General features: G+C 35.2%; 7 protein-coding genes across 9 annotated transcripts; 2 read left to right on the top strand and 5 right to left on the bottom strand.

The window, feature by feature from the left end:
- Positions 1–4,236: 4,236 nt before the first annotated feature.
- Positions 4,237–5,661, bottom strand: LOC113731781 (long-chain-alcohol O-fatty-acyltransferase-like). The gene has a single exon (XM_027257210.2). It carries the CDS (start codon positions 5,526–5,528, stop codon positions 4,467–4,469), a length of 1,062 nt encoding a protein of 353 aa, XP_027113011.1. The 5' UTR covers positions 5,529–5,661; the 3' UTR covers positions 4,237–4,466.
- Positions 5,662–19,551: 13,890 nt separating this feature from the next.
- Positions 19,552–20,088, top strand: LOC113731783 (uncharacterized). The gene has a single exon (XM_027257211.2). The coding sequence runs from the start codon at positions 19,552–19,554 to the stop codon at positions 20,086–20,088; it is 537 nt and encodes a 178-aa protein (XP_027113012.1).
- A 6,035-nt stretch (positions 20,089–26,123) lies between these two features.
- LOC113728742 (uncharacterized) lies at positions 26,124–28,104 on the bottom strand. The gene is made up of 3 exons (XM_027253106.1): positions 27,252–28,104; positions 26,337–26,656; positions 26,124–26,294 (listed from the first exon to the last, which is right to left on the bottom strand). The coding sequence occupies exons 1-3, from the start codon at positions 28,102–28,104 to the stop codon at positions 26,124–26,126; spliced, it is 1,344 nt and encodes a 447-aa protein (XP_027108907.1).
- Positions 28,105–32,512: 4,408 nt separating this feature from the next.
- Positions 32,513–35,159, top strand: LOC113731784 (plasmodesmata-located protein 8). 3 transcript variants are annotated; one of them, XR_011840452.1, is made up of 4 exons: positions 32,513–33,392; positions 34,412–34,576; positions 34,891–34,978; positions 35,062–35,159. XR_011840452.1 is itself a non-coding variant. In XM_027257213.2 (3 exons), the coding sequence occupies exons 1-3, from the start codon at positions 32,645–32,647 to the stop codon at positions 34,893–34,895; spliced, it is 867 nt and encodes a 288-aa protein (XP_027113014.1). In that variant the 5' UTR covers positions 32,521–32,644; the 3' UTR covers positions 34,896–35,159. The 3 variants fall into 3 exon arrangements, 1 of the variants encoding a protein (XP_027113014.1); XR_003458593.2 differs by lacking the exon at positions 34,412–34,576 and having other exon boundaries at positions 32,519–33,392; XM_027257213.2 differs by having other exon boundaries at positions 32,521–33,392; positions 34,463–34,576; positions 34,891–35,159.
- A 2,457-nt stretch (positions 35,160–37,616) lies between these two features.
- Positions 37,617–40,366, bottom strand: LOC113731785 (pectinesterase 2). Its single transcript, XM_027257214.2, has 2 exons — positions 39,396–40,366; positions 37,617–38,563 (listed from the first exon to the last, which is right to left on the bottom strand). Exons 1-2 carry the CDS (start codon positions 40,282–40,284, stop codon positions 37,875–37,877), a joined length of 1,578 nt encoding a protein of 525 aa, XP_027113015.1. The 5' UTR covers positions 40,285–40,366; the 3' UTR covers positions 37,617–37,874.
- Positions 40,367–49,040: 8,674 nt separating this feature from the next.
- On the bottom strand, positions 49,041–51,099 carry LOC113728743 (probable pectinesterase/pectinesterase inhibitor 17). The gene is made up of 2 exons (XM_027253107.1): positions 50,223–51,099; positions 49,041–49,723 (listed from the first exon to the last, which is right to left on the bottom strand). Exons 1-2 carry the CDS (start codon positions 51,097–51,099, stop codon positions 49,041–49,043), a joined length of 1,560 nt encoding a protein of 519 aa, XP_027108908.1.
- A 5,048-nt stretch (positions 51,100–56,147) lies between these two features.
- Positions 56,148–58,107, bottom strand: LOC113728744 (pectinesterase 2-like). Its single transcript, XM_027253108.2, has 2 exons — positions 57,249–58,107; positions 56,148–56,833 (listed from the first exon to the last, which is right to left on the bottom strand). The coding sequence occupies exons 1-2, from the start codon at positions 58,105–58,107 to the stop codon at positions 56,148–56,150; spliced, it is 1,545 nt and encodes a 514-aa protein (XP_027108909.1).
- Between the last annotated feature and the right edge of the window lie 5,130 nt (positions 58,108–63,237).

Here is a 63,237-nt window from a genome sequence, read left to right as displayed (position 1 = left end):
CAGCTTATCTCAAACTTTAGGTTGGATAATTTAGTCACTAGCGAATGCGAAATCGAAATGAATATTTCTAAGGCCAATCCTAGGCAAACTTCACTCCACCTTACTAATAAATTTGCAAATGAAATTTTGTGTCTATTTACAGATTTTGTTACCCAAACAGTAAATATAATTAATAAGTGTAATTTTTGATATTAGAGAAGAGTTAAGTGAAATTGTATGTTTCTAAAATTATACCTTATTTTTAAGAGCCAAAATAGGAATGGCTTCACCGTTGGAGCAATTTCCCTTGTTTGCGTGGCCATGTGAACACCCCACAAGCTCAGTCCACCTTAGTAATAAATTGATAGAGGAGGGGATGTGTGTTTGCGTGTGTGTGTATATATATATATATATATATATATATATATAAAACCAATCCAAATTAGGTTTTGTCTGCGTCTAAAGTGTCAAGGTAATTGAGTGGTTGTGAGGTTGCATAATACTTGCATCATCATTCATCCAGGTTAGATAATTGCAAGCTTATAAGATATTTTATCAGAATGGATTGTTTGTATCTTTCAAATGAAATTGTAGCAGCACTTTTTTAATGTAATATATGTAAGATAAAAAATAATTAAAAAATATGTTAATTATATAAACAAATAAATTTTAACAATAATTCACTGTCCAAACAAACCAATGAAATATAAAAATATCAAATTCACACTAACAAGTTTTCTATTAGAATCGATCTGCATTCGCATCCTCGCTAAAAAGAAACCTAGTCACTTTTGCTTCAAAATCTCTGTCATTAAACACCTAAAATTTTTCTTTGTCAACCAAAAGCGTCATAAAAAAATGTCACAAAGTTCTTCAAATAACATTGAAAGATCGTCCCAAAAAATGTGTGAATGTGGTACAATGGCACCATTGTGCACCTTTTGAACACTTGAAAATCTGAAAAGAAGATTTTATAGCTGTTCAAATTACAATGTAAGAATTTTTCATTAATAATCTATTATTATTGTCATTAATTTTCCTCTGTACATGAATAAGTCAGAAAGATTTATAGATAGTCATATTTTCTTTTTATTCAAAATCGGCATGTATGTGGGCACCTTTCACTGGTAGAGTCCTGCCATCAACATCTGACAGTGTTATATACCAAACTAGGGACTTTTATTCTTGCATATATAATTGGACTATTTTCCTCGTCAACATTGTTAGGAAGCTGTCACCAGAGTCGCTAATTTTGGAGTAACAATAAAATGTCTTGAAGTTTGCTTTGCTCCTCCCAGTTCCAAGCACAAAGCCAAAAACTTCCGGTCCGGAAGGTTGAAGCGAGGAAAGTGAAACCAATGGGAAGGTAGCTGAATCGATGCGTATTTCCTCTCCCGTATCGTGGGTCACGATCCATTAACGGAAAGAACGAGAGAGACAGCAATTTTGTGAAAATTTTCATGTTTAAAATGTGTCACAGACAAGCTACTCGTATTGTATTTAATCTAACGGGAAGAAATGATCGCAAAGTCGGCAAAGCAAACGAGGAAATCACGGATGCCATGCGTACAAGCCGTACAATCAACTACCAAAAACTCGCTAAAACGAATCTCAATTGAATCTAGCACTGGAATTGTCAACAAATTAGATACTCCTATATAATTAGAGATGTATTTGCAGGAAGAACAACCTAACCACTTCGATTGACAGTAAGAAGAAAAATAACTTGACCTTTAAATATGGGGGAATTCAGGGAATTCTTTCGCATTCTACTTGTAGCATATGGATTATGTAATTGGTTCAAAACATTCCTTTTTCTTCAATTGGTTCAAAACATTACTGTTGGAATTAACACCGAATTTGGACAGAATGGCCACTAATATACACATTTGTGAGTTAAGTGGACATTTTGAATAAAAAAAATAATTGAGTGGTTAAAAGTGTACAAATAAAATAGTTTAGTGGCCGTTGAAATTTTTTACCTTCGAGTTTAGATCTTGAATTTTGACAAGTGAGTTGCAAAATGTTTGATTTATTTTGTAAATTGAGAGCAAAATCTGACAAAATGACTGGGGGTCTAGTCTACTGATTAGTTAATTGAATTAGGACCAAAATTAGTTTGATGGTCAAGAAATAGTCAATGGTTGGTAGGATTTTTTGCCCTGTGTAATTTGTGGTTTACACTACTATAACTTTGACAAACCAATAAAGAGTAAATTTAATTTCTATTAATAGATCAGAAAGATGCCCTGAAGACCTTAAACCACTACCGATTTCCTTTCCCCACCATTGGAGCGGGCAATTCCGAATGATTATTGGCGAGGACAAAGCCAAGGATTAAAGCACTAATGCCGGATTAATATATTCCACCTTTCTGTCGCCAAACTACAGCAAAGTGAAGTGGCTTTCACTTCACCTTGAGCTTTGTGGTAAAGTTTGTCTTAGGAACCACTGGCTTCTTTAAATGTGGAAAGGTTTATACATGGAATAATTGAGCTAAGAGCTTTTTCCCTGCAATCAACGATCTTGAATCTGAAGCCATGTGTTCCTTCAGAAAAAAAAAATCTGAAGTCATGTGCTTCATTATTGTGTGTAAAGGAGGGGAAGAGGGTTTACGTCCCATTCCCACCTAATCATTATGACTTGTTTTCTTTTGCACCATTGCTGCTTGGCTGACAGCCTTCAATTTTTTAAAAGAAAAAAAAAATCCCCCAACAGGCTGTCAGCCAGCAGCCCAATTTTTTTTAAAAAAAGAAAATTTGTCCAACCTGTCGTGCTTAATAAGCGGCATAGTTGTAGAATATTCTCTTGCTCCTTCAATTCCATCTATTGTTAATGTCATGTTTCACCTTTCTCATTGTCCCAAAATTAAAGTCATATTAGTACTAGTTTTCTTCCAACGTTCCCTCCTTGCCCTCACAGTGCATGTGCTAGAAAGTCCAAAAAAATTTGGTAGGACCTGCTATTTATTATCCATTTAGAGAAGCTCGAGGAGTACGTGCGACTAACTCTCACTTTATAAGGTCAATAATGGTGCGTGTCTTTAACATACAAAGGGATGCATTTGATTAAGATAAGATCCACAAAAACATTACTGCATGAAAAACATAAAGTGCAACTAACTATTGTACTTGTACGGGGTAAATTTGGAAGCAAAGGCTTGACTGTTAATAATGATATCACTGTACCAAAAAAAGTTGCACTCCCAATAAACGTCCTTAAAATTGGGACATAGGAAATATCATATCAATATTTGCGTGATTTTTTTTAATCAATAAACAAAGGGATTAGCCTTAAGAACGTGACACTTTTGAATCGCTATTTTCTATAGCTTTTTAGTAAAAAGATGTATTATAATAATTTGATGTATATAAGATAAAAAAAATGATTAAAAAATTCATCAATGGATTACCTCCAGTTTTATTTAGAGCAATGCAACTTAATTTAATTACCGATTGAGATTAGACGTCTCATCTTTTAATTAGCATTAATGAAAATTATGATGTGTCAAATTTTTGGACGTCAAAAGACAACTATGGATGAAATTATGTCGTCTCGTTCTTCAAAAAGCTGTTCAAATTATGTGGTTTAAGGTCACACGGTGATTATTATTGACTCGTTTTTCGCCCAAGCTTTAGGTCATTTCTTGATGCACGAAACAAGAGGTGTGTTTGGATTAAGATGATTCGAGACAAAATAATTTATATCACAAATTTCAATCACTTTTTTATTTTATATATATCACATCATAAAAAGTGTTATAATAATTATCTCAAATAAATCATTCAAATAAACCCATCGCAAAAGAGCCACTTTGCAATTGGACTGTGAATTAGCAATCCAATTTCGTCACCTTAATTGCGTGGGTAGATGCGGCATTTTGACCGGGTTTCGCAGGGCGTTTTGGTCATTTGAACGCCTGCTGTCTGGTAATAAATTAATAATGTGGAATGATGGTGCATCGGTGGGGAGCGACAGCTGTTAGAGTGTTAGTCAGAACTCAGAAGTTTGGTGGCTTTTTGTGTGAAACGACACCAATGGTCTCCCAGCCCTTTTTTTGCATCAAATTGTTGATGGGCGGGCCTGAGGTTTCCTTTTTATTTTTTTTCCTTTCAAGGACACGGGTTTCATTCATTATTGTCTTTTTGGTTTTTTTTTTTTTTTAAAAAAAAAAGAAGAAGAAGAGGGGGCAGTTATTTTGGTCCCTCTTCGCCACCTTTTGTGCTGCTGTGATTCATGGGCCGTTAGATCAAATGGTTGAGCAATACAAAACCCCTGAATCTGATCATGTTAAATAAACAACAGTTCATTAAAACAAAATAACAAGAGAAAAAAAAAAACTACATTGCCTACATCCAATCCATAGTAAACATTAATCTGGACATGCACATTAATCAGGTCCCATTCCATAAAGTTTGGATTATTATGACAGAAATGTTGGAGATCTTTCTTGAGGACCTGACCATTTTCAAAGACTTCCCCGTCTCTTAACTCAATTTGGGGCTCAGAATATTGGGAGACAAGGTCCCTAGCCTACCCTTCCAAGACTCACAAAAAGATCTGAACTCTTCAAGAATCATTTCATCAGCCCCGGACTTCATCAGGGGAGGAAAGAACAACCAAAAACTGGTTAAAATCACAAACCCGATCGTCAATGGGCCCGAAATAAACCATGGCATCTCCCGTTTTCCTTTCAAACCCCTCTTAATTACGAGTTCAATCATGACGCAGATTCCATGCAGGATGAAAAACGACGTCACTTCCCACGAGGGCTTCGCACGTGACACATAATAGTATATGAGTTCGTGCATCAGACCGGAGACTAAAAAAGTGGCGAAAAAGGCTGGCAGTGCGGCCCAGCGATTCCCCACTACACCTGCCGACACTGACCTGACGGGCTTGTACACCGAGAGCCGTAGCGTATTTGTCACGGTGAGGTTCCACCGCTTTCCCCAGAATTCTTGCAGAGAAGTCGACGAGTAGGGCGCATTGGACGGCGGCTCCAGCTCCAGACCCACCAGGGCTCGGACCACGGAACTCGAGAACGCCACCAGAACATCCACCAGAAGAAATATCACGCAACAGTAGTCTGCTTGTAGAACCAGCGGGTGTGCAGTTTCTCTGTACTTAGCTGCCAGGGCTAATAAAACGGACAAGGCTAAGATCTCCGTTCCTAAATTTAAAAACGGCACCTTTTTCTTGGAGGAGGATGGGTTGCTGTCATCTGCCCGCTTGGCTCTGATGGGGAGAGCGGCGGAGGCGATGAAGATGTGGAGGGACTGGGATTGGGCCCAGGCGAGTGGACCCTGTCCAAAGGCAAAGAGGAGGAGCTTGGAGTTGGCGAGCCAGGTGATGAAGAGTGATGAGACTCCTCTGAAGAAGACGGAGGGTATGTACATAGGGAGAACTGTGAAGTGACAGAAGACGGGTAGGAGAGAAACCAGCCTCAAGAAGCCTTTTGGGATTCTTGCAGGAATGAAATAGCAGTAACAGAGAGATGCTACCACCGATGACCAAGCATAGATTGATTTAAAGTTCCCGTGCTCCATTTTGGAAATGGTTGGCTATAAGCTTCTATTCTTATGGCGTTTGTGCTTTTGGGATGAGGAAAGCTTTGCTTTTATTGAACGGACCGAGCAAAGGACAAGATGCATACCTCAGCCCCCCCCCCCACCCCCCCACCCCCCCCAAAACTGCTCACGCACCAAGGAAACACATAAGCGGATGGTTGTTTATTTAATTATTAGTTACTGTACGATCAATATCGGTGGTGAAAGAAATAAATGGATTTTGTTCGGACTTCGGAGTCGTGCAGTATTTTTTATTGTAGGGACCCTTCGCGATGCCTACCACATGATGGCCGGCAAGACCGTCGTTCATGCTTAGATACTTGTGTATATAATACTAAACTACAAACGCATTTTGTCGTCATTGGCCGGCTTGTGACAACACAACAATCCGGTCAAATCAGACTTCAGACGAAAGATATGTGTGAGCTAAAACGTGGTGCCGTATTCTAATCAAAGCCGATGCGGCTTCCCTTAGGGTTCATCTTTGGCTTGGGAAGAGAATTTTGCTCTAGAAGGCGGAAAAACAACGGGAGGAAGACAACAGACGACGTTGACATCGAGGATATCACATGAGGGGGAACGGAGAGAGCCGGTGGTATGCAGCCTTCTCCATTGAGAGAGGTTATAATTGAAATATAACAGTCACATCAAGAAAAGTATAGAATCTAGAAGGGAGAGGGTATATTTGAAATATAATAATCACGTCACGAAAGCATACTCTAGAAGGAAGAGGGTATATTTGAAATATAATATTCACATCACGAGAAGCAGCTCTAGAAGGAGCAGGATGTACCATTCTAGTAGTAGTACTGGGAGTGTTTGGATACAAAATTTATTTTAAATAATATTTCGCTTGCATCATAAACATATTTTTCAATTCATCTTTTTATATTTTCAATCACTTTTTTATCTCATATACATCACATCACAAAAAGTGCTACAGTAATTATTCCAAATAATATTTCAAATAATACCCTATCCAAAGTATTTTTGGCCCATGCCCAATCAAAGGTGTATACAAATTTCTCAACCGATCCAATTAGATTATTAAGAGACTATAATGCAATGAAATTGAAATGCTTAAATATTGATATTAGAAATGATATATATAGCAAAATCTCTATAAATTAATATTTAATAAATTAATAATATCTGTTAGATGGTTTGAGTGCTTCCTGACTTTATCATCATTAGCTTCATCATTAACAAAATTGTTAGCAACAATTTCTTTTAAACTTGAGACCTCTAAACTTATATCATTTTCACCCTGATAATCCAATAGGTAATTTGCATTCATTTTATTATGGTAACCTAAATCATTGATTATCGTCTTCTTCATCTAAAGGATCATTTAATTTTTATAAGGGCATTTCTTTCACAAAAAGAATTTTGGAAAAGGATATCAGTTACATACGTGCATATTCCCTAGAATTTAACTTCCTTTTATTAATAGAATAATTTATATTTCTATAAAATAAAATAAAATGTTTGTTAATTAAATGAATGTTTCTTTAAATTGTAGATACAATCGATAAATTAATAAATTAAATTGCAGATACAATCAATAAATTATTAAATTATCAATTAATTAATATTTCTTTAAATTAATAGAATTTGTCTGGTTCTAAAGTTATTAATTTGTAGAGGTTTGTTCTTTTTGTTCTTGACATTCATTAAACATATGGTATGGAATTTATTTAATAATCATCATACTAGATTTTCCAAAGGCCACGAGATTAGGTTGATCAATAAAAGAAAATAAAGAATAACTTTCCTTGACATTATGTATACAAGAAGAGACCTTCAACTGTCAAATATTACGATACAAATTATGGTCGAGTTTTAAATATTGTGAACATTTGTTTCTTATAGTTATGAGTTTGTCAAGGAAAATAAAAGATATGAAAAGAAAAAGATAAACAAAATGTAGAAAGATACAGAAGAAAATTGGGAAGAGATCCAAAGGGGAGATAGAAGCAAAGCATGCTTCTTCTTTTTTTCTTACGTGGTTGATAGGAAGTCCATGTGGAAAATAAGAAATTAGAAACTGAATCAATTTAGGTGTATTTTTCTTCAAAAAAGAGTATTATTTTGGAAATAAGCTCCAAATACTTGTATATTTATACTCTCACTTAAATGGCAAATTTAGTGTGCATTGATGGATATAGAGAGAAAGCAATTTTCCAAAGGGCTAATTACAATAACTCCCCATATAATATTGCCATTGTTGCAATTTTATTAATTACAATATAGCTTGTTTTGTATTTTGTCCCCAACGTGTACAAAATATCGAAGTTGACTAATGATTTTGGAAACAAACAAACAAATAGAGAGAAAATAATATTAGGCGGTAAAGTGCAAAGTGCACTTTACCTTAATGGAATTTACTATAATTAACCCTCAGGGATATCAATGTCTTTTTTATATTTTCCCCAAACGAAGTAAAACTCAACTAACAGTTTAGGGGTAAAGTGAGATAAAATTAATACTAAGGTATAAAATGCAAAAGTGGTATGATCCTATCTTCAGTCATCTTGGAAGTTGTAGGATCAAATTGTAGGTAGAATCATAGAATTGTGGATCTTACTAGAGAACCAAAAAATTGAAATATTATGTTATATATAAGCTTATTAACACCAATAACATGTCTATATTATATATAAAGGAAGAGCATTGATTTTGTGTAAACTTTTTTGTCATCTTTTAAATTTTCAACTTTACCCTCACGATCATTTTATCATAGCTTTATCATCTGATTGCGTGTTGCTTATGTAGCCAACCAGTGCAATCGCAACTGATTTTCACCCATAACCACCTACAAACATTGTAACCATTGAATTAATTAAAATTATATTAAAAAACTTTTAAAAGATCATTTTTTTTGTTTATGAAAAATTTATACTAAAATTTTTCATACAAAAGGTGATTCCTAAATTGCACACACATCACATGTGCCTTATCACTACTATAAATAGATATAGGCTCTGTATGGATTTAGACTTTTATCAAAACTATTTTTGTATTTGGCGTCTACAATAACACTCAAAAATACATATAATTTCAAAGACAACTTACAAAAATACCAAAAGAAGTAAAAAAAAATAAAAATTAAATCCTACCACATTTTCTTCTTCTACCCACCACCATCCTCACTCCTCTCTCTTTCCCCTCTATCCTTCTCCCCTCCCCTCCTATCCCTTCTCTTACCCTAATACTCATAATGAAATGGAGATAAGTTTTTGGGATAGATCCTCCACTTTATATGCATTGCTGGACTGATGAGGTGGATTCTTTGTGCCCTACTGAACCTCAGATGAGTAAATAACATAGGAAAATCTCAAATATGTCCAGGAGGCCTTATCTGATCTCTTCTAATTCAATTGAATAGACTATAATCAAGAGAAAGTATTCATATTTCATACGGAATGATCTCCATATAGTTGATGAAATTGTTCGTTGGATCATTTAGATGTACAATATAAGTTGTTCGTTGGATTTGTTAGATGTATAGCATAAGTTGTTTGCTAGTTGAATCATTTAGATGTGTAGTATATCGTTTTGGCTGGCGTAAACCTTGAAACACAATGTAGGTTTTGTTCAGTTGGAAGTATCAAATCATTGTTTTTCATGATTTCCCTTCTTTTTCACACTCATGTTATTAATCTGCTATAATTATATTTTCGAAATCACAGTATGACATTTCAGGAATTGTTTTTTCTAGTTTTTCCATCAAAACAATTTTCCCATCTTATTCAGATGGGGAAAGCATGGGAAGAGAGGAGGTGTGAGAAGGGAGGAGAGAAGGAAGGGGGAGAAAGAGGAAGAGGGAGGAGGCAGAAAGAGAAGAGGAAAAGAGCAGGAGGAAGAAGAGGGAATGAATGGACATAGTGGTAGTGGTAGTTTTAAATTTTTTAAAAATACCTCAAAAAATTTTAAAAAATACCTTACAAATAACACTTGTCTATGTGCAGTAAAATTTTTATTTACACCGCTATAGTAAAATTTTTTGAAAAACACTTAATCCATACAAAGTCATAGAAAATACAATTGTAACTAGAAAAAGATAAAGTTGTTTAACTAAAGTATATGATTTCTTGTGTTACATGCTATTTAATAAGATTGTGAATCACATTCAACAATTTATTCTATTTGTTGTCTAAAAATTTAAAAACTAAATATGATGCAAAAAAAAAAACGTTGCACAATATAGATTTAATGATTAAAATGCTTTAAGTGCAATAATGAAAAACTATTTTCATAATTAGCCATTTTATCCAAAACTTTGGTTGGGGAACCGGGAATTTGCTGTTTAATTTAGTAAGCATCACCGGGGCCGACGTTAAATACGTGTCCCGTGGTCGCAGTGCAAGAGAAATTGGCTGCGTTGCCCTTGTGTCCACCCCATTTCTTTTTATTCATTTCATCGGCCCTTTTTACCTACCATCCTACCATCATCCGCCTAACCTCAACATTCACCTACCCCTCACCATCACCAACCTAATAAACGTACAGAAGCTTTAACCTTGTTGCCCGGTTTCCGGTCGACATAATATCCTCTGCAGTCCAATCATTTGCGTCACTATTTTCTTCCCATCAATACGTGTTAGGTCCAAACTTTTTCTCCCCATGAAGGACCAAATTCCTTTTCCGCACCATAGTGGCATTCCCTGCAGTATGGTCTCCATTATCCCAAAAGCACATGAAAGCCTAAAGCAACAACAGTATTCCACTGCACCATTGGACCTTTAGGCGGTTGCCCCCGTCAAAGATTCTAAGTTTTGACGGGACAAGAGGTTAAGAATTCAAATCTTATCTCTCATCAGTATGTTATTATATGTAATTTTTTTTAAATTCATACGGATACGTAGTACACTCATACGTAACAAATGTTGGTTCCGTTTCATTAAAAAAAAAAATGCAAATGCCAAAGAAAAATTGAGTGAAATTCATGTTTGGACAAGTATTTTTATCAAAAATTCTCTATTAAGTGAAATGTTTCCAAACAATTGTATGCTTATTGAGAAGGGAGTGCTTTATGAAGTGGATGTATTGCGGGAGTAGGATAGTAGATTTCGGATATGGAATATGGAGTTGCTGCTGACTTGAGGAGTGAAATTGCTCCTAAGATGGCGGATGACAATTTCTAGCATTTGGGAGATGTGGGATGGCACTTTTCGTAGACTGATTGGGAATTTAGACGGCTGCAAATGTTTATTATTATTATTTTCAACAATTGGCAACGCATGAGGGAAAAATTGGACTCAACTGGACTACACAAATAGTTAAAGGACAAGACCTATCCAGCCCAAACTAAATATTTTTAAGTGCAAATTGCCAACTTCACTCCCAACCTACCGCCGAGGAGGAATTTTAAGTCTCAACTAATGACGAACTTGCCTTGGACAAGCTGGTAAACGGCAAATATGATTATTAAAGTAATTAAGATTCTTTTGTTTTGTCACCAAATTTTTTATTTAGCAAAAATGGTAACTCGACTAATTAAATGTATGATTTGGAACTGAAAAACATACATTTTCTTTAGATGAGTGACAAAAAGTGTACTTTCCTAGTAGTTAGAGTTAAAAAAGATGTACTCTCTTGTTAATTAAGTTAATTAGGCGAACCTTGAAATGGTTTGGTGATAAAATGTGTGCCATATGCTTATTAGGTAAACTAGGCAATGAATATTGACAAAGGAGGACAAAGCTGTTTATTAAGTCAAAATTTGTTGTCCCACCTATTGTTTCCTAGCAATATGATTAGCCTTAGTAAATGAATGGACATTGAGAAGTTTCCTTTTAAGAAGCATAATAAGTGAAATTAATTACTGTATATAAAGAAAAAATATCTTTGTAAATTTAGCACGTGGTATGATGGCTATAACATCCAGCTAGAATGATATAATATTTTGTGAGACTCAAAATTAGAACTTTTAATACTTGAGCCATCTAACTTTTGACCAATGGTCATGTCTATAGTATTTTGAAAATATAAAATTAAGCATGAAAAGCTTATAAACATAAGGTCGGGTAATAATTATCAACGTGCCGATTCATAAGATAGGTTATATGTAATTTAGACGTTTTAATAAGTGCTCACTAACCTTATGTCAATTTAATACTGGCATTAAATGCCTACCAGTCACAGTTAGAAAAACCTTTTAAAAAACATATTTACGCAAAATCGCATTTATGTCACTTTAATACTTGCACTTTTGGTAAAACTAAAGTCTATGATGTTAAAATATACGTATGGTCTTTGGATTGGTTTCATATTATCCGTCAATACATTCACAAGGAAAAAATTCTTAAAGGAAGAATCAAATTCACTTGTACTTGAGGGGACTGAGTGAGTGGATAATATAAGTGAGAGTCATGAATTTGATCTCTTCCACTTATAGTATTTAAAAAAAAAAAATCACTTATACCAATAACGTCAAAAATTATGAGTGTGAGTGTGACATTTGTACAGACAAGAGTCCCTCCATTTATGATTACGTGGTTGTACAACTTCAAGTTGCCTACTTCTAGAAGAAGTCGATGTCGCCTACTTCTAGACCTCCCGTTTATACACACGCACACAGAAAAAATAAAATAAAAAAGAGAGAGAGAGAGAGAGAAAAAGAGTCAAAGTCGCGTACTTCTAGTTCCATTAAAGCGGGGAAGAAAAGGCCCACAGCGTCTAATGCCATTGGCTATGGCGGTGTAGGTCGATGAGGCCCATTAAAACGAGAAAGTGCGATTTCCCGCTGATTTAGCACTGACCATTTCAACTGAAGAAACGTATTTAATCAGCTCAATTTGTGAATTCGCTTCCAATACCAAGAGTTATAATCTCGGTTTTAACGGGCAGTCTATTATTCTTTCACTGTGCGTGTTTAGGTTAGTTTTCTTTAATTACCGGAGTTAACCTAATAGTCAGAAGAAGTTTCTTAAAATCAGTTTGAATTAACTATTTTTCGGGATGTTTTTAAAATTTTTTACTGTAGCAGAGTTGTTATAATATAATTTAGAAAATATTTTGGGATAGTTAAGAGTAGAAGAGTTTTTAGAATATATTTTTTAAACATTAAAAAAATTTAGACTACTTTTTAGAGTATATTTAAAAAATTTTAATAGTATTTGAAAAATTAATTTTTGAAAAACTCTTGAATCCGAACAGAGAGATTTTTTTCAATAGGCCTCTAAACTATTCATTTTGCAAGGTTTTGCCCACATCAATTATAAATTATTGCAAATAAGTCCTTGAAAAAAAAAACTTAGTTTAAGAATTTGTGTCAATTTTGGGCGTTAAATGTAATGGAGTTAGGAATAAAACCGACCAAATACAAAAATCAATTTACGATTTGATTAAAAACCAACTACAATAAGTTAACTAATAACATAAAATTTAAAGTTTCTTCTTCTTCATTCATCTTCCACCTTCTCTAATTGTAAATTGATGAAATAATCAATTAGCAAGGCCTTTTCAGGCTATTTTCGTGGGTTGATTTTTTTGTTTGATTGGTTTTGGCCCTAATTATGTCATCGCTAGCAAGAAACATATTTTGTAGATTAGACAGAGCAGAAGAATCTTTATGCAAACTTACGTATTTTACTTTATGCACCAAGTATTGGACTATCGATACACGCAGATGATTGCTAAAGAAATCAGATTATCGGTAACTGTCACGCTTATTAATGTGATAATTGATTTTTTCGAAATTAGTTCGATAACCCGTTAATGAAATTTGCTTTTGTCTTCCAAAAAAAAAAAAATTTCCAAATTGGTACTAAATTCAGAGTTGCATACTGTAGATGGCTTATCGCAGCCAAGATTTGACAAGTCTGTTCGTGTCAATTATAGCCTTGAGTTATTTTTTCCAAATGTCCATCTTTTCACGTACTTTCGTTTTCGTCAGTGTTGAAAATGCTCCCGGGAAGAAATGTCTTGACTCCGACAGTATTGAAAATTCCATTTTGATCTTGATCTTAAATGATTGATTTCTGTTTATTTATTTATTTATTTTTTTTTGTAGAATTGACTGATTTCAGAAGATAACTCCTTTCTTTTGCTTTACATGGTGCGCATATTCAATAATGCAACTATTCTTTGAATTATAATAACCAACAATGGAGCCTCTACAAGTCAGACATTATCTTGATAAAAGTAAAAAGAGCAAAAGATTTGACGGGCAGAACCCCATATAAATTCGATACTTTCCAAGAAAAGCATGTGCTTTTCCTTCATCTGTGGCTCCGTTTGTATTAGCTGTTTTTGGGGTTATTTTTCAAAAACACCACTGTAGCATTTCGAATCTGAAAAACAAGTCCGTTTGGATTAGTTGTTTTTGGGGTTGTTTTTCAAAAACTATATGAAAAACTTTTACTGTAGATTTTTTTGGATTATTTTTAGAGGTATTTTTGAAACATATTTTTGAGTATTTTTAGAATATTATAATTTTTATATTTTTATATAAATATACATTTATGCATTTATAATACATTTATATTTACAAATGTATAAATGTATATTATTATAAATTATAAATTATAAATGTATAAATGTATAAATTATAATTTTTATATAAATATACATTTATACATTTATAATACATTTATAAATAAATATATTTATATATTCATATAAAAATATATAAATGTATTATATTCTATATAATACATATTATAAATATATTTATAAATGTATAAGTGTATATTATTATAAATGTATAAATTATAAATGAATATTATAAATATATTATAAATTATAAGTTTATATTATTATAAATGTATAAATTAATATATTATAAATATATATTAATATTATGTAGAAATGTATTTATATAATTAATATAAATGTATATATACATTAATATTATGTATAAATGTAAAGTTAATATTATGTATATTAATATAAATGTATAAATGTATTATATTATATATAATACATAATATAAATGTATATTTAAATGTATAAGTGTATGTTATTAAAAATGTATAAATTATAAATGAATATTATATAAATGTATAAATTAATATATTACAAATATGTTTTAATATTATGTTGAAATGTATTAATATAATTAATATAAATGTATACATGTATTAATATTATGTATAAATGTAAAATTAATATTATGTATATTAATATAAATGTATAAATGTACATTTATACAAATGTATAATATATTATATATTATATTATAAAACAAAATTGCATAAATATATTTATAAATTTATATAAATATATAATATTTATTTCAATTGACATAATATATATAATATTATACATAATTGAAATAAATATATTTATATTAATATAATATATATATATAATATACATAATTGAATATACATATTAAAATACATAATTGAAATATACATATTAAAATATATAATTAAAATATATTAAAATATAATTGAAATATACATATAAAATACATAATTATAATATACAAATTGAAATATACTTATTAAAATATACAAATTAAATATGCATAATTGAAATATATTTGGAGTTGTTTTTGATATATTGTTTGGATTGGTGTTTTTGAAGTTGTTTTCGAAATACACATTTACTGTAGCATTTGGAATGTGAAAAACAGTTTTTCAAAAACAGGCTCAAAAACACCAATCCAAACGTACCCTGTGTTTTATCTTTTGGTGTAACATGTGGATGTGTTTGGATACCCCTTTTTCAATTATTATTTTATTTAAATTATAAGTAATAATTTTCAATCATCTTTTTATATTTTTAATCAACTCTTTATTTTACGTACATCACATCACAAAAATTATTTTACAAAAGATTGTTACACTACTGTTTGTTCTAAATAATCTTCTATCCAAACACACTCGGAGTGTTTCCTTTGAATTTGGATTGCTGAGTTTTTCAAAAACTAATTTTTCAAATATTATTAATTTTTTTTTTAAAAAAAATCTAAAATGTACCCTAAAAAGTAGTTTAATTTTTTTAATGTTTAAAAAATATCTCAAAATATATTCTAAAAACTCTTCTAATCTTAAATATCCCAAAATATTTTCTAAAAATATCTCAAAATATATTATAAAAATTCTGTTACAGTAAAATTTTTTAAAAATACCACAAAAAACAGCTAATCCAAAATGACCCAAAATAATAATAACAATAATTGCAGAGGAAGTGATAATGGCTAAATTAAAAAGAGCAATCCATTCGAGATTGCGGGGGCCCTATTGTCCAATAGAAGACCTAGCGGGTAGCCCACCACTTTGAAAATTAGTTCATTCTTTGTTGGCAATTTTATATCAGGTTGGCCCAAGCTGGGCCCGCCAAGTTTGATTCGTCTAGAAATGTTGGCATGATGTGGGCCCCCCAACCGTGATTGGGCTAGAATTGTCCGCTGCTCGGCAGCCCCCGGATGATCGCACGTACATAACAACAATGTACGGAGATTGAACGATCTTGTACACTTTATACTCCTCCAAGTCCAAGGTGCGATTCCAATCTCCCAAATTTCGCTTCATTTTTTCTTCTTTTTCCCGATATTAAAAGCAGTCGACCAAATCCAGCCAAACAAACTACTCATATAAAAATGATCCTGTACCTCAATTATTGAATCCATTTTTTGTTTGTTTAACATTGGATAAAATGCCAAAAAAACTTCTCATAATTTACTAAATGTTCAATTTAACTCATTCGATTTGAAAATTTACACTATAACTCTCTGTACTTTTAACTAAATTGAAATTTAGATGCAAAGCATTCAATCTAACGTTTATACGTGAAATATCAATATTATCCTTATATAAATGAACTTTCTATGATTTGTCGAATGTTCAATTTAACTTTTTCTGATTTAAAAAATTATACTATAACTCTATACGAATTCGATTAAATTGAAAATTACGTATAAAATACATGATCAAATCCCAATTAAGCAAGATTCAAAAGAACCTTAGAATGTGAGAAAACTCACAACGATTAAAATATCTAACTAATGATTTGATAAACAGCTGATAAAAATGAATACAAAAAGTTCAAGATACACCTATTTATATATTATAAGAGTCCAAGTTAACAAGAAAATAAACATAACACAAAAAACCCTAAACGAACTAAACTTTGTGTTTAGCTGCCAATAATCATCTGGCGGGGGATCCATTGGTGACTGGTGAGGAGAACTGAATCTACGGGTGGATTTCAGTGTTAGGATCCGCATTCAGGTCTCTTGCCTGCGAGAGCTGGATTTAGTCGTCGATTGACGGAGAGAGTTGGATTCCTTTATGGATTAGATTTGCAGTAGCATTTGCTTCGTGCCTGGTTGGATTCTTTCTTTCTTTCTTTTTTTTTTTTTTTTTTTTGTCAATTATCATCATGTACATCTACGCTTATTCCTATCAGTGCATTATACACTCGTATGGATCTAAAAGAAACTATATTAAGTGACAACTTTGATGGGAGTCAATGTTTGAACCCTTAACCTCCCAACTCAGAAGACGTGTGGTTGGATTTGCTCGCAGATTTTTACTAGCTAAAACTAGTCTCGATTTCTTCTTTCTTTCATGTCTTGCCAACATAATTACAATGAATAATAAGAATAATAATTCTAACAAAAATTAAATAAAAATATATTAGACTGACCAAATTAAGAACCCTAATCGATTTTTTGACAGTCTTGTGGAATCCACACTTCCCTCGTTCTACATCAATATCAAACACATCGAAATATAGGCATAAAACAACTGAAATAAAACTAGTTAGAAGCTTAAGCTTATATTTCCTTTTTTTTTTTTTTCTTCTCAAAACTTTCCTCCATTTTGATAAAAACCCAGATTACAGGCAGCTAAAACAGGACAATCTAAAAATGGTCCTGAGGATATGGTTGATGTATTATTGTTTGCGCATGATTCTTGCTGTTTTTGACGTCGATCAAACAAAATACTAGCCAGAGAAATATTCCTCAGCCACTAGACTAGATATTGAATGAGTGATGGTTAACTGATGTAACTTTACCATGGAGGGATCTGGTGGCAAGTGGCGACGTGATGAAATTTAGTAACTAGTACTATAAGAATAACCCGGTTGAAGACCTGGTCTTGGTCTTTGTCGCATATTCCAAAATTCTTGCAGTATCAATCCCAGCGTATACGTGGGTATTGCTCATTGGTTTCCTGGGAACCGCCCTCCCATTCTTTTGTTGCGTTTTCTCCTCCAACTTTGAATAATCAATCAATTGCCCCAGTCAGTCTCACCCGCCGTCGTTTTTAGCAGCCTAAGAAAATGCAAAAAGATTTGTTTAATGGGTACTCATTAAATGATCCTCAAAATACAAAAAAAAAAAAAAAAAAAATACACGGTACGTTTTAAGTTTTTTTTTTTAATTTAAAAAAAGTCAATTAAGGAAAGTGTATAAATAAAAGAGAGGGTAATAGCGATTAATACGTGTACTCAGATGATAATAGATTGAGTGTTATTTAAATGTACTAATCGGGGCACCTTAAAACAGAAAACTTATTTAAAAATAAAAATAATAATGTGACGAAGGTGGAAGGAAATGCAATGAACACGTTGATACATCTTGCCAAGTTCATGAAAACCATTCAAAACTGGTCCACACTAGACATAAATATTCGCCTATTTATTCTTCATTGGTGCAATCTCAAACATTTTAAAAATTCCATTTTGGTGTAATCACGAGATGACCCCTCAATTCTAGCAATCAATTAGTATTTAGTTTTTTTTTTTTTTCAAATCTCTTGTCTCAATATATCAAAGATTTAAATCTAGTTAGGGAGTTAATTTGGATACAGTTATGTAATTCATTTAGACTTTCGTATTATCTCTGTTGCAAGAGTATTAATCGAAATACTTTTTGCATTAAAAAAAAAGAAATAAGGTGAGTTGTGAAAAGTAATTGATGTTGAAACTTACCCCCAAAAGAAAATTTAAGATTGAAAAGTTATTTGACATTAATTTGACATTTCCATTATCATCTTTATCATATAATTTTCATTTATTAGATTATATAATAGAATAAATCGTGAGAGTGTAGTTAACAAAAAAAAAAAAATAAAGAATAACATTTCCCTTTTCCACTCAAATGTATTAGAGGCACACCCGACAAAGATTTGCATTTCAATAACTCGATTCTAAAGCCAATTATTTTGTTAAATGATAAATAAAAAACTATATACAGGGTAGAGTAGAGATTTGGTTGCACAAACAAATTACACTCCATTGCTTTGTTGCATGCCAGCGGTAATTATGACATTGCCAATTCAATTACTACTGTTAATATCAAAAAAAAAAAAACACAAATTGCTGCAAGCTGTTGCCCACTACATTAATTATTAAATCGTAAGTACTACTATTCAAACTGCTTGCCCCTTCAATTTCCACTAATTTGGGAAGACTAAAGAGGAAAAAAGGGAAGACTAAAGCATCCCATTCCCAAGGGCCCCTTTTTCTAGCCGTTCACAATGATAATTGGCCAACGCATGAAAAATTCTGATCTCAACAGCTTCTTTTTCTTCGAGTTAAAATATACGGAAATTGCTTCATAGGCCCTCCATCAAATTGCTTGCTGACTCTTTACAACTGACTATTTGCCAAGAAACTTTCACTCCACCTGCTCTGAAGTTTGACCCTTCAATCTCTCCGACCCCTCCTATATATTTATATATATATATTCCTTTGCTTACGTTTCCTATTCGATTACCAATTCCAAACCACTGCCCGAAGCATTTCCACCTTGAAAACCAGAAAGCAATAGGAGGAGCTCGAGACATGTTTCGTAGGCATCGAAAACCTTCGGATGAAAAAGAAAAACTCACCATTCCTCAGTAACGTCGACTTTGTAAGCCATGTCCAACGTGCCCACTTCTCTATCTGAAGTTTGTCTAACTCTTTTCCGTTTAGCCATGTCCATAGCTGACCCTTGGCCTTTTTCTTAGCAAGTACCCGAACTCGAAAGCTTGCACCAAGAATCCGTTTTCTGCACTTTTTAAAATTTCTCTTGTGTTCTGTTTCCTTCCAAAACATGGGCAAGATCAGAGGTTTCTTGCTAAGACACCGGGTCAACACAATTTTCCGGTCTGTTTTCCGCCGACACAGTTTGCCGATGAGGTATCACCGGCTGGACCCGCATCCATTTTATCGGGCTAACGCCATTTCCAGACTGATCAGCTGGACCCACAATCTGAGGTCCAAAGCCAAAGACATCTGCTGCGCCTCCTCCAAGAATTTGGTCCAGGGTCGGGCCATGAGCCGTGGCTGCATGCAAACCGGGCAAGAACCGGTTGGAGCAAAGCCACAGCCGGTGGAGGTGCCGAAAGGTCATATGGCGATCTATGTGGGCCAGACAGGTGGTGATTTTCAAAGGGTTTTGGTGCCTGTGATTTACTTTAATCACCCTTTGTTTGGTCAGCTGCTGAGGGAGGCCGAGGAGGAATTCGGGTATAATCATCCGGGTGCTATTACTATTCCTTGTCGGATCTCGGAGTTTGAGCATGTTCAGACCCGGATCAAGCAGGGCCGGAGTACCCGGAAACTGTTGACCTGGAAGCGGCAAGCTTGAAGTTCAAGCTTACGTGATGATGATGACGATAATCCATGGTTGTCTAGAGCTATTTATTTTTCCGGGTTCTACCAAAAAAAAATATAATTTTTTTGGCCTGTGCGTGTTTTAAGAATCTTCTTATCTTTTCTTTTTATGGCTTTCATATCATCTTTGATAGATGTAATAGATTTTTAGGTGTACAGCTTATAGAGATTATAGTCCAATTTTCCCTATATTACCATGTCATTTGATTCCTTTTTATCCCCTACTTTTTGGAAAGTTGATGTCTAATCCTTTTTATTGTTCTTTAAATACTATCCATGATTGCTACATAATACATATACGTTTAAGACACTCGATGGAATCTAAGGTAGGCAAAAATTCGTTCTTACGAATTTATTGGTGTGGAATTATGAATGCTTGTCTTTTGGTTTTACTTTAAACACTACAATTTGTTGTGAAGTTTTCATTTCATATTGGGGAATCATTGTCCGTGTTTCTATTTTGAATTGAGACACAATGCATATCCTTTTGGGATTATTATTTTTTGTCCAAAAAAAGGACCTGGTCCCACTTCAGGTTCCAACCCTTATTTGGGTTGTTAGGTTATTCGTCATTTTTGTTACAAGGTTCGAACTCTGGTGGATACTCTAACTAGGGACTACACCATTAGGTCAGCTACCTTGGAGGGACATATCCTTTTGGGATTAGGGGTCTATACCTTGGAGGGACATATCCTTTTGGGATTAGGGGTCTATACACAGTAGACAAATCCAACATACAGAGCTTGAGGCAAAAGACAAATGCTACATAGATAACATACATCACTTTTCTTTTAACACAAAATTTGTTGCACTAATTTTACTTAAATATATAAATAACGAGCACCATTTGATATAATACGTGTTTTTTTTTATGGCTTTGCATAAAAAGTCATTGTGACAATTTGTCTCCAAACCTTTTTTTTTTAGAGTTATATAAAAAAAGAAAATGTGAAACTTTCATCAAGCAGACCAGGCCTATAAGCAGAGATAATTAAATGATGAGGTTTAAAATGTTAACTCACATGATTTTGACCATTATGCCAATCAGAGATTTTTATATATATATATATTTTTATAAAAATATTTTTCAGAGTAAACGTCATGAAGTTGATGTGGAGCAATTGTGATTAGGTTGATATGATTACTGCATAACAAAATTGAAAAATTAAGATATTTCTTGCAGTTTAATTTTAATCGATAGTTGATATGAGAGACGCTATCATTTCTATAATAAGGTTTTCACTGTTCTTTCATCTTTAGTCTCAGTCTCAAGCTCATAATACTAGTAGTGTCTCTCTATTTCTTTCCAAAAGTATCAATAAAAAAACTGTCTCGAATCTTCAAAGTTGAACATGAACAAGAAAAAGGATTAATCCCTCTAACAGCCCAAAAAAAAGGGAAAAAAACATCATTATCTCCAATAAAATTTTATCGATGACGAAGGGAAAACGACACCACTACCCCACACCAACCAAAAAAAAAAATTTTTTTTCAAGAAAAAAAGAGGAGAAGTATCCCAGCCCAAATAAGGTCGCTGCAGATATTTACTTATGAAGTAGCATTTTTCCTGGTCATCATAATTCTGTAAACGGTCTCTGTTAAGGGTTTTTTCACAATAACATGACGGAAAAAAGAAAAGATAATCTTTTACCATCAAGTTCTTGATCACCATAGGCGTCCCTGTCGCCCGTCTTACTGAATTTAGTGGTGAATCTAAGTTCATCTATCAATTGGTGGGAGCAATAAATCCCCAACTCCAACTTGACGGGCCGAAAATGTTGATGTACAGCAGGTGCAATAGTGTAGAGATGAGGAGGAGAGAAAGGCCAAGGGTGGGTGGTCCAGTGGCCCTCTTCTTTCTTCAAGCAATTGGCAGACACAAAAGTATTGCATGCCCTCTCTTTCAGGTTTCCTTTTGGTCATGGGAAGTTCATCTCATCTCATGAGTTTATGCCTAAAGTGCCCTCTTCCTAGGGTATTACTTCTAGTTCTAGGGGATTCCCAGTTCCCATGCATTCAAGAAACGGGATGTCCAAAAAATAAAAAACTAAAAAGATAAAGCACCTCAGCTCCATGAAAAATGTTCCGTGAGGAAATTAATTATTGAAACATTACGTTCTTCTGTTCATATTGACGCATATAGCAGTTCTCTTTTATTTATTTATATTTGGTGGCTTTTGGTTCAGCTCATAGGGAGCTGGGAAACAAGAAGAATTTGAGACTTTGGTCGGTTAATTTACACCCATACACGAGTTGAAGAGGCAGTTACATGACCTTTAATTTTGATTTAAAATCCTAATTGTTGAAGAATCTATCTGAACTTCACTATTTGCCTTCGTCACAAAAGAAAAATCTGAAAAATCTTGAAGGATTAGCTAATTGTAATATATCTCGTTGGTTTGACTCTCAAACACTCCCTTCTCTTCTTCTCCTTCTTCTATACCTTAGAGTTTCTCTTCAACCAAAATAAATAAAATAAAACTTTTTTTGCATAGCAAATGACTCTTCATAAAATTCCAACAAGTGGCTCCTCTCACTTTCCATAGGAAAATGCTCCATACCCAAGAGCTTGCGTGTGGATGAGTTCGAATTAAAAAGCATATATCTTCCATGGATCAGGATGATTAGGTCGATATCAAACAGCCATTAGCAAGTTTTTCATATATGGGAAAACTGTGAAGTGGCCAATGCATACGGAGTTGAAAATTGGATCCAAAATACGTTTTATTACCAAACTAAGGATATCTTATTATAACAGAAGTTCAACTTCAAACGTACCATGTAGGGTACAAAAACGTCCTGATGTGCAATCTCCAATTAAGATGATGTAGTTGGCCAAGGATCAGCCGCCAGCCATATTCATTTATCTTCCGATGTCTTGAATTTGCTTTGTTTAATACTCAGTATCTTTGACGTAAAGAGATGTTAAACCGTAAGCGGAGCCAGAAAAGACCTCTGCGCAAAAGAACAAATTGGTTTTTGGATAAAATAGCATGTTGGGAAAACGACCATCAAATTAAATACTGCTTTCTTAACAAGAGATGCATGGGTTAGCCAATTCATGTGTTTGTGTTTGACGCGAATAAAAATCTGAAACCCCGTTGCACTGGTTTTTTTGTTTTCTTTATTCGAATTTGAGTGGACTTTTGTACATTTCTCTAATTATATATTATATAACCAATCATCTACCGCTGACCAGTAATATAAATATTAACCCGTCGTCCTATTTTTATGCATTTTGGTTGCTTTCTTTACCGCTAAAGAGTCATTTTCATGGAGCGAGCCATACTGTAACTGCATACTACGTAGTTGATTTTGACTAGTAAATACAGTAAGAGGTTTTCTTGTGCAGTGTTGTCTATTTGAGTCGTCAACGTTATATATGATACATCCATGAAAATGTTATCTCGAATTGAATCAATAGGTTCATATCATATGGAACAATACAAGACAAGACAACGAGGTAACAATTATTCTAGTGAAGGAGGCAAAGCTAACCGTGGCTTTATGTCCGTACTTAACATAGGAATCTGCGATTTTCCCATTATGAATTGAATGTGGCTATATTAATTAATTACAAACTACTACTAATCTCTTTCATCATTGATGGAACGAAATTCACAAAAATTAAACTGTTTTTGGTTGAGCAAATGAGTACGACTTGGTCCGAGTCTGGCTTGAAAAATTGGGGCTGAACCTAACGTATATAACCAATCTAGGTAGAATTTAGGTCATATTTGTAGCTCATATTACAAATTTGAAGTTGAAAGCCCAAAAATCTCGAGAATCTTATTTCTTTTGTGACCCGAGATTGGATTCGTCAAAATCCAGTTAAAACAAGGTTGATTGACTGCCCCATATATAAGCATATTTCTCTCTTTATAAAGATGGAAAAACATTCGGAAAAGTGAAGATCTTAGAAGAAAAGATTTTCTTATAGACATTACCATTAAGAATTGCTTTGGGAGGTGAATTCAGGTCTATTTTAACACTAGAATTTTTTTTTTTTTAATAAGTGGGAGTTTCTGGATTCAAGATTCAATCCTCCTACTTGACCATTTATAATGTCTTTTACTTTACTACTTAACCCAAACTTCCTCCTATTCTAACACTACCTTAAGCTTGCTTCATTTTTTTGGGAGGGGGGGAGTCAATTGGATACTTGGAGGTCTAAATGACAAATATTGAACAATTAGGGAGGGACCCACTAAATCTACACTAAATACTGATATAAGAGAGTGAGCAGTGGCAAAACCACATTTAGTTGAGGGTGGACAATTGCCCCCCATCAACAAATTTTTATTTTTTTTTGTTGTAAAAAACGTCAACATTTCATTCAACAAAACCAAGTTACACACCCTGGAGCAACTACTCCTCAACATCTGCTTGAGCACTATCAAGCAACCAAACTGGAAAACAAGCTTTCCAGTCAACAACACACCCTAAATTTAGAGCAAATCTTGCTAACTTATGACTAACCGAGTTGAACTCCCTACGAACAAAGGAGAAACAACATTCTTCAAAGTTATGTTTTAGTAGCTTAATATCCTGCAAGACTGTGGATATAACCACATCATCCGTATCCTTCTTTATTTTATCTATTATAGCCTTACAATCTGATTCTATAATAATTCTTTCCCAACCTTCCAAAGCTGCTTTAACCATTGTAGTTCTGATTGCCAATGCCTCCTCAAGTATTGGTACTGAACATGTAAGGGAAGGACAAGCCCATGTAGCAACCAGCTTCCCCTTCTAGTCCCCAGCAACAATACCCCAGCCAGCTTTATTTGTTTGCTGATTCAATGCGGCATCAGTATTCAGCTTGATCCATCCTTTATCAGGAGCAGCCCATCTTTCTTGCTTCCCTGTCCTTTGCCTTAACTCTCTCTCTTCCTCCCTTCCCTCTCCCTGAATCTCCTGGTACTCCATCCATTCTGTTAATGCTTTGTTTACCACCACCGCGGGACCTCTACCCTTCCCATTGAAGTTTATCTCATTCCTATCTTTCCAGATTTGCCATAGCAGGTTGACTGTGAAAATAATATGCTCCTCCCCCTTTTCCCTAGCTGTTGCCTCCACCAGCTCAAACCACCACAACCAAAACTTCCCTCTCAAATTCTCCAATCCATCCCACTGAATTGGAGCCACTTTCCAAATAGACTCTGCATGACTACATAGAAACAACATATGTTCAGTCGACTCTGAGAAGAAGCCACAACATTTACACAGTGGATTGCCTTGCATGCTCTTATCCTTGATGTTTTTATTGACTGGCAGGATACCCTTCATACATTTCCAAATAAAATGCTTCAGTTTGTGCTTCATATTAAGTTGCCATAAGACTTTCCATCCTCTTGCATTTACCTCATTTCTACTTCCAGATTCCTCATGCCTATCTCTCACCCTCCTCCCTACCTTTCTCTCCTGAGCAGACCTGTATCCAGACTTGACTGTGTATTCCCCAGAGGCAGTGTGTACCCAGAAGAGTCTGTCCTTGGTATCCTGCAGGCTCAAGGAAATATGCAAAATCCTCTCCCTATCCTCTTTAGCAAACACCCTCCCCAATGACTCCTCATTCCAACTCCCATTTTTAATCAGCTCACTAACTCTACACAATCCCAGGTCAGTATCCTGTTGTGTGCCCACCTTCCCTCCTGCCACCCTAGGAACCCATCTATCCTTCCAGATGTCTATAGTCGTTCCATCTCCCACTTTCTTCCTCACCCCCTCTTCCAACAATGACCTCGCACTTAAAATACTTTTCCAACACCAGGAATCAGTGTGTTTCCTCTTCATCTTCCAGATCGAGGTTTCTTTGAAGTATTTGGCTTAAAGGATCTTGCTTACCAGCAAATTTGGCCTAGTGAATATTCTCCATAGCTGCTTGACCAGAAATGCTAGATTGAAATTTTCTAAATCTCTAAAGCCCAATCCCCCATTCTGTTTAAATTCAGATAGCTTACTCCATCCTAACCAGTGCATCTTCCTCTCCTCACCCATGCTTCCCCACTAAAACTTAGCCATCTCTTTCCCAATACCCCTACAAAGTTCCTTAGGAAGCTTGCAACATGACATCACATATGCTGGAAGAGCCATGACCACAGATTTCAGTAGCATTTTTTTTCCAGCCATACTGAGCAACTTCTCTTTCCATCCTGATATCCGTCTAATCACCTTTTCCTTAACAAAGTTAAATACTTATGTTTTTTATATACCAATTACCAAAGGTAGACCCAAGTACCTGCTCTGTTTAACCTTCTTCATCCCTCTCACTCTCTCAAGCACCTTCAACCTCTCCCCTGTTGGGACATTTTTGCTAAAGAAAATTGATGATTTCTCAATATTGATGAGTTGTTCTGAAGCATCACCATATTGCCTTAGAACCTCCATCAACTGCACTGCCTTCTCTTCCTTGGCCTTACAGAATATTAATGAGTCATCTGCAAAAAAGAGATGAGATAATCTAGGACCACCAGAAGACAATTGGAGATCAGTTAGTTTTCCCTGTCTGACTGCTTGATTGAGCAGAACTGAGAAGCCGTCTGCACAAATAAGGAACAAGAAAGGAGACAAGAGGTCTCCCTATCTTAGCCCCCTAGATGGTTTGATAAACCCATTCTTCTCCCCATTAACACTGACTGCATAGGAAACACTAGAAACACATTCCATAATCCATCCTATCCACTGCTGACAGAACCCCATTCTCAACATTAATTTTTCTAGAAAAATTCATTCTACCCTATCATAAGTTTTAGACATATCTAATTTGATAAACATAAATCCCTCCTTACCAGATCTTTTGTTAAGGAAATGAATGCATTCATGAGCCACAAGTATGTTATCTAGAATTTGTCTACCATGAACAAAAGCAGACTGAAAAGGACTGATGCAGCAACTGATAACATTTCTTAACCTATGGACCAGAATTTTGAAAATAACTTTGTATAGTACATTACATAGACTAATAGGTCTAAACAAAGTCATATCAACAGGAGAGTCAACTTTAGGAATCAGACAAGATCAAGGTCTCACTAACAGCTCTTAGTAAATTGCCAGAATGAAAGAAACTCTGAACAGCATTAATCAAATCTAGCTTAATGTTAGACCAAAACTTTTGAAAAAAGATAGGTGTCATACCATCAGGATCAAGTGACTTGTTTGGATGCATAGAGAAGACAGCTCTGTGAACCTCCTGCTCAGTCACAGGTAAGATAAGCTGTTTGGTCATCACACTAGTTATGGACTGTGAAATTTCATTTAGGATGGCATCAATGCCCTGAGGAGCCTCAGCAGTAAAAATGTCTTTGAAATATTGGATTATTTCTGTGCCAGTCTCCTCCTCATCCTTACACCAATCCCCATCTCTTTTCTTGATAAGACCAATCCTATTCCTTTTCCTTTTTCCAGCCACACAAACATGATAGAATTTGGTGTTTTTATCTCCTTCTGTTAACCATTTCTGTTTTGCTTTTTGACTCCAATAGACCTCTTCATCCATATAAACTGCAACTAGTTTTTTCTTCAACAATGCCAGTCTGACCCCTTTTCCACTTACATTACTATCCCTTAGCACTTTCATCTCTTTTTTAGTCTGTAAGATGATTTTCCCAAAATTGCTCTCCTTCTGCTTGTTCCATCTCAGTAAGGCCACTCTACACTGCTTGATTTTAAATTGAAACTTGAAGAATCTGGACCCTATACAACTAGTGTTCCAGGCTGACTTAACTATATTCCCCATCTCCTTATGTTGAAGCCAATTCCTATCAAACACAAACCTCTTCTTCCACCTCTTCCCCATTGCAGGTTTTATATCTACCAACAACATAGAATGGTCAGAAGCTTCGGTCTCTAGATGCCTGCATCTTGCATTCCTAAAACTATTACACCAACTCCCAGATCCCAATACTCTATCTAAACGTTCTCTGATCTCTCCCTCATTGTCCCACCTATTACTCCATGTCCAAGGTTTTTCCTCATAGCCAATGTCCATTAGTTAATTGGTATTAATGAAATCTCTAAAATTTTCAAAACTGATATCTGCTCTTTCCCTGCCACTCCACTTTTCTCCATTAGAGACTATATCATTCATATCTCCCATTATGGCCCAAGCCTCACCCCATATCTGACTCCTTCTAGTAATCACATCCCATTGTGTTTTCCTAATACTGTCATCTGGATTAGCATAAATGCACACACACCATCATTCTAAATTTATGACCCCTATCAACAATCAACAATTAAACTAGTAAACAGTACCTTTTTGACAATCACCTCATCCTTCCACATCACTGCCAGACTACCAACCATACCCACAGGATCCATAACAAAGAGGTTGTCAAACTTGATTTTTTGCTTAACATTATTCATGACACTTTTTTTTTTATTTTTTGTTTCTGACAGAAAAAATAAAGAGGGGAAGTGGAGTAACGCAACCTCCTTGAGTAAGGGAACTGTCAAGAGGCTTTCAACACCTCGACAATTCTACACTAGAGCTCTCATTGAGGCTTGGGAGCCCCATTTAGGGAAGGCTCCACCACCTCAGAAACTTCCATAAAACACACCTCCGGGTCAGACCTCCTGTTCCTTTTCCAGTTACCTCCAGACTCAATTAAACTGTCCCTCCCTACATTAGTCTCAGAACCTTTCCTCTTCCATGATTCAGCCATGAGCTTCGCATTTGACACATCTCTCAGAGGTTCCCTTCTCCCCACTTCTTGCACTACCCTCTTCCACCCCTTACAGTTCCTTCCCTTGCCTTTCTCTGCAATATGAGGATTAGCACTCAACCTCCCACATCTTATCTCCCATTTGTCAGTTACCTCCATCCTGACCTCCTTCATTTCAACTGCTATAAGTTGCTCCATCCTTTTTTCTGTCTCACAATCCATCCAACCTTGATCATACATCACCCCCACTGAATTTTGTTCTAATCCTATCTCTTCAGTCTTTCCCTCCCCTACTTCCTAAACCTTCCCTATTGTAATAACTTCCCTTTTAACTTGCTCCCTTACCCCCTTCTACACTCCCTTGCACTTCCTTCTCTTTCATCCCTTTACTACCCTCAGTTCCCTGCAAGTTTTCCTTACCCTCACTCTCCTCCCTCAACCCCACAGTACCTACTGCTGTCCTTAAGGTATTCCCCTCCACTATATGGAAATCCTCAGTATATGTCAGAAATAAGCTTGGAGGTCCATTATTATTACTGTGACATGAGGTGGACTCCTTGTGGTTGTTACTACTCGGATTTTGCTCTTTCTCACTACTACTCTTTCTATTAGGACTCTTAGGGAAACTTGCCCTTAGCCAGTTACCATATTGTTGTTCCTCTTTCATTGCAGAACCTTTAAAACCACAATTTTTCTCATTGTGGCCAATGATCCCACAACAAAAGCAAAAATTCGGGCATTTTTCATACCTAAATTCTACCTATCTCAACTTGCCATTAGACTTAACTGTAGTGCCTCTAGGGAGAGGTTTAGTCAGATCAAATTCCACAAGTAATTTCATATGTTTCCCCTCTTTGCCTCCATGATTATCTCAAAAACATCACTGAAAATTCTCCTATCTTCCTCCATACCTCTCTATTAATCTAGTGAAGGGGTAGATTGCATACCTGTACCCATATCCTCCCCTTATCAAACACTTCCAAATCATCCTCAATGCCTTCCCTCCACTTCAACAGTATTAGCGGCTGTCCATCATAGATCCATGGCCTCCCATTCAAAGCTCGCTCCAGATCTGATTTTTGAGCAAACGAAAATTGAAACAGGTTAGTCTGGATCTCCGTCACCTTCAGGTTTTTTGGATGGAGCCACATATTCTCCGCGAAGCTCTTAACACCATTTGTATTCGCTTTCTTCTCTCCCCAGACTTTCCCCATCAGACTCAGACTGCATTCCTCCACACCTTTTGTGAACTCTTCCTCCTCCAGCCATACGCCCTGTCTCTCAGAGTTTGAGAGAGTAAATCTCCTCATCACCTCCTCCAGATTATCCATCCTTTGCAGAAACCACAGACCTTAACCGCTCCAAGCTAATCGATCTTACCTCAGCTGAGCAGAATGGAGCTGCCACTCTATGCTTTCCTCGCCAAGTACCTACACCACAAACAAATAGAAGAAACGACGAGAGACAAACACTTGACTCAACAATTGAGAGATATAACCTGGAACAAACTTTGGAAGACTTTGAATGCATTCATTCCCGCAAAATTTCAGATCTAGCTCAGAGTTCGATCCCAGGCTCCCAAAATAGAAATTCCTAATTTAGATCAGAAAAATGGCGCCAAACTATAATAGGAAATACTTGAAATGAAAGATTGCTGAAAGTGGAAACTTGAATGGAGAATGTCTATTAGTTATTTTGGAAAGAGTGAAAGGAAAAGGCCACCCACTACGGGAGAGAAAACTCTCTTAGAGAGAGAAGGGACTCTCAAAGAGAGAGACAATAGAAATCAACATTTGGATAATAATTTATTCAGATCCCCCCATCAACACTTGAATAATTACAAAATTATAAAGAAAACTTCCCTCAACTTGCCCCTTTAGAAATCTAAAACAAGTTCACATGTCTTTTATCTTGTATTTTAAAATTCAAAATCACGTTGCAAAATTGTGAGGAAAAATCTATAAATTTTTAAACCAAATTATTCACATAGCGGTTTAGTATCGCTTTGTTATCATATTTTTCATCGTAAAATATGTAGTAATTGAAAATTATATCTTCGTATAACTGTGATTTTAATGCATTATCGACGTAACTTTTGCTATACATTTCTATCTTTGTCCCCACTGATCTTGGGTCTTGGTTTCGCCACTGAGTGTGGGGATTTGAGAATAGGTTGATACCTGATCAAATTTTTATAATCATCCTGACCTGGGGATGTTCCAAGCAAGAAGCATATTTCCTGCTAACCATCCAGTAACAAATTGGGTCGTTCGGACACTGGATGATCGGGTATAATCAAGTCTACTCCGTTCTGGCCCTTAAGGCCAATATATCATCTGGGAGGCCTTACGCAGACTAACACCGTCGCCATTTTCAAGACCTTTCTCTTTTGGGCCTCGAACCTGACTTGAGCCTCAAATTAGTGGTATTGAATAATGGATCACATCTCACTCCTCGGTTTTTTAATAGTTTTGGGCGGCCCTGAAATTCTTCCTCATCCACGAGACAATTTTGGACCGTTTCTTCACATATTAGTATCCTCTGTCATCCAATTCAACATTTTTTTTTTTTTGAATTCGATTGATTTGCAGGTTTAATTAGGTTGTAAACGAATTGAACTTTTATACTATGGAGTTCGACTTGAATTTTGGACTCGATCTCGAATCTTATATGAGTTTAAAATTTAAAATTGAGTTCAATTCAATATGCTTGAATTCAATTCTAAAGCTAGGAATTTTAGTTAAATTTTTAATAATATTTTACCAATAATACATGTGTAAAATTTACAAATAAATAAATTAATGTATAATTTTTTAAAAATAAAAATATGTAAAAAATTATTCATGCCTTATCAAGCCGAATATATACAAATTCAATTGAATACTTCAATCAATCTCGAATTTGAGATAAAATTCAAGTCGAGCACCTAATGAGTCGACTCGAACCATTTGCTAAAGCGTTCCATGTTGTTTAATTTAAAGTCTCGGCTTCAAGCATGTCGTTCCTGCAGCACTCAAATTCATAACAATCATTAGTTTCCAAGTAATGTGAAACATGTCCTTTCAGCAAAAGTTTGCTAAAAGATGTCGAACCTGTTCCTTGGAAATTCCAGTGGGTCAAAAGAGTATGATTGATTCTCAATGATATGCTTCGTTACCATAACGTAGTGCAAGTAGTAACTAATGTCGTGTCATTTGATTTCTCCTTTGCGGTTTCTGCGTAATCTCGAATCCCTGTGGACATTATTATTATCTGGCTCTTTTAACCTATTTAACTTCTTTGCCTGTGTCAAGGGAATTGGCACAGGGAGCAACTAAGACGTAAACTACTAGTTATTGATGGTGGATGTACACGAATTTCGAAAGACAGTCATAATCCAAAACTCTTTTCTAGCTTAGATGTAAGATGGTGCCATCTCTTTTGGAATCGAGCAAGCGCTTTTGCAATATCCTTGGAGCTTTTATGGAAAACATGACAGAACTGTACAAGCATCATTGGTTCATTAGAGTGTACGTTATTAGGTCACTAAATAATTTTTTTTTATTAACTTCATAAAGGGAACTCTAAAGGTGCACAGAATGATGATTAAGGCACTTAAGTACTTTGATTACACATTCAGGTTAATCTTCCTTTTTGTCCACTTGACTAAATTTATGAAAGAATCTAATTCGTGGTCAAGGATGGATACAGGGACAAAAGACTATGCCCATGAAAACCAATTGGTGCCTTTATCAAAAGAATTAAAAGGGAATATTGAAGAATGCCAAGCTTAGAGCATCAATACCTTTTCTGTGACCACCAAAACAAACCATCAACACAAAACAAGTGAAATGTATAATTGACTAAAAACAGAAGCAATCAAAAATGCCGAGAAGCCTTCAACAACACAAACCTCAATTCACCACCTTAGCTCTCAGGCTCTCTTCTTTCTTTCTTCTCTTGGTTCTGTCTAACCAAAGCCACCATGTCAAAGCTAATATTTTCATCTATTCAGACTGCTCTGAAGGAAAGTACCAGCCAAATTCTCCCTACGTAACCTACCTCAACACTTTACTATCTTCAGCAGTAAACTCAGCCTCTCAGTCTCTTTACAACAGCTTTGCTCTCGGGAATGATAGCTCAGCACCAGCTGAAGCCTCGATATATGGTTTATACCAGTGTAGGGGTGATTTGGAAACAAGGGATTGTGCAACATGCATGGCAAGTGCGGTTAACCAAATTAATCTGGTTTGTCCTTACACTTACGGAGCTATTTTGCAACTTGATGGCTGCTTTCTCAGATATGAGCACATAGATTTTCTCGGTAACCCGGATACAAGTCTTAGGTACAAGAAGTGTGGCAAAAGTGCAAGCAGTGATGCAGAGTTCTTGAGGAGAAGAGATGCTGTTCTCGCTAATATGCAGGGTTCTATAAGTTTTAGGGTGAGTACTTCGGGCTTAGTTGAAGGCTATGCACAGTGCATAGGTGACTTGAGTGAGGCAGACTGTTCTTCTTGTTTAGCTGATGCTGTTGTGCAATTGAAGAGTTTGTGTGGATCATCTGAGGCTGCAGATGTCTTTTTAGCACAATGCTATGCTAGGTATTGGGCATCTGGATATTACGATTCCTCAGGTTTACAGCTCCTTTCTTTTTTTGGCTTTTGCTTGATTCGTTTTACTTTAGCAGTAGCATAACCCTAATCATATACTCCCAGTTACCGCGATTCCTAACTAGGTTCTTGATATGATGCCTACTTCCATTCATGTCCGCACAATGGGCGATTTAAAATTTCATGACCCAGTAAGTGCTACTTTAAGCAGCTTGACTACTTTATTTCAATCTCAAGACAATTGGGAGTGCTGCAGATAATGAGAATCCAACTTTTAGTTAAAGCACAGGGTCTACATATATTCTTTTCTCTTTTCTAAGCTTTCAAATAGTTTACCTATTCTGTTGTTTTGGGTCTAATGATGAGCTTTGCCATATTCTACTTACTACTTTTCCTAATCACGCTTAATGTCATTTCTTTGCTGGAAGAGGGGTGTCGACTTTTTATCATCAAGTCAAATTTCCAGTTAGTGCAATCAAGTGCATTGCATTTTAGTTAAGGCAATTTCTCGTGTTGAAAGCCAATACGGGATGTGAAGAATAAGTATCCAAAAGGAAGGTACCGGTATTCTATAATAGAGCAATGCTGATAGTGATACTCTTTAGTCAAAATTAGTCTCTTCCAGCATCCAATATAAGTTTTGCTTGCATGGCAAAAACTATAAAGCTTCAATTGTTAAAATCTAGGACTATATTGCAGTAGTCCAATAAAAAGTATATTTGCTTTGAATAAAATCATGATTTGGGAATTAGCAGTCCAGCCTTAGTCTTTATCTTTTTATGTTCGAAAAATTTGGGACAAAATCTGGTCATTTCATTGCTGGAAATGGGGTGTCACCATTTTATCATCGACTTGAATTTCTAGTGCCTACATTTGCCTTAATCAGTGTAATCGATTGGTGTTGCATTAACTTACAGGTATGCACGAAATAAAAATCATACTTGCCTAGGAAGAATTATTGGCCTTAGTTGTTAAAATCTAGGAATATATTTTCTTTAGGAAGTCGTCCAGTTTGCTTTCTAAATTCGGATATTTTGGACAGCTCTGCTCCATGAAACCCCTTTGTTTTTTTGGTGTTTACAAATGCAAATAGATTCTTCCCATGGCAACGATGACGAAGTAGGAAAAACAGTAGCAATCATCGTGGGAAGCGTAGCGGGCTTTGCCATACTCATTGTTCTTATTTCGTTTTGCCGAACGGCTGTCCGTAAGTTCCTCTTTCAAACAATATAGTACTTAATAATCATCCCATTCATTTTCTAATGCGTTTTTAATAAACATGTCTCTCTCTCTCACACACACATATATGTGTATTTGATTTGAAAATCATTAGATTTAACTGAGCAAATCGCACTGGACGATTTTTAACCAATTTATTAATAATTATGACTTCTATTTCTATAAAAAAAAAGGGGTTATTATTTCGAATTCAATCTTCCGATTACATTAGTGGGTAGTGCTACTTAGCATAGCCTAACGTTAGTATTCTTCTGATTATTGGATGGATTCAAATATTTGCAGATTAATGAAGGACCTCTATTCCAAGAATTGCAAAGTTGGCCACGCTGCTGGATCTGGACAAGAGCGCTTATGTTCTCTAAGGATTCTTGTGAGTTGTGACAACATTTTGCCTTTTAGCTTTTAGGCCTTTTCCTTGACCCGTTTAAAAACCAATACCCAATGGTAATGCAGGAAAAAAGATTCTTGTACCCCATCTTCATCTTGGTTGTGGTATAACTAAGTACCATATATTCTAAAGTTGCATGCACCAGTACTATGAGTCTTATCTTCATCAAGGGTAAGGATTCGGCTCGAACTGTCCATGGAAAAAACACTTCACAATGTTTGTTCCCCTCCCATCTTTTTGTTTCTTTCACTTTTTTGGTTGGATATCTCCCGAATGCGTTATCAAATCCAGTAACTATTGGGATCAAAAGATGAATGGGATTGGGGAAGGCAAAAGCGTTGGGCCAACCCAAAGACCCTGTCCCGCCCTATCTGGTACAATCATATACAGAACAAAACAAAGAACTAACAAAGACAATCTCCACGTGGCTTCACGTCCGATTTTTTTTCTTTTTTCTTTTTTTAAGTAGGAAACATCATTTCAATTTTCTGAATACCTCATCACATCTACTTCTATTAGTGATTTAATTGCATTTGTGGCAAATAAAAAAAAAAGAGAAAAAAGAATGTAATAGAAACACATAGCATCAGTGGAGTGTTGCAAAGCTTGCCAAAAACAGGCCGTTAAGGATCGAGGAATCTGAAGATAGGGAAATGAGAGGTGACCCCGATTTCCACTAGTCCCAACAATATCGGCCTGTTTAGTGTTTTGGATCTCTAGATCATATCAGCCCATTTAGGAAAAGTCCGACTTAAATAATTGATAAGACTCAACTCAACTAGCAAGGAACAATAAATAGATCTAGGAGAACAAGAAATCAACCTTAAATCCTTCTCTTCCCATTCTCTCTTGTTAGATTGAGAGTTCCACCTGAATCCATATATAAAACTTGTAAAAAGAAAAAAAAAAAGAGTAAAGAATGAGAGAGGGAGGTAGGACCACAGCAAGGTTTGACAATTCATCTTTGTTTTGTTTATGGGGAAAAGAGAATCAAAATTTAAGAATGCATCAAATGGAATATGTTGAACTTCGCTCTTTGTTTTCATCTCTTTGCATCTTTCTCACTACCTTGAAATTCTTCCACAAAACTATAGAATAAAACCATTAAAGAAACCAGAGGAAAAGAAAACCAACTTACCAAAGAAAAAAAAAAAGTTAACCAGGTGATTTAGCCAAGAAGAAGTTAGTCGAATGAAGGTATGCATGGGATGCAGGAAAGGATAAAGTTAGTCGAGTGCAAGCCAAGCCAAGAAGAAGTCTTTTCTACTAGTTTAACATTCCTCGAGATATTAAAATAATAAAATATTTTAATTATTACTTTTTTTTTCTCTCTTTGTTTCATCTTTTTTATGTTTGTTAAGAATTTTAGGGAATAGAATTGATTTTGACAGATATACTAGTTAGATTGAAATACTTATCCACCTTTTTTTTACAATAAAAAAATACCATAAATATCGCAACGGATCTTCTGTCCCACACCCTGTGCCACTTTTTATTATATTGCTATTTTTCCTTAAAAAACATCATGTTTTAGTTCTTTTTTGTTTCCTTAAGATTCAATAACTATTAATTCAGTAAAAAAAAAAATACAAAAGCTTCAAAAAAGCAATATATAATAGAAAATTAAAAAATACAGCAGAAAATTCATAAAAAATCTCATTTTTTTATGCATTTTGATTTTTTGAGTTTGTTAAATTTTGTGTATTACTGAATTAATAATTATTGGATCTTAAGGAAGCAAAAAGGATTAAAACATAATGTTTATGAAGGATAAATATCAATATAATAAAAAATGGAACAGAGAATGGCATAGGGTGTGGGACAGAAGATCCGTAGGTGATTTAGCAGGATTGCCTACCCCAGCTCCTAATAATACACCTCACCAATACATGATTCCAATTAAAATCAGCACCCTATATAACCAGAAGACTGTCCATTTATTTCACTTTTAACCTTTATTAAGCTCTTTGACCTTCTCTATTTTCTCAAGCTCTTCATTCTTGGCATTTAATTAAAAGCAGATTTGAACACAAATACTTTAAATTACTCAATCCATTTCGTATTTGTATGAGATATAGTAATAAGGTTACGATTAGAGGCAGTGGCCAGACTTTGACACTCCCCCTGATCCTCCCTAGCGTGTTAATGAAAGAGATTAGTATGACTTTTGGTTTTGTTTAAGAACTTTACTCGTTCGCCTAATTGTTGAATAACTCTATCGTATCCATGGTACAAGAATCTAATTTCACTGCTGATCCATCTTTTATGTGCTTGAATAAGACAAGAAATGCACCAAAAAAGTAAAAAAGACAAGAAAAGTACTTTAAAAGAAAGACAAGAAAAATATATTTATTATGTACTTGCCGAAATAAAAGTCTGACTGTCGCTGTCATGGCAAATGTTGACGAATGCAACGGTCAACCCCGTGTGGTTAAAGGCAAAAGGGCAAAAAAAAAAAAAAAAAGACTAGAAAAGCAAAGGGGAAAAAAAAAGACTTAGGGTGGCTAAGTCTTGAAGAAGTCATCGGAATCCTAGTTAATGACCATCAACTTGAAATTTCATACTTTGATTGGATCAATGATGGTAATAGTATAATATATCCAGCATCACTAGTGTCTCGTATCCAGAAAGATTGCTATATTTTCCATAATTGACTTGATATACAAGGACAATCATGATTTTTATTACAAGAAGCATGAAATAATTGGCAACTTAACTAGGTAAAGATACACATGTACTACTGTGATAATACCAATTCCTCAAACTAAAATCCTATTCCGTAGTTTTCCGGACCTTTCCAGGAATAGAAAGTGGACGTTATGTCCATGCTAAAAACAAAATAAAGAATTGAACTTTCGGGTATAGAGGAAGAATTGAATTAGAGGCCAGATGTGAAGGGCACATTGGTGGCAGGCAACCAAGAACTGCCAGCAATGAAGTTTCCGACTGTGAATTTAGAAGCCTCTGTTGCACTAGTTATCACGTGATACCCCTTCCAGTTTACCCTTTTTGCAGTGGATGAACCAGGGCCTGTGTTAGCATATTCTCCATAGTACAAGGTATTGAGAGCAAAATTACCACTCCAGGGCATCCAACCATCTGGATTAATTAAACCATCAAGAAATGTTTTCATGAACACAGTCCTTGAATATTCTTTCCATGGTCTTCCAAGATATGTCTTGACCGAGCTTTGAACTGGTTTCAAGTCAGAAGCTGCGGTAACTCTGGAATTGAGAATGGATATTCCAGTGTTTTGGTTAGGGTCGGTTCTACCTTGTGCGGTGATAGTGTTTGTCTTGTTCGGAGGATTTCTTGCATAGATGTTACAGTTTTGGAAGACGACAGCAGCATTTCCAAATATAAAATCAACAGTTCCGTAGATATCACATTCCCTGTAAAATTGTCTTTCCGAGTGGACATAAAGGGTGTCTTGATAGCCTTCAAAGCTGCATTGGTAAAATACAGAGAGATCGGAACCAGAACGAAGAGCCACCGCTTGGTGATTTTGAGGTCCCGCTGTGTTCCTAAATGAAATCCCACGAGCAATGAATCCATCGCCGACAACGGCTGAAATTTAGGTAGACAAGAATATTTTGTCAGTTCCATTACACCTTTATCAAAATGAGTACTGCAATAAAATTCTAAACTAAGTCAGCTATCATTATAGGATGACATTCAGGACAGCCTTCAAAAGAGGATTAATTAGAATAGATGTTATGACAAATACGAGTCGATAGAGACTTCAGAGTTCATAATTCAAGGACGTAGACTTTATGTGCATTATGTCCAATGTTATCCACCTAGCTCAAACAAGTCTTTTAATTCTAGAAATCTCCTATCAAGCTAACATTTTCATCGAAGTTGAACTTTCTTACTGAGACTCGTTCTTAACATTCATAAATTCAAAACTTCCATTTTCTCTGCCTTCTCCTCGAAGAAATGCTATTCTGTACCCTTTCCCAGAACCCAACACAACTTAAGCTTATACTCTGTGGTTGTCATGATTATTGAATAACACCTTTTATTTTATTGTGTGCTCTCTCTCTCTCTCTGAAAAAATAAAGTAAACAACAGTTGTATTTCTTCGTCCTCACAGAAAAACTCAAAAGAGAAAAAAAAGAAGAGAAAATAGTTTAGCAGACAATAAACCTTCACAGCCCCAAGCATACTCTGATTATTAAAAATATTGTCTACCATCTATAGTCAGCTTATCGGTCTGCCATGCATGCAAAGAAAAATCCTCTAGTTCGAGATTTTCCTTTAGGACTGCTTATTACCTAACAGGCAAGTTCGTGTTGTGGTTGCTCTATTACCAGTTTTGTGCATTAGAGAAAACTTAAGTCTGTTGTAGGTGTAGAATATGAAACAAAAATTGCTTTGTTTGGCTAGCTTAACTTACCAACTGTTGCAGATTTGAAAGTGGTGCTACCACCGTCAACGCTCTTGCTTCCGGTGATAATGGTTTTTCCAATACCATCACCAACCAACATGATATTCTTCAACTTAGTTCCAATCTCCACATTTTCCTTATATGTTCCTGCCTTTATGTGTATCACATACCTCCCATTTCCCGATCGCTTCGCGGCAGCAGCTATAGCTTGAGCGACCGTCTTAAAGTTGCCCGAACCATCTTGGGCTACCACAACATTTGGCTTTGGAGATGAAGACTGCAAGAGTTTCCTGTCACCAGGTTTCACCCAAGTTGGGAACCCCTCCTTGTAGCTTGGCTCGTTATATCCCACTTTGTTTAGGGACAAAGTGTTACTAATCAAACAGCTAACGTTACTATTTGACATCAAGGGCACAAGAAAATCAGCACCGCGTCCAAGCTCAGTGAACCCTTGCTTGCATGTCTCAAGATTGGTGAGTGCTGTGCTAAGCCAAGTTTGCGCATCAACTGCACTGCACTTGGTGTAAGGATCAACAGTTTTGTTAATCTTGACAATGGTGCTTTCGTAAAGCTCTAGACAATCTGCCCATGCAGCCTTTTCGCGCTGGTTTTGACATTTTGAGCCAAGGTTGTATGTGTTTTCCCGGCCATGCAGGGCACGTTCTAAGGCAAGATTGAGTGACATCTTCAGAAAATCGGACTTGCCTTTTATGGGATAGCCATGACCGTATTTAGGGCTGTGGGACAAGAAATACTCACACGGTTGTGGATATGGGGTTTGTGCACACCATGATTTTATTGTTGATGGAGGAAGTTGTCTAGAGATGGCCGGAGAAACAAAAACAGTCACGAACAGGAAAATTGCCAAAGGGTACGCCATTGCTAGTTTTGTGAACATGTCACAAAAGGCTGGACTTGATCAGGATGGTGAAATTGGAAGAATAAGGAAAGCGAGGGCTTTGTAATTAGCTAGCTTGTGTGGCGTTAAGGATCAGCATTGCGTTACTATTTATAGAAGTGCAAGCAAGCAACATTTGGGCGGTCTAATTCAAACATCGGATGTGGGGCAGGGATGCACCTTCTTCATTCCTTTGATTACTTAATTGACAAGTAGCAAAGCAATTCAATATTCTGAATTTTCTGTCTTTGCCTGCGTAGACTAAATCTAATCATGAATACAGCAGCTAGTTTTTGAGTTTTGTACCATCTTCGTTGACTTGATGATAATCCAGAATGAGCAAATTAAATTCAGCACGCAACGCGTTTAACCTCATATTCTCATCATTAGAAAATAATTACTACTTATTGAACAGAATGGTTGCATACAAACATGGATATATGTGCACCGTAATTAAGTGCTCCGAGGAAACACTACTGGTTCCACGTCCTTGATCACCTTCACATTTGCTCTTGGTTGTTTAATTTTTTGTAACCTAAAGCTCAAATAATTGATTGAATAAGTAATGTTTTGCAACAGTATATAATACGTGGTGGCGATCGATGTGTTAATTGATCAAATATTATGTACTGCAATCTGTAAGTAGTTTGATTGAATCGAATTAATTAACATCCTTGAAAAGTTAAAGATAAAAAGACTTAACTAAAACTCGGTCAAGAAATCAAGAGAGCAACTTAGTCATACAATCATCAACAGTGCTAATTAAATTTTTCCGCATATGTAGCGAACTTGCACGGCAATTGGCAATTTATAAAGAGAGTGACTAAGAACCCAAATAAAACAGGTCCGATTGAAAGTGAAAACTATCATTTTTCTGTTGAAATTGTACAGAAGAATATATGTTCTACAACACCAATACCAATACTTGGTAGGGAAATATTTCTTGATTGAAAATTATGAATTGCAATATATTATTAGTAAGTAGTTTGATTGTATCAAAATAACATTCTTAAAAAAAAAAAAATTAAAGATAAAGGGACTAGCTAAAACTCGGTCAAGAAATGAGGAAAGCAACTTTAGCCATAAAATTGTCAACGATGCGAATTAAACTTTTTCACGTATCTAACAAACTTGCATGCTGATCCATGAAAAGAGCCATCAAGAACCCAAATAGAGCAGGCCTAACATACCTGTATTAATTGTTTATGCGCGGATTATTAAGTTTTCTTAATCATTTTTTTTTCCTGAGATTAGGTTGATTATGATGGAATCTTCAGCATTGACAAAAGCATGCGACTAGGATTTACTGTCATTTGGAAATGCCTCGAAGAACGGCCTGTTTAGTCAGACGCGGGGCATGGGCTGAGCAACTTTTCCATCAGATGAACAGTGTGCTACTATCATCTACTTGTGTTAACCAAATCAAATGGCAAGTGTTTGATTAACCAAACTAACCCGAGCGGCAAAAATTTTCAACCCAAAGCCAGAGGAAGAAACCAATTTGTACTTGGATTTTGCGAACTGCTGGCTGGAGTTAGCTGTTCGGCATCTCAGAAAACCACTCCTAACATTGGACGTTGAAATTTCCATAACTTTTTCTTTTGGGGGCGACAATTCAAATATCATTGGTGCTTCACATTTCATAACATTTTTTTTAATTGCGCACTTTTTGCCTTCTTTATCTTTCCTGGCATACGGGTACCTTATAAAAACATTTTCATTGGCCAATCAAATTCTAAGATATATAGAGCATTTATTTTAATTGGTAAAATTTGCATTTATTTTTTTTTTGTAGAGCAAGAAGTTCAAAAAAATAATAAAAAAAGAAGTCCCCTTAACAATATTAAACAAGGATAGATATTGAAGATCAGCCATACTTCACAGTTCCACCAGGTGAAGGATAGCTTGCGTAAGGAGAAATACATCTTTATACTTTTCTTCATCTGTATTAAGAAACTGCATTTCTTTTGACATTTTAGAAACTAAACTTTATCTACATATTGGCTGTGAGTTTAGAATCAGAAATACTTTCTAGAATAGATTTTACGCGTTCTGTTAGCCTTTAGGCGACGACAATTCCATGCATAAAGCACCTTTGCTTCTTGCAGCATTTTTCCTGTTTGCACCTAAAGTTAAGCTATATTTCGGCCAATGTCACAATCATGTTGTTGAGGATACAGTTTTCAGATTTCTCGACGCTGCTTGGGAAACTTCCCAAGTCTATGACATAAGTCGATCAAACTCTAGAATGAAATGAAAGTGTGAGAAAATTGTTTACGAATGTAAGAAAATCCCGTAGCTTAGAGATTTTGACTCCAGAATGATAAGGAATTGGGCTCAAATAAGCACACGCGGAGTTAGAGCCATGCGTAATTTGGTTCATCCACGTGCTGTATTGCTCAACTACAACACATACAGCCTCGATTCTGGCCATCATTCTTAGACTCTGACCATCATCAATTGATTACTTATCCAAAAGCTTGTGGGCAAAAAAGGACTCCATCCTTATCTGTTAGTTATAGATGATGATTATTCTTGATGTTATATTGTTATGAAAAGTAAGAGACGAAATCAAAAGTAAATGGACCTTTGCTTTTTCTTCTTTGCTTTTCCTTTTTTCCTCTGTAATTAGGTTGGAGGCTTTGATGATTTAGACTCCTAAATGTCAAAAAAATTGATCATAGACATTTGCGTTTCAATACATAACACCCTGTTGTCAACAATATAATTCATGGTACGTGTCAGATGTACATAACTGAAAACCAAACAATCACCCCTACGAGTAATTTGAAAAAGACAAGTATTCAGATACAAATGGAGTGATGGGTTGATGATGGGATATAGTCTCACACCCCTACGAGCACGCAAATGCTCAATTGAATCTAATGTATGCTTTCAGACTTAAAAATTGCCATTAATTGCCTTAAAGATTGAAAAACAACATTAGGGCTCATTACCTTGCAATCTGATATTTGACTTTATGCTAGTAATTGAAGACTTGAAATGTCGTTACCGTGAAATTTGACACCAGTGTCTGCTTTGTGACTAGTATAATCAATATCTGAGTTTAGCTGCAACTGGATTCAAATTCAAGTAGCTGTCCCGTCTACTTTGGTGGTTTTCTCTTTCACATTACACCTGCCATATCATTCATGGACACCTTAGCATTTTGCTGTTGAATTACTTCCTTTGCTTGAGTTCTGCTGTTCTCTGCATCCAGAAAAACAGCTCTTAATAAGAGGTGGATTTAACTCTTCAAGAAAAACAAATACAATGCTGGTGACTGCTGAGCTTTCAGCTTCAACTTGTTCCATTCTTGATTGTAGTGATTTATTTTTTATATTTCTATTTTTTTTAATTGTTAGACCAGCTAAGGATGCACCAAAGCTAAAGCTCCTCATAATTTGCAAATACTTGTAAGAGGATGGTATAAGTAGATAATTCTTTTTGTTTTTTTTCTTTTGGTATGAGGATGTTTGGAATAATTGCTAGAAGTAGATGTATATTATTTAATGATCTCGCATATGGATTAGCTTTTGGAACGACAGAATGCGGTCTAACGAAGAACAGCCAAGAAAACAAGGTACAAGATAAGTTTGAAGAAACTGGTTTCCTTGTTGTTTCCACAAGTGGGCGCAATGTTTTACGTAATAGATATTAATTCATGGACATTGCATTAGTTCTGCAACCGATTGATGGCTTGATTCTTTTTTTTTTTCGTTGTTTATTCTTGACGAAAAAAATTTTTATTTTGGATGTGGTAGATAAACATGCTAATTTGGTGCTAAACACAGCAAGGATCTGATCTGAAGTATGAGCAATGATGTGGATCTACCATATCATGGCAATAAAGAATGCCCCTTGATTTGGAAGTTTCAATTTTAAAACCATAATACTTTCTTGCTTTCTTTATCATTTCTAGGATATTGGTTGGAGGGGTTTTACTTTTTAGGGGTGAGCATGGATTTTTTCTTTTTTCTTTTTTTTTTTGAACTTTTGAACATCTTTTTTTTTTTTTTTTTGCAGCCTATTTTTGGAAAAGGCTATTATAGATATTATCATCATCTTACCTCTTGATGTATATCTACTCAAACCAGATTTATCAAAGATCACTAGCTAGCTGCCCAGACAAAACATGCCATCAATAAACTATTGACCTAACCTGGGAGTGAGCATCGTTGACATTCTTCTGGGTAAGCCTTAGGTTGGGTAGATTATATAATGCATAACTAAAAACATTCATTAATCAATTACAAGATTTATCAACCACAGAAATCTTAGACACGACTAATCATTGTAATGTTTGTTAGCGTGGCACACGGGCGTCATTTGCATAGTCAAGCATTACATGTTGATTACACAATTTTATCACCTTTTAATTTTTTTCGATTGCCGACACGATTATTGCTAAACTAATTCTGCTCCTGCTCTATATTAAGCGACGATGAACCCAAAGGAGTTATTGGAGAACGTGAAGGGGACTAAACTGTCGTCGAACCAGACTAGTACACCCTGCATTAAATATTGATTACACAATTAATCACCTCTAAGTGCGTGTGTAATTTTGTGTGCTTAAATATTGGTTTATTTGCGTGTCTGAAATTGATTACCTTCTAGAAATAAAAGCAAAGTAACATCGCTTATCTATCATGGAGATTATTGGAATTGACATGGATCGTACGGGGATAATGCCTGCCGCCCCTGGTTTACGGAATGAATTAAAGGCCCAGAGAACTTCCAACTTACTATAATTTCCTAAATATGATTGATGAAAAAGGAAAAGAGAAAGAAAGGAAAAAGGATTATTGACTCCTTTAGGGTCACATTATTGTGTTTGGGTAATTCATTTTGGCCATAGAAACTAACCAAATTTATCGCTTATCTCTCATTCGTAAAATTTTTTCAATTTCACCCACCAAACGAGATAAAGGTTTTGATTTAGTTTTCTTTTCCAGTTAAATTTACTACTATCTAACCGACTATATCATCCAGCAAGCACCTGAGCAGGGGACGGAACGAGTGCCAAGCCAATTTTTGTAAATTTTCACATTATTTTTCTTCATTAGTGGCATTTAAGATGAAAGTTCATAGAAAACTGATCATTCAAAATTAGAGTCTGAGATCATGTGAATTGATCAAACGAGAACGAGACTTGAATAAGGGGATTTGGAAAGGAGCAAAGGAGACTGAAAAGCACAGTTTTTTACTACAGTTTTTTTTTCACAACTTTACTAGCAATAAAATGGAAATTCACTATATCTCATTAAAATAGAATTCTCTCTTTTTTTTTAAACATAAATTTTCCCGACAAATGCAGAGAGAAGACAAAATAAATGGCCTTAACACATTATTGTTTTCGAACCCTCAAGGGCTTCTATGAAGCCAGGTGTAATTTATGCATGATTCTGATGTTACGTACTTTCTTTTTCCTTCCCCCCCCCCCCCCCCGGGGGTCCTACGCTTCTAAAGGATGTTTAAAATCAATATGTATCGGCCATGATAATCTCCAAAGTAGGCACTTGATCACCTCCAAAGTAGGCAATTTTTTGGACTCTGTGATGATCTATAGCACATTAAACCAATATGTATCGGCCATGATAATCTAACATACAAGCTGGAAATTTTTCTTGAACGCTTGGTCCTGGCTTGAGTACTGGATCAAATCTATGGAGTTGTATATCAATTTCTCCAGAATTTTATCTCCAACGAAACGCAGTAGGTGAATGGGTAGGCCCGGCCCGTCCATTGGCACTCAAACTGGTTGGTCAGAGCAGAGAATAGCCAGCTTGTTGCGTTGTCCGTGGGGTGTCTGGTTGTAGGATCGTTGGATTGGTTGATTTTGCACACGGACAACTCAAAAACATATCCACACAAAATGACCACAATTCCTTTCCCTCATCAGACCTTAATTTGGGACCTGAGTCCTTCACCTTTTTCGTGGCGTGGATAGCGCGGTCCAAAGTAAGTGGTAATGATGCATCGGCAAAATCTGATATCCCTTTGATTGGAGGATTAGTGTATTTTGGATCGTGAGTGAAGAAGTACTTGCAAAGCTCTGGGTGGGAGGTGGTTTCATCGCACCATGGTACTATTGCAAATTGAGGACTGCAGGAAATAGCCGGAGAAACGAAAGAAATTAATCCTAGTGTTAAAAGTAAGAGCTTCATTCCAAACGAGGATGCCAATGTATGATCCTTGATGATTTTTTTGAATATGGAATGTGTATATATATACTTAGATGACTTAGGATGCGTTTGATAAAATTGAAATTTGAATACTAAAATGAAATCTAAATTCTGAATTTATTAAGTTATTGAATTGTAAGTATTAAAATTTTAATATTTTAGTATATTTTGCATTAAATAATAAGTGAATAGGTTATCACTTATTTTTTGAAATAAATTTTACCTAAAAAATTAAGTGTGGCTTAATTAATTAAAATTTTCTATCGTTCTATTTTTTCCTATTAAACACATCTGAATATATTAAGATTTGAACTTTTTAAATTTAAGAGTTGAATTGAATTGTCTAATAGAACCTTAGCATATCATGGTCTAGAGTGGTTGTAACTTTTAATTTCATGGGCAATAAAACCTCCATCGGTTGGGTGGATAATATTTTGATGTCCACTTAGTCTAATTAAATTTGATTTTATCCTGGTGGGTGACAATCTGAGTATTTCTTTTCTCTTTTTCCTTCCTCCTTTTTTGTTTATTGGTTGGTCGGCGTTTGGATTGCCTTTTAGTAAGCTCACGTATTTCCGTATGTTCTGTTTTTCTCTAATTTTTTGTAAGCTCACTATGATCGGTTCACCATCCACTTTTAGTATTTATAGCAGTGTTTCTCAAGAGGATTGAAATGCATTCCTTTGCAAGTTTGAACTTTCGTATGAAAGTAGTATTATTTCCATCAGACAAACGCGAGCTGAAAGTGTGCTTGGAACAAATGTTCTGTATTTTGTAAATGGGAAAAAAGTTCCGGTAGCCCTCCAACTATTCGTCGGGTGACCTTTTGACCCCTCAATAATTAAGAGCAAATTTTTAGCTCCCAATCTATCGAAATTTAATTAGACTAAGTGGATAATATCTTGAGTGGATAATTAAACCCCTCAACCATTGGACTTGTTGTCCAGTTCAACAATTAAGACGACGGAAATCAATATCATGTAAGACGCACGTCGAAATACGAAGGACATTTTAGTCCACGACAAATTATCTTCCACTCAGTAAAAGAAAGTAAAAATCAATTTGACCTAATTGTTGCCTTTTACCATTCTCTCTCTCTCTCTACCGCAAGAGGATTGAAGCTTTTGCAATTCGCCGACCACCAACGGCGTGGAAGTGGACGTTGATGAGAAATGAAGTGGCAAATAAGGAAGCTAGATGTGTACTTCGATCTCTTTCTCGTTTACGATAAGTTGTTCAGCCCTTTGAATCAATTTTTGTTTTAGAAATATGTATATGCATGCCAAAGTGTCAAGAATGATGGCTTAAAAGGGGATATTTGGGAAATGGTATTGTCAGGAAGATGGGTGGTCCTAGACGTGGGTCTTCTCAGTAGAAATTTATAGAAGCAGGTGTGGTTACATTGTTTATTGTAAATTGATCATGTCCAATAAAAAGGGATTTGCTCAAATAGTAGTTTATTTGTGGTTGAAAAATTGACAAGTGCATGGGTATGGGGTCTCTATTTTGGCCTAATACGAATAAATGATTGGTAATTTGTGTGATAATTTATTCTTTCTCTTTTAAGCATTATGTTTACCTGAAACTAAAATTACTATTGCAAAGCCTGACTCTGAATGGTTTACTATTCGTTTGCATCATGGGGGAGAATTAATTAGGGACAATATATATGGTATATTGATGGAGATGTGGATCATGATCTTTGCAATGTCAAGACAATATCCATTTATTTGATGTTTAGTTGTATTAATCATTCTAAGAAGGCCAGATATAATCTCCGCTGACCAGCAGCACATCTCCTCATTGATCCAATGCCAAAATCTACAGCCATTATCCGAGCACACTGCAGATCTGCGCCCACGAAGTTATGAGGATTCCTTGACGTACACGAAGTTATGACCCTCATCACTTTCTCACACCAACACAAGGGAAAAGGACGACTCCTCGCATTTTTTGGGGAAGAAGCTCTTCAGCTACAATGGAAAATTTTCTTCCTATAGCTCTTTGTTTAGGAAAGAGCCCTCTTGTACTGAGTAGAAGACTATTAAGCGGATTAAAATGCTCTTCATATTTGGGTGTACATCTCACTAGGTGTTGGTTTCCATAGGTCTTAACTGCTGAACTTAATAGAAGGTTCAAAATTTTGCACTTTCGATAGATCAGGGATCAAAATTTACTCTTAATTGTTAGGAGGCTAAAAGTTTACTTGACTAATAGTTTGAGGGTCATTGGGACTTTTTTCCTTTGTAAATTAAGAAACATGGATGACAACTAAGGTTAATTGAAATTATAACTATAGTGGAAGATTAACAAATTTACAACGTTGCGAAATTTACATGACAAATTGATTACCAAAAAGCTAAGTAATTTCTGCTTTCAATTAAACCTTCGGCTTCCCTTAGGTAAAAAAAAAAAAAGGTGAGAAAGAAATTCTTCTGTTGTATGAAGTCATTATACCAAATGCTCGTATTACCATTAAATTCTTACATTTGTTTCGAAAACAGCAAAGCATATTTTGATAATACAATCAAGCTGCTTCAGATATGTAAAATTCTTGCCTTGAAGCAAAAACTAAATGTCAGAATCATAAGGTACTAGGGCCTCTGGCAACCAATAATCTCCTGAGATAAATTGTCTAACGGTAAATGCTGAAGCCTCATTATAGTCAGTAATTACATGGTATCCAGGCCATCGAACCCTTTGATCAGTTGATGAACCAGGGCCTTCGTTTAGGTACTCCCCATAGTACAATTTGTCTAGACGGCATTCCCAACGTAACCAACCTTGAGGGTGAATTAACCTATCAAGAAATGATGACAAGAATACAACTCGAGCATAAGCCCTCCATGGCCTTCCAAGGTAAGTCTTGACTGAATCTACAAAGGGTTCTAGATCAGGAGCCATTACAACAAAGCAGTTGTGAAATGACATTCCACTACATTTGAGATAATGATCTCTACTCTGAGCTGTGATTGTATTTTGATTGCCCAGAGGTTTTCTGGCATGAATAGTGCACCTTTGGAACACAACAGTAGCATCTCCCATTATAAAATCTACTGTACCGTAGATATGACATTCCCTGAAAAATTGCCTACCATCATAAACATAAAGGGTGTCTTGAAACCCCTCAAAACTGCACTGATAAATGGTCGAATAATCGGAAGCTGAATAAAAAGCCACTGCTTGGCCATTTTCAGGCCCAGCTGTATTTCTGAATGTCATAAAACGGGCAACAAAACGTTCCCCTTTAACAGCTGAAATGGAAATCACAAGAAAAGAGTTCCATTCAGCATTCTTGATAATGTCAACATAGGTTTAAACAGGAAAGAAATGGACTCCGAACTATGTTCAAGCTCATTAGTCATTAGCTTGCTTAATTTTTCTCTTCCACTTTGAAATATAATTTCGATTTAGTCAATAGTTAAAGATAACTAAAAGATTGAATATTAACAAGTGATGTGATTGAATTTGCATGTTAGATTATGTTCCATAAATCGTGGTTCACCCCAAAAAATTTTATAAGTACTATCTTAAATTTTGGGTGCAAAATTCTAGTTCTGATAAGGTACGTAAACTAAATGATTTTATACACATACGACATACTAACTTTAGTTATTGAAAATTTATGGGCTGATATGCAATTTCCAACTTGATGCAAGAACTCTTCTTGTTCCAATAATCATTTTAGGCCCGTTTTGAGGCATTCAATTAGTAAACGGAAAGAGTTTTTAACAACGGATTTATTGGACTTACTAACTGTGGCTGACGTTGCTGTAGTAATGGTGCCATCTTGATCGCCGTTAAACCTGTTTCCTGTGATAATCGTCTGTCCAATGCCATCTCCCACCATGAAAATATCACTTGATTCAATTTGTAGATACTCTTTGTATATGCCAGCCTTCACATAAATTACAAACCTGTCTGTCTCAGGTCTCTGCGATGCTGCATTGATTGCATCTTGCACTGTTGTATAATCCCCCGATCCGTCTTTTGCAACCACCAAATTAGCCCAACCAGTCGGATTCCAAGATTGCAATAGCCTTCGCTCACTAGTTGTTATCCAAGTCGGAAATCCATGCTGATCATAATTAATCCAACTGTTATTATGACCACCACATGCCCCAGAATTCAAAGCTAAGGCATTGATAGTCAAATTCTTTAATACAACGTCTAAAATCGAAGGCATCAATGTGATATTAAAGTCAAGAAATCCTTGTTCGCAAGTTTGAAGATTGGTCAGAGTTGTACTGAGCCATTTTTGTACGTTAGATGGAGTGAATCTTTTGGGGTCACCCATTTTGTTGAGCACATTAAGTGTTTCTTTATAAAAATTTACACAATCCCTCCACGCAGCCTTCTCTATTCTGTCCCGACATTTTGGTTCCAATCTTATAGCATTTTCTGTTGCATTGATGGCACGATCAAGAATAATTTGGAGAGACATATTAAGAAATTCAGACTTGTTATGGACTGGATTATCGCCAAATTTTGAGGTGCGGGTGAAGAAATGCTCACACAGCTCTGGGTGAAGAGTTTGGGCGCACCATGGTTTTATTACTGCAAGAGGATATCCAGAAATGGCTGGAGCAGCTAAAGATACTAAAATCACGATTACAAGCGAGAGTTCCATTACAAGCCTTAATTAGTGATGGATCTGGCGACGGAAATGGTGAGCTATAGGTATAAAGGAGAGGTTGAGGAGATTAAGTGGCGACAATTGTATATACAGTTTAAATTGGTCAATTGAGAGCCTTAATTGCATGATTAATTTATGCCAAGATGACTTAATACTAAACTGAGGTTGAGAAGAGTAGCAACGAATGTCAGTTGGCTTCATGCTTAAATTGTTAGTAATTAAGGAGAAAAGTACTTAATCACTAGGGTCGGCTCAGTGGTCAGGAGAGGGTTATTAGAGTATTCCCTATTATCAGTTCAAGGTGAGAATGGTGTGGGGGAGAGGTGAGAGGGTTAAACAAAAAGAAAAAAAAAAGAAAACACTTGAGTTGAACAACTTTTTAGTTGTACATTTTCCTTAATTTTGGTGAAATTATACTGAACCATTTTAAGATTTTCTAGTGTGTCAGAGTCTGGTTTCCTTGTACCAAGTTGCATGGATTCTTACTGGACTAGATCGCAGGGATCAATGATCATATATACCCTTTTTTAAGACAATACAGAAAATTCTATTACAAGTTAAACACTTCCTTACAGGATTATTTAATTTATTGCGACTGCCGTTACATTGACCAGCCCCGCCTCCTCTTTTTGGCATGTCGCTATAATGCCTCCAAACCATATTAACAACTTGCCAGAGTACCTAGCTTAATGTAAGTTTAGCAACTGACTACAATGGTACTTTCTATTATTTCTAGAAGTTCACATGCCGTTTTAGAGAAAAGGTTTTCATAAAAGGCACATAATGAATTAATGATGCTATCCGGACTCTCACACGAGCTGATTTGTGACGAACAAGTGATCAGTGGAGTACTTTAACTCTTCTATGTATTAGTTATGACTTTGCAATTTGTACTGAACCTTACATTTAATGTACAAACAATGTCACAAAACGTACAAATAGGTGAGCGTTTGCGTCCCTCAATTAGAATTTATACATCTTTGATGCTTCCATGAATTTTTTTTTTTTGTACATTTCTTGTGAATGCTTACATTCAACAGAATTTTCTTTTCACATTTTTTGCTGAAGAAAACTCCAAACTTTACAAGAAAATGAGAGAAAGGGGAGGATTTAAGAGTTGAACCAAGGACTTCAAGGTCACCTGACTAAGCCCTAATTTAAATATCCCTAATTTAAATTTCAAAAAGGTAATTATTGGCCACAAATTCATGAGGGAGGTAAGAAGAGAGAAAAAGAAGACAAACGAGGCAAATAGAATAGTGAAGAAGGAAAATACTATGGGTGACAACAAGGAGAATGGAGAAAGAGGAGGATTTAAAAGTCAAACCAAGGACTTCAAAATTGCATGATTGACACCTCTAATTTAAATTTGGATAAATTACGTTTTGTCTCATTGTGGTTTAGCACTTTTCCACATAATCTTCTTGCGATTTTAAAAGTTATACATATCCCCTTCATGATTTGAACTAAAGTATCAGAATGATAGAATCTGCATTTCATAATCGAGTCAACTAAAATATTAAAAGTACCCCTATATAAAGTTAAAAATTAGTCATTAACTATAAGGGGGTTATGTGTATATTTTAAAAACTATAAGGGGATTATGTGGTAAAAATAAAATCATAAGGGATTAAAGTATAATACATATTATGTTTATAGATTTTGATCACCTCAACCATTTTAGTTGTTAAACAAGGATTGTATCGACATTTCCATGGGATCCGTTGCAGAGGATTATTTTCGTCATTTTGACATTTTAGTTCAAACTATGAGGGAGTTATGTATAATTTTTAAAATCACACGAGAATTATGTGAAATATTACTAAATCATAAGAAAGTAAAGTGTATTTTACTCTTTAAATTTCAAAAAGATAATTATTGGCCACAAATTCACGAGGGAGGTGAGAAGAGAGAAAAAGAAGGCCAAGGTACTTGACAGCAAGAAAATGCATTGCAACAGATGTACATTTGCTGTTGCAACACTTAAACGGGGAGCGTTAATTACTCAGCCAAACAGAAGAGATGGTCGGGAATGTTACTCTCTTCTATCTTTCGCCCAATCAACGCGCCTTATTGCTCCTTATTCTTTCATCCAAAAACGAATCTTGTCCTACTTATTTTCTCCTTTTCTTTCAGCTAGTATAATCTTTTTTTTTTCTTTCTTTTTTGGTTGGTGTTTTTTTTTTTGGGGAGGTGGGTTTGGCCGGGGACAACGTGTTCTGCTTGCTGCAGATTGCAAACAGAAACTTCGTTGCTTCGTTGCAAAAGCAAGTGTCCCTCAATTGATTGAAAGAAATACAAATTTACTAGACAAAGGGGCTAAACCAAGCATCTCACCATCAAGTTAGTGGAAAGTCGAACGATTTATCCAATTTGGAAATTATTCACTGAAATTTTAATAGGACATTTCTGTTTCTTTTTTTTTTTTTGGTTATAGTACAACTCGGTAGAAATGTAAAATATTCATCAACTCCGATGAACTCTGACCTTTCTGTTTAGGTACCTTTTCTTGTCAATTAGTACTGTTTTCTTGCTACTATTAGTCAATTTTTGTTAGGAGCCTTTTCTTGTCAATTACTGTTTTCTTGCTACAATTAGTCAATTTTTGTTAGGTTGTTGCTGTAAAATTTAGAGGCCAGGATCCTTCCACTTTTCACAAACTTATACCCTCATGAATAGGTTGATGCTATAAAACTTATGGGCCAGAACCCTTCCACTTTTCACAAACTTAGACCCTCGTGAACTTGAAAGAAATGTGTCTGAGAAAACTCAAATTTTAGTGCCAAAATGGAAATTACGTGCAGGACAACAAATTCATTCTTACTTACCAAAAAGGATAATATTTTGTCTTCTTGGAGACTTCAGTGTCAAGTAAAGAATTTCTTTGGTTAGATGAATACTGTTGAATTAGCCTTTGTTGGAAACAGCATGGAGAACGAGACGTGCAACTAATTCAATAAGTTTCTTTTTGGATCTTCCTTTCATCTCTTCTTTTTGGATCTGTGTAATCTTCCATTTCACCAAGTATGTAAATGACTACACATCGACTAGATCACTTGTATCTTAATCAATTGCCATTAGACATTATATATAGATTGTACATAGAATGTATTTTGCCTTCCTCTCTCTCTCTCTCTCTATTAGTATTTAGTACGTCTTTGTCATTGAACTAAATAAAACTAAATGAGTGGCTAACCTGAAAAACTTGGCCTGAGACCAAAGGCAAATGGATTTGACACTTCCAGGCTAGGTCGATTACGGAATTTTTTATAGACGAAGCTATCAACTTGAAACAGATGTATGAAAGGGATTTATAATTTGTGCTTACCATTATTCAGCAACAAATTTTACAAATAATTGGCGCCAATTAAAACGCAATAACAATTTTTCCAGAATTAATTGGCACCAATTGTTCTCTAAATTCTTGACCTGTGTAGAGCCGAGTTTCTACATCAGATGGATTATAGTCAGCGTTGCATCTGTTAGGATAAGACATTTGGATTGCGAGTGACTACGGTATTTGCTTAAAAGGGGATATGTGAATTTTAAGGAATGATGTTTTAACAAAGAAATTGCGGCACAGACGTGGCATTTTAAACAAAGAAAACTCAATTGAAGGGCTGTTTCATCTTTTTATCTAATTTGTGAAACGGAGATATATAACAAAGGTCTACTGTTTGTACCAGGGGCAAAGTGCAAGTGGTCCCCAAATTCAGGGAGCAAAGTGCAATTACCCCACGGAGAAATTATCTATCGTAAGAAGTGTTAACAGTAGTATTAAATCAAGCCAATTCATAATTTTATGGGATAATTTCAAAAACCTCCCCTGAGGTTTGTGAATATTTCATTGGCCTCTCTCCAGATTTTAAAAATTACACTACCCTCCCTTTAGGTTTATTATCTTATAACATTTAGGTTGAACTTATAATTAAAAAGTGATATTAGGAGAGAGAAAATAATATGATTCCATTATTACCCCTCATCTACTAAATTGTTTAATTAATCTAATACATTCCTAAACATTAAAGAAAATATTAGAATTACCTATTTATTATCAGGAATTAAATCACATATGACATAAAAAATAGTATATCATTCTATATATTTTATTTAATGCAAAATTTAAATTACTCTTTTCAGTTACAAATTTATAGCCAAACATGATCAACAACAAATAATCGAAAAAATCTGTAACCAAAATATTACAAATAATGAATTTTAATACAATAAAATTCTCAACAACTAATCTTAATATATTGACAATAATATTTACGATGTTAAAGTTTGTTTGCTATAATATTTTGGATGTAAAATTTTTTGCTTATTTGTTATTGATCATGTTTTACAATGGGTATATAATTAAAGAGTAATTTGGATCTTTTATTAAGCAAAAAAATAACATGATATACTATTTTTTTATACTATATGTAATCTAATGATAAATAGCAAATTTCAGTGTTTTTTTAAATGTGTGGGTTGGTATTAAATTAATTAAATATTGTAATAGATGAGGAGTAATGATGAAATCATAGTATCTTTTTTTTTCCTAATATCACCTTTTAATTATCGATTGGGTCTAAATGTTACAAGATAATTAATCTCATGAGAGGTTAGTGTAATTTTTGAAACCAGGAGGGAGGCCAATGAAATATTCAGAAATCTCAGGGGCGGTTTTGGAAATTATTCCTAATTTTATTTATTAAGGTGTCTTAGTTAAACTAGTATTAGATACTTCTATAACAGCTGGTTTAGTAGTTGGTGTCCGTGAGGGATCGCGGTTGCTTTCATAGTTAGATGTAATGTGGAATTGTAACCCCACTTAGCAGTATATTTATTTTAGTGACTCTGGTTAGTCTTTGTTTCTATCCTAAGGGGATGTAGCCCAAATGATTGTGGTCTGCAAAATAATAAGAGTGATTGGTCTATTTAAAATATTAATTTTAAATACAAATAATTATACATAAGTATGCAAATTGGTTATTTAAATGATAAATACAAATACTTATACTGAAAAATTATTGAGATGAAAACTGAAGATAAAATTAAAGGTTCGAGGTAAAAGGCACGTTAGTGGCAGGAATCCAAGAATTGCCAGAGATGAAGTTTCTGACGGTGAACGTAGATGCATCAGCAGTACTCATGACGTGATAACCAGGCCATTTAACCCTGTTAGCTGTCGATGAACCAGGACCTGTATTCATGTACTCTCCGTAGTAAAGTGTGCTCAGAGCAAAACTCCCACTCCAAGGCAACCAACCAGCCGGAGCAATTAAGCTATCAAGAAACGTCTTCATGAACACGGTTCTTGAATATTGCTTCCACGGTCTTCCAAGATATGTCTTGACTGAGCTCTGAACTGGTTTCAAGTCAGAATCTGCAGTAACCTTGCAATTGTAGATGGATATTCCAGTGTTCTGGTTAGGATCAGTTCTACCTTGGGCGGTTAAGGTGTTGGTATGGGTAGGAGTGTTTCGTGCAAACAGGTTACAGTTTTGGAACACGACTGCTGCATTTCCAAATATGAAGTCTACTGTTCCATAGATGTCACATTCGCTGTAAAATTGTCTTTGACTGTATGCATAGAGAGTGTCTTGATACCCTTCAAAACTGCATTGATAATATGCTGAGAGATCCGAGGCAGACCGAAAAGCCACTGCCTGTTGACTTTTAGCTCCAGCCGTGTTCCGGAACGTGATGCCCCGAGCAAGAAAGCCATCTCCAGTAATTCCTGAAAATTGAAATCCAAAGATAAAATAAAATAAACTGAGATTCAAACTTGCGCTTAGCAAACCCTTTTGATGTCTGAGATTAATTCTGTATACAGAATAAAATATGCGTAGTCAATAATTTTTGAGGCAGAGATATGACTAATTGTAGCCATAAACTGTTCTAAAGTCCTGAAAGGTCCCAAATGTTAAAAAATTCATACTTAGGCAGGTAAGCTTTTCAAGCTTTGAGCAGTCTCGAATATTCAAATCTGAGATTGCTGTTGTAATTCTTCTTTAGGTATAAATTAACCAAGTTTCAAACTAAACATTTTTCATAAATTAGTAGCTAGTGTTAATTATTTATTGGTTGGTTCCACATTTTTGGCTTATGACGAAAGAAATTTTAGTTCCCTATAATGGGTTCGCATCACTTACCAACAGTTGCCGAGCTGTAAGTGGTAGAGCCCCCTCCTCCAACACTCTTCCTTCCTGTGATTATTGTCTTCCCTATTCCATCTCCCACCAACATGATATTCTTCGATCCAATCGAAACCGTCTCCGAGTACGTACCTGCCTTTACGTAAATCACGAACCTTCCATTTCCACTTCTCTTCGATGCTGCCACGACAGCATCTTTCACAGTTCTGTAGTTTCCTGAGCCATCCTGTGCCACCACAATATTTGCTTGAGCAGCCTGTGCGGACGATTGCAAGAGCTTACGATCACCGGGCGATACCCAACCGGGGAATCCATCTTTATAGCTTGCACCGCCGTAATACCCTTTGTTCGTTGCTAAAGCGTTGCTAATGAGATTACCCAGCACATCATCGTACAACGAGGGCATCGCATTGTCGGAGGCTCCTAGGTCAACAAATCCTTGTTTGCATGTCTCGAGATTGGTCGAAGCTGCGCTTAGCCATGTCTGGACATCCTCCGAGGTGAATTTGCCGCTTGGATCGACAGTTTGGTTGAGTTTCAATTGGATGTCTTCGTAAAGGGTTACACAGTCGTTCCATGCAGTCTTTTCACGTTCATTACGGCATTTTGAGCCTAATGAAATGGCGTTTGTTTTGGACTGCGTGGAATGGTCCAAAGCAAGTTGCAAGGACAGTTTAAGAAAATCCGACTTGCCTTTGATTGGAATGCCGTATTTTGGGTTTTTAGTTAAGTAGTACTCACAAGGCTGTGGGTAAGGAGTTTGGGCACACCAAGATTTAATTGTAGGCAGAGAATAGCTAGAAATAGCCGGAAAAGCAAAGAACAGTAATAGGAGCATTACAATGGAGAATCCCATTGCTTAATTGTCGATAAAGATTGTGGATAAATTGATCAAGTCGAGCAAAAAGAACAATGTCTTTTTTTTTTTTTGGCTGAGAGAGTAGATTGCCTGGTGTACATAGCGGGATTAACTTGGTTAGCTAGCTTATATAGAAGTGTAGACCACAAGGACCAATTACATTTTAGGTTCATGTGGGAAAATGCTTATCTGTATCTTATTTGACCAAATGTTGAGCTAAAGACTTAGGGCGCGTTTGATAAAATTAAAATTTGAATCCATTAAGTTATAAAATAATTAGGTATCAAATTTGATACATTTGAATTTATATCACATTAAATAATAAGTGAATAGATTATCACTTATTTTTAGGATCATGTTTTACCCAAGAAATTTAGTGTTACTTAATTAATTCAGATGTTCTATTTTTTATTATCAAACGAAATTGAACATATTAATATTTAAATCTATTAAATTTAAGTGATGAATTAAATTATCAAAATAGACCCGACTGCACTTCTAAGCAATGTGATCTGTTTAGTTGTTCCGGGGAATTCACTAGTTATGATCAAGAGTAGCAACTGCAGATACGTATATAAGTTAGTTGACTTGATAATTGAGAAGGAAAAATTTAAACAAGTCAACCAAACGTGTTGTGTGGTAATATATTCTCAATAGTCACAAAAAAAAATATAAATTTATACACACATGAACAATCAACCTATGATTAGTTGAGAAATTTAAAAAAATAATATGTATTCTCAATAGTCACCACCGACTTAATGACGCCTAAAAAATAAAAAATTAGAAAAACGAGAAATTCTGATACATTGCTGGACGAAATTTTTCTAAGCCACCCTTAATTAGGATGCGCTAGCTAGAGGCAACTTGGGCCGGTACGTGTGAACTTATGAAACTTCCTTCATGTAAAAAAAAAAAAAAAAAAAAAAATTTTTTTGCCATGTTCATTGACTTGGTTCCTGAAATACATATCGTGTGCGACTTCCCCCCACTTAAATTCCTTCTTTTCCGGTGATAACGTCTATTAATTTTTCTTTCTTTTGGATTTAAGTTGGCCCGTGTATCAGTATCACTGATCAATCGATAATTAGCACTTAAGAGGAAGTTGCAAATTAATTAAAGAATTCGTCCAATTCTTGCACAATTCATGAGGCTTCTCTAAAGCTCAGATAAAAGAAAATGGAATGATAAGCTTTATATAGAAAATTTATATAGTAATGGATTTGGATGGTCTTTCTTTTAATCCCTTTGTTCAATACTGTCTTAATTGAATGTTTCCTGATTATGAAATGTATAATTGAGATAATTTTGTAAAGGGTTTATCTAACGATATCAAGTATTATTATTATTTTTCAGGGCAAGGGTATAAGAGAAGTGTACGTATGCATGCACTGCAGATGAAGATGAAGATGAAGATGAAGATGAAGATGAAGAAGGAATCCTCCTTTTAAAAGAATATATACACAGGGCAGAATTTGATAAATTATATGTAACAATATTAACATACGCATGGGGACACCACAAATTTGGCTGGATAAGACAATAATAAGTATGTTTGACCATGCAAGGAATTCTTTTTAAGCCTTTCAAAATGGAGGCAAAGAATGTAACTTGTACTAAATTGTTTATTTATCCACAATGGACAATGAATGATTACTTCAATGAAGCCCACCGACTTTCGTATTTGCACCTTTTTTTGAAATAATAATAATAATAATTTGAGAGATCGAGTATTTAAATGCCGGAGTATAATAAGTGCGAATGTACAAATTACATAACAACTTATGTGATATTTAGGTGTACTACTGTGTGTTCACTGAGCATCCGTTAAAAAACATTCATTTTCATATATATATATATACACACACATCTTATATGAAAGTTTTTATTCAAATTATATAAGTCAAAACAAAGAGCTTATAGTTTCATAAGAAAAAGCATTTAGGTATCTTTGGGTTTCCCTTTTTTTTGTTCCATGGATGGATGTTTAAAAGGTTGGATAAGGCTTGATTGATACTGGTTGAAGTTTTCGACTGAGAAACTTCCAATTTTCTTCTTTTTTTTTTTTTGTTTTTATTGATGGCATAAGTCTTAAACCGCAAAAAAAAAACCAAAACCAACTAAAAAGAAACACAATTATATAGCCAGTTAATTTATGACTTGAAACAAAAATTGAAGTCAATGATTTTTTAATTTTTTTTTGTTCTCGGGTCTTTTTCCTTGTTAGATTTTGTAAGATTCAGGACAGGTTATACGTGGAAATTGGTCTACGATTTCCATGCTGGATCCTAACACTTGACTAACTCACGCACAACCGTGCAAAGATTCTTGCTGACCGATTCTTTCTAATGATAGCTAGCAACTAAATTCATTTTTTCATTACTAATCGCGCAGCATTATCCATCGTGGTGGAAGACTTTTTTTTTTTCCTCAAACTGTAATGTGGATGCAATTTCCCGAACAACGAGTTGTGTGCCCAGCTGACCTTTCTTTAGTACACAAAATACCAGTTGCGCCTCAGAGCTCCCCGCAATCCAAGAAACGGATAAGGCTGTCTTGGGTATTAGCTTCTTTTTTCAGGCATATGTGCAACCTTATAAGGATCCGGATACATGCATAATCTTGATGCAAACACTTGTGTAGGCTTCAACGTACCACAGTATGGTTTATAACTTTAACCTATACAAGTGTTTTCCTAATTTTGATTACTCGAATTCGATGCAAATTTGCTTAAGCATAAGGATCAAATATGGACCTTGCTGTATATATTATTCAATTCAGACACAAATCCAATAGATTTTTAACTTATATTGATCTTAATAGTGTAAACAATTTTATCAGTCCGAAGAGGCATTAATAATTTAGTGGCTAAATTTAGAAATTCTCGCTCTCTTCTCCTTCACTGCTTCTTAAATTCTACCATTTTCCTACTAAAAAAATTGCAGAACGAAAAGGTAATTATGATAAAACAAATGATTGTACTTATAAGAAAAAAAATAGATATAACATAAATTGACTTAAAAAATCTTTAAGCTAGAAAATTGACACCAACAACTCATTTGGGAGTCAGATAGAGATTTGAGTAGAAAAGAAAGGAAAGTAAGGAAAAGAGAAAGGTTTATGTTACTTGGGAGATTTTTAATAAGTATGGAAAAGAAGAGAAACCAACTGGTTTGGAAGGAGAGTTTTGTAACTATCATTGAAGTAAGTTTTCCCAAATATGGGCGGAAAGCTAAGGAAAGGTAGCAGAAGCTTGATAAATTTTTTTAAAATACTAATTTTGTCCCTAGATTGCCACTGAACAAAATTTTAATGACATATATGTTCCAAATCATTTCATTTCTTTTCTAAACTTTTAAACAACATTAAAATCTCTTCCTTCCTTTCCTCTTCTTTTCTTTTCCTGTCATAACTTAACATTTCTTATCTTTTCTTTTCTATCCTTAACTCCCAAACTAAGCACACAACCCGATTATAGCACATTCAAAACATAAGTCCCAAAATGCAACTCCGTCCTTAGCTAAAGACCCAAAAGTGTCGTTAGGCCACTGAAAAATAAATTTGACGTCAAAGCCCAAAGGCCCAAATCTGTAGATCTTCACTTATCTGACAGATGTCACTCCCTTGGGCCTCACAACCATCCCTGGGCTTGCCTGCAGCATGTTTTTATGTTGGGCAAGCTTAACGGGTCAAACAGCAGTGGGCTAATCCTTTGTCGTCATGTGACCTTGAGCGCTGACGATAAAAAATGATTTAGGGTCCATTTGGAGTTGCGGTAGTTTACTAAAACGATACTTCCCTATTAGAGTTTTTAATAAAAATATTTATTGACTACTTAAGTGCTTTCAAATATATTGTTTGGAGTCATGATTCAATAAATACTTATTGTATCGGATAATATGTAATTTGAAAATTTTTATAAGTGTTTATTCCTCTATTTGGTTTATAATATATGATAAAATGATTAAATTTGAATTTTTTTTAAATCACAAAAGTTACTTTAGAAGCACCAAATTTGAGTTTTTGTTAAAAGTACTTTTAACACTAAAAGCTTTCCTCTTAATTTTATGAGATGATTTTCACCAAACACTTTAAAAGTACTTTTAGCACCTAAAAATGGTATCTTACCAAAAGTATCGCAACCCCAAACGGGGCTTTAAAGTTAGAGTATCTTTGACACGTCGCTTTGCTTGGATTGACAAGTTATTCACAAAATAGTTTTTATTGTTGAAACCTGCAATAACACACTTTAAAAATATTCTAAAAACGCTTTAAATACATACAATCTCAAATACACATAAACAAAAAATAAATAAGTAAAATAAATCTAACCCCTCTTTTTTTTTCAATCTACTAGCTAGTTCACCAGTCATCACACACCACCACCCCTTCCCCTGTTCCCTCCTCCACCACTGCCATCCCGTTCCTCCTCTTTCTTTCCTCTCCTCTCCTTCTTTCTCGAGAAGCGGAGGAGAGGGGAGAAAAAGGAAGAAGAGGGAGGTGGCGGCGGTAGAGAAGGGAAGAGGGTAAGGTTGGTGGATGGTTATGGTAGGTAATGTTTAACAAATTCTTAAAAAAATACCCTAATAAAATTATAAATTTTAAAAACATCCCAAAACACACAATTCAAATGGATCATTTATGATAGAAAAGTTTTTTTTTTTTTTTTTTTATAAATAGAATGCCACAATAGTTTTTTAAAAACATCTAATCCATAAGGAGCCAACGGTTATATATAATCATCCACTTTTTTTTGATAAAACGGCAATGGATTTGTTTTTCGTTTTTTTTTTATTTAATGCTAGTTTGATTTGTCACTAGTTATTTGATAATTTGGTTTTATTTCTCCGTTACTAAAAATCTTTAACTCATTTTACTAATATCCACCAGTAAATCGGTTAAGTAACGCAAGTAAATTGCAATCACCCAAATGGAAAAAAAGGTTGGTCAATTAATCATCTTAAATAACTCCTTGAAAGACATTAATCCCAAGTTCCTCAAAAAAGAAAAATGGAAAATATAGAAAAGGGTACTTATGCCAAGAAGCCTGAGAAAAGTATAATCCTTGCAGAAATATAAAGAATCCTTACCAAAATTTAAAACAGAAAAACAAAGCGCAAAGGAAAC

Source organism: Coffea arabica, chromosome 2e (assembly GCF_036785885.1).
Source record: "Coffea arabica cultivar ET-39 chromosome 2e, Coffea Arabica ET-39 HiFi, whole genome shotgun sequence".
Lineage (NCBI taxonomy): Eukaryota > Viridiplantae > Streptophyta > Magnoliopsida > Gentianales > Rubiaceae > Coffea > Coffea arabica.
The sequence above is the reverse complement of the archived record's forward strand: the minus strand, read 5'-3'. Positions and strand labels throughout refer to the sequence as shown.

Coding starts and splice junctions, on each gene's coding strand:
- LOC113731781 (XM_027257210.2), bottom strand. CDS start 5,528: ATGGAGCACGGGAACTTTAAATCAATCTATGCTTGGTCATCGGTGGTA.
- LOC113731783 (XM_027257211.2), top strand. CDS start 19,552: ATGGGCAAGATCAGAGGTTTCTTGCTAAGACACCGGGTCAACACAATT.
- LOC113728742 (XM_027253106.1), bottom strand. CDS start 28,104: ATGGACATTGGCTATGAGGAAAAACCTTGGACATGGAGTAATAGGTGG. Junction 26,657..27,251: donor CAAGTCACTTGATCCTGATG/GTATGACACCTA, acceptor TTATTTGTGCAG/ACGGCTTCTCAGTTCTGCTC. Junction 26,295..26,336: donor GGTACTTGGGTCTACCTTTG/GTAATTGGTATA, acceptor AACTTTGTTAAG/GAAAAGGTGATTAGACGGAT.
- LOC113731784 (XM_027257213.2), top strand. CDS start 32,645: ATGCCGAGAAGCCTTCAACAACACAAACCTCAATTCACCACCTTAGCT. Junction 33,393..34,462: donor TGGATATTACGATTCCTCAG/GTTTACAGCTCC, acceptor AAATGCAAATAG/ATTCTTCCCATGGCAACGAT.
- LOC113731785 (XM_027257214.2), bottom strand. CDS start 40,284: ATGTTCACAAAACTAGCAATGGCGTACCCTTTGGCAATTTTCCTGTTC. Junction 38,564..39,395: donor TTTCAAATCTGCAACAGTTG/GTAAGTTAAGCT, acceptor CCTAAATTTCAG/CCGTTGTCGGCGATGGATTC.
- LOC113728743 (XM_027253107.1), bottom strand. CDS start 51,099: ATGGAACTCTCGCTTGTAATCGTGATTTTAGTATCTTTAGCTGCTCCA. Junction 49,724..50,222: donor AGCAACGTCAGCCACAGTTA/GTAAGTCCAATA, acceptor TTTCCATTTCAG/CTGTTAAAGGGGAACGTTTT.
- LOC113728744 (XM_027253108.2), bottom strand. CDS start 58,107: ATGGGATTCTCCATTGTAATGCTCCTATTACTGTTCTTTGCTTTTCCG. Junction 56,834..57,248: donor TTACAGCTCGGCAACTGTTG/GTAAGTGATGCG, acceptor TTCAATTTTCAG/GAATTACTGGAGATGGCTTT.